The following is a 71663-nucleotide window of genomic DNA, read 5'->3' on the forward strand; positions in this document are numbered from 1 at the left end:
TTTTTCTTTGTTTTTGTTAGTTTTTGTGCTAACTACCTTATTTTTGAAATTGTGGTAAGTACTTTGTGTAAGTAAATTAGTAAATTGTGGTAAGAAAAGGATAAATGGTGAGCACGTTAAAAATAATCTTGCCTATTTGCTATTTCCTTATTACTTATTGCAATTGCACCTTTTAGTTGCACAATTAAATATTTGGTACTTAGATTTATTTCTTCTAGATTAGAAGTTGGTAGAAATTTGTAAAAAATTAAAGTAAATTAGATTAGGAATTTTATCCTTGTAACGTCGAGCTTACTCTCTCTGGTCCATCAAATTAATGCAATGTCTAGGCCAAGGATCGAATAAGAAAAAGGTAACCGAATGGTTGATAATTGAGCATTGCTCCACCAAAATCTTTTCCCTCCTTACTTGGTCGCATTGAAAGGATTTACCGAAAGGTTGCGCGATAGACAACACCCAAAGATCAGATTCCTCTTCTCTTTATTTAGTAAAATAATTAATTAAAATTTAAAAAAAAATAGTCCAATTTTCAATTTTTGTATATACCTTGCATTTAATTTTTTTGTAGTTACTAATTCTTTGGGAACCTATAGGTATATATATATATATATATATATATATATATATAATTTTTTGAAGCTATGGATGGATGGAACCAAGAATGGAATGACACAAGGGAGTTTGAGCAACAAAACTACTATGGTGAACTTTATCAACAATGAAAGCCTTACACTCAAAGTCACATGTCTTTCAACCATATTTGTGCCTTGTGTGGATCTCCACAACACTTACCTCTTGAGTGTGTCTTGAGAGTTAAGTGCCCGAAATTCATGCAAAAGTATGAGTACGAAATGAACATGAATCATGAGACTATGGCATCCCAAGCATATCTTCAAGAAGAAGATAAAGATGAGTCTCTAAGATCTCTACTTCAAGAAGCCATTGCCGAGACAAAAGCTTCCAATGCAAGAATGGAGGAAGAGATTGATCAACTCTATCTTCATTTTGCATTAGAGAAGCCATCCACCACCTTGCAAGAGGCACAAGTTTTCCTTGACCAAGTGGAGTCAACCTCGAATGAAGAATCGTATATTGAGCATCACCAGCAAGAGTTCCTAATTCAAGTTCAAGATCAATGATGATGTGAATATGCAAGAAGAACCACTTGGTTATGGAAGCCGTCAAATGAGCAAAGAAACAGATGGTCTCTATTTGATCCCCCATTTCCTCTTAACCACTATGTGACTTATAATCCATGAGCTAGCTAGATAGCAGATCTTTATTACCTATAATCCAATTAAGAACATATATTTGCTTCCTCACGGGGCATTATTTATCATCGTCGCAAATACATGCATATGTGGCATTACTAAATAGCTCTTATGGAACTTGGTTAACTTTTTAGTATTACTTATCAAATTGACCAAAGAGGTTTGAATCAAATAGATGTCTTACAGCATATGCTAATCAAAGGCAAGAACGAGGGGACAATATATATTTAGCCTCTTAAATGGGGAACACAGTGTAATTGGGACAAGCACGAAAAGAGCCATTCCTATTGATTGACCTGGAACGATGAGTGAGCTTAAAGAAATTTACAATTTATTTATCGAGTTTATTTACAGAAGAGTGTTCGAAGTAAAGGAGTCTTTTGTAATGGTAGCTAGATCTAAGATCTTTCTGTGTTTCATCATTTTACTTATGGGGAGTGTTCCCTCTATTCGTACGCTATTTATTAGAGGAGTAAGGTTTAAGTCCTTTCAAGTTAAGTGTTGTATATTAGTATGAGAGTTCTTATTAGGGTTAGACAACTGCATGTATTGTCGCATGCTTTCATGTGGTGTTGGTGACGAAAATTTTCGTAGAGGATTTTGACTCACCAATGAATGCGGATTGGAGTGGGAGCTAACCAGGAATAATCGAGAGACTTCCTTTGAGCGTTGACTTAGAGTTTGATAGTCGACTCAAAGAGGAGGGGGATACCCGTAGAAAACCCTCTGATGCCTAAGTCAGTACTTTTCTTAGTAGAGTAGAGTAAAACAAGTCGGAATGAGATGTCTTACATAGCTAGCGAGTTCTCTATTTATAGGTAGAGGCTTACTTGGTCAACATTCGTCATATTACCACACTTATGGCCGTCATGATTACTACACTTATGGCAATCATGATTATTGTACTTATGGCTGCCATAATTACCGCACTTATGGATGTCATGATTACGACACTTATACTTGTAATCATTGTGCACTTATTGTTGTAACCATCACTGCATTTAAAGCCACAATAATTGCCGTACTTATAACTGCAATGATTGTCGTATTCATAGCCGCAATTGAGACCGCATATTTCGTCGCATTCATAGCTGGTTATTTATCATAAATGCATGTCGAAAATGGTTGACTACTCCTACAATGCCCCCAAATTTTGTCTTTGGACATTCATCTTAAGAGAAAATTTCCAAAGCCCAGCTCAGAGTTTCCCTCTTTTCTAACGTCTTACAGTTTCCTTCTCCCTCTAACCTTGATGGAGTTTTTTCTTCGAACTTGACAGGGTCGTCATCTGGAGGTGAATTTGTCATCTCGACAAATTTGAGCATCCATCGCGGACACCTCCTTGAGCACGAGTTTTGGTCCCCTTAAGCATGAATGTTGACCTCCCTGAGCATGAATGCTTGCTCCTTTGAGCTTGTGAGCGTTGGATTCCTTGAGCATGAGTGTTGGTCTCCTAAGGCATGGACACTTGCCCCATAGGGATTGGACAACTATCCCCTAGGACATCAGCGTCGATCCTCCAAGACGTGGACGTTGATCCCCTAGAATGCAGAAGACGAGGATGGGGATGACAATCCCCTTGGACGTGTACAGCGATATCCCATGACGTTGGCGTCAATCCTCTTGGACGTAGCCAATGAGGATGTTGGCGTCAATCCCCTTAGACATAGCCGATGAGGACGTCTGCGACAATACCCTTGAACACAGTCAATAAGGACATCGGTGAAGATCCCCTAAGGCGGCAATTCCCTAGGACGTCAGTGTCGATCCCCTTAAATATAGCTGACGAGAACGTCGGTGACTATCCCCTAATGCGGCAATTCCCTAGGAGGTCGGCATCGATCCCCTTGAACATAGCCGACGTGAACGTCAGTGTTGATTGCCTAGGACGTCGTTATCCATCCCCTTGAACGTAGCCGATGAGGACGTAGATGACGATTCCCTAGGACATCGATGCTCGTCCCCTAGGGCATGGACGCTTGCCCCTTCGCCGATCCCAATGATTGTGATGCTGGTCTCGATGACTTTGTCACTTTTCTTGATGACCGTGACACCTATCCTTATGGTCGTGTCAGTTTTCTCGATAATGCTAGTCTTCATGAGAATTATGCTAGTCTCGATGACCGCGATGCATTTCTTAGTGACGACGATGCTTATCTTGGTGACCGTGACGCTAGTCTCCATGCTTGTGACACTTCTCTTAATGACTGCTCGTCTTCTTGAACATGACCGGTCCCCTCAACTTCATAAAATCTGGATAGAGTAGAAAGGCAACTGTCCTACTTGAGGAACTAGTCCTAAAGAAATAAGGTAACTATCCTACTCGAGGAACCAACTCCGAAGCATTAAGGCAACTGTCTTACTAGAGAAACCAGTTCCTATGAATCAACGCAACTATCCTACTCAAGGAACTAGTTCCGAAGCATTAAAGCAATTGTCCTACTCGAGGAACCAGCTGCTACGAATCAAAAGTAACTTCCTACTTGAGGAACCAGTTTCAAAGCATTAAGGCAATTGTCATACTCAAGAAACCTATTCCAAACCATTAAGGCAACTGTCCTACTTGAGGAACCAGCTCCTACGAATCAAAAGTAACTGTCCTACTCGAGGAACCAACTCCTACAAATCAAACATAATTGTCGTACTTGAGGAACCAATTTCGAAGCATTAAGGCAACTGTCCTACTCGAGGAACCAGCTCCTGCGAATCAAATCAATTGTCCTACTCGAGGAACCAATCTCGAGGCATTAAGGCAACTGTCCTACTTGAGAAACTAGCTCTTACAAATCAAAGCAATTGTCCTACTAGAGGAACCAGTCATACAGATTAATGGCGACTGTCCTACTCGAGGAACCAGTCTCGGGGATATTATTCATATGAGAAATAGAAAATACATAATTTCAATAGTCTCTCAAATGAGATATCAACATGTGCAAAAATCACTAAACTCTTTTTTTTCCTTACATGTGTTTTACGAGTCATGCCATCTTTTTATCAAAACGAAGTCACCATATTATCGTACCTTCTCCATTACTTGAGATGAATTTCGGCACGAGGACTTTTCCATAACCCTCTGGTTGCCTCAATTTTTCTCCTTTTTTACTGAAGAAGTTTACCATCCTTCATTGCTGCAAGGGTTGCTTGTTGTACTCCCTCGCACTTATATATTATGTGAGCCCCGGAAATATGTATCGAGCTTAATGGAGAAATTTTCATAAAGTGAAAACCTCAATTTGAAGGTTGGATGATAAAGTACACGACACGACGAGTTCGTGGAAATTTTCGGAAGATTTTCCGGACACCCGAAGTGGTTGTAATGAATTTCTGAAGTTTGGAAATTATGGAAATTCATTTAAAATAAAAAGTAAACAGATGGCGCAATCCTAGCCATCCACCATCTCCACCGCTTGATCCTAGCAGTCCATTATTATTGGACGACTCTATATAGGTCTGTGAACAGGGGGAAAGCCCAGAATGATCGAGAGAGAGAGAGAGAGAAAACCCGAGTTCTCCGACCCGGAACGCGACCGCGACTGGGTCCGACGGAAAACGCTCCTCCGGCCACCTCTCCACGGAGGACAACCGGTAATAGCTTCGTCTCGCCGTCTCCTACGTCCCTATGGTCTCAGATCATCCATGCAACGATCGTGTAGGGGTAATCGACAACGGGAAGCGTCGAGCTTTCTCCGGCGAGTTCTGCAGTTTCCGACGCCTCCGGCCACCGTTTGGGCCGTCTGGGGTACGAAACTTCCTCTTCTCATCATGCTCTTCAAGTCTGTGCAATTAGTTTTTCAATTTGATCGAGTTTTGACAAATTGGTTCTGGGTTGTTTCTGGTTTCATCTCGGTTCTGCCGTGTTTTTCAACTCCGGCGATGTTTCCGGCTCTCCTTGGCTTGGTCTCGGCCTCGACTGCAACTGTAGACAAGGAATTGGGCAGTTGGCTGGGCAGATCACGTTGACATCCTCAATTCATCATCTGCCTAGTTTCCGCAAGGAGTTTGATTTGGTTGCAGTTTGGAATTTGAAGGTATAATTCAAAATGTTGAATTGAAGTTTGGTTATTGTCATGCAAATCCGAAGTTAGTAGCTTGAGTTGGTATGACTTGGTGGAAATCAGTTTCCTTGGCTGTGGAGTTTTGTCAGATTGTTAAGTTTCGGTAGCTTGGAGTTTATGTTTGAATTGGGTAGGAAATTGATGTTGTTATGCTGGAAATTGGTCGTGGAACTGACTATGTAGAGTGGATTGAGATTATCATGCTTGATGTCTTGTTAGTGTTGTTAAGGCAGGTTATTTGGAATGTTTGTGGAATAATTGAAAATGGTCAAGCTTGGGTGTCCATAGTAAATTCTGTCGAATTACTATGCGAAAAAACTATTAAGTAAATGTGGAATCGTTTGTTGGAGAAATCGTTATTGGTTTGCTTGTGTATTTCGCAGTTTGATAGTAAATGAATAAAAGAAATTATATATATATATATATATATATATATATTGGGTGGCCTTAGTAATCGGGTGCACTCAATATATGTTTGGTCGATAACGTAACTTCAAGTCAATGTTCGATAATTTAGGTAATTATCGAATCTACCTCGACTGGTCAAACATGGTCAAATGGTCAAATGTGGTCAAACTAAAAAGTGTCGGTCAACGTGGTCAAGTTGGTCAACTCCTGGTCAAACCAGGAAAAGTTGGTTGGACGATTTATTAATCGTCGAGACTTCATATAATTGTTCAATGTGATATTAACGGTTGAAATGTAGGAATTTAGGACTCCAGTTACCCGAGGAACAGAAGGTTCGCAACTCTCGGAGTACGTGAGAGAACGCATCGGAATCCAGGTAGGGATTCAGGACTCTCCTCGGTTTGTGAGTTTCTTTTATATTTTATTAATGTGATGCATGATAAGTGGTATGGGTTGGTTATGTAAAATGCAATGCATACTAACCAATCCGTGAGGAAATGTGTGATGGCTTGAGAGCGAAGGGTGGCTCTGACTTCCTTGGGTTCGATCCCCTTAACCTCTGGAGGGTTAGTTACGCCGGTCGTCCGGGTATTCCGATCGTAATAACGGGCCCGGTACGTGTGTTTAGCTAGGTAGTGGACGCTCTCGCTACGCTTACCTGGTGATAAAATAATTTGAGGTAAGGTCGTGTAGTGGGTCTATGGGACCGGCCATCAGGTAATGCTTGGATTTGGCGCCGTATTTATTTAAGCGTCATGCATCGGTTTTCAAGTTGAAAATCATTAAAGTTTGTCGTTCTTTTAAATATTTGAATATGTTTTCATACTGGGCAGCCCAAATATTTATTTACTGGTTTTGAGTCTAGTTGAGGTAGAGTTCCTGTTGAGCAGCGAGGACGAAAGCTCACCCCTACAACAGTATGAATGCAGGTACTGTGCACTGGTGACGGGACAATAGCGGACGGAGCTAGGGGTGCAGAACAAGTTTGGTAAACCACCTTCTGGGCTTTATTCTGATTTCCAGTTCTCGAACTCTGTGTTTCGGAACTTGTGGTTATTTAACATCGTGTCAAAGTTAGTTGAATTCTCTTTCATTGAAATTCATACCTCGTGTGATCCTTATCCAAGTACTGGATGAGTGAAATAGATTTCAGCAACTCTAGTTCTTCACCTCAAAAATATCGATAGCTTCCGCTGTGTGTTGCAAAAAGTTTTCTAACGAAATGCCTAGCGGTCCTCTAGAATGTGAATCGAGCTTTCGGTTTATATTTTAGAGCTCCGCGGCACTATAACGTGCCCAAGCTGGTGAGGTGCGGTTTGGGGCGTTACATATTATGTGCCCCCTTGCCTGGAGGAGCGGGCAATATCTACTTCTCTCATCCGCATTACAAGACTCCGGTTGGGGGGCCGACTTCTCAAATATTTCTTCGTGGCTATGTCTTTTGTATATGGTTACTGGGTGGATCATAAATCCTCTGCTAAGACAACTATTACTCTGAATGTCCTTCTTAATATTACTCCAGTTGACCTCTCTTGAGGCCATGACAGTAGAAAGGCTAGCTTGAATTTAGTAGTAATGACATTACTTTGGTTCTCTCTCTCTCTCTCTCTCTCTCTCTCTCTCTCTCTCTCTCTCTCTCTCTCTCTCTCTCTCTCTTAAGTGTACTATTTTAGCTTTATTAGAACTACTTATGTTGTTTACGTGGACTCCACTTGTGCAGATAGCCACAGATCGCGGATAATAAGTTGGATTGATGGCACAGGATAGCTATCAACTGCATTTGACTTCACAACCAAGGGAATTCTTTAGGTATCATCCATTTTGAATCAGACTGAGATGTTCAACTCCCTGCTGACTGCTACACCCACATATGCACACATAAATTTTTTCTCTTGAGTGGACATCTGCATTTGTTCATGTTTTGATTATTGGATATGAGTCCTGGCCATTATAACCATTAGTATCCAGTTAGTCACGTTTGGCCTGCTGTTGGGGCCCAACACAGCTTGAATGTGTGCATTTGCTATGCATGTATGTTTCACATTTGTGATACTTGGTGCCTATCTTTGCAGATGTTGGGCTTTTGGTACCAGAATGAAAGTTGTTTTTTTTTTATGAGAGGTACCAGAATGAAAGTTAATCCACTAACTTCATAATCATTTTATCTGCATGCTCAGTGGCGATTCCCTTCAAATCATATTATGGAGGTAAGAAAATGTTGTTTTGATTGGCTTGTTGTAGTGATATTAGATTGGAACACTCAACCAGTCATAACTATAGATAAAGAGTAAACAAAATTGGGAGACACAATAAATTAGTTGAATCACCTTTCTATATTCCGAGACCTAGAAACCGCAAGACAGTACTAGTCTATTAAATCAAACTAGCATTTCTCCACACATGCTTTGCATGTTGTTAGGGGCCGCACTTGTAATGCCGCAAGCAACCTTGTCCAGGGTCATTAGTCAAGCCTTTGGTTGGTTTGCTTGCGTGCTAGGGATGTTTTGGTAATTTACAAATTATGTAATTTATTTTATTTTAGCAATTAGTCTCCTCGGCCTTTTTCATGTTTCCTCCTGCCAGGTTCATGTAAGGCCGATATGCTCTATGGGGAGGAGTTCCTAGTCGGCATAGTTTGGACTAGTGAACTAGTATAGGTACTCACTTGGCTGACTTGCTTGCTAACAAGTGCCGCATGGTCCGCTTTGCGCATTGCAAAGTTCGGCCCGTGACAGTTGGTATCAGAGCCAACTCGGCTCAAGAAGCTCACTACGATGACTGGCAAGATGACAAACCAACAAAGATTTGATTGGTATGACCAGCAACTCGGAGAACTTGCGGGGGTGCCCGATAGGTTGATTGATATCACTAAGGTGTTGGACCGCGTCGACCTAGATGAGTTGGCGGCACGGATGATAGAGGTGGAGAGCCTAAAGGACCGAGTTGTGGCCCTTGAAAAATGTAAAACTCGAGGAAGCGGAAGGGAGAGAGATGAGGAAGAAACTCCCGTTCCGAACGAGCAAATGGTGGCAATGAGTGATTCCCTTGACACACTCCAGGTGACGGTGGACAATATGGCAGAAGATGTCCGAGCCACCATTGATGCATTCAGGAACGAGCTGGTGGAGATGAGTACCAAGCTCAACCTGACCATCCGTGCGATGGGAAACCAACATGTGATGGACTACAGGAAGGTAAAGATACCAGAACCTCAAGCATTTGGAGGGGCGCGAGATGCCAAGGAGCTTGAGAATTACTTATTTGATATGGAGCAATACTTCCGAGCAGTGAAGCCAGACTCGGAAGAGGTGAAGGTGAACATGGCAACAATGTATTTGTCGGGAGATGCAAAACTATGGTGGAGAACCAAGTATAATGACATCCAAAGGGGAATATGCACCATTGACACTTGGGAAGACCTTAAGAAGGAGCTCATGGCTCAGTTCTTCCCCGAGAATGTTGAATACATTGCCAGACGACAACTAAGGAAGCTCAAGCACACCAACAACATCCGAGACTTTGTGAACAAGTTCTCTGTGCTCATGCTTGACATCCCGGATATGTTAGAGAAGGATCGGCTGTTCTATTTCCTTGAAGGCTTAAAGCCATGGGTGAGGACAGAACTTCAGCGGCAGAGGGTCCAAGATTTGGCCTCCGCACAAGCTGCTGCTGAAAGGTTGACGGACTACACATTCGAAGAGAACTCTTCTAAGAAGACTCAGCCCTTTTCGAATGCGAATGTCAACAGAAATGTAAGGCCCGGACCGAGTAGAAGTAGGGGATCGGAGTCCAAATTTTCCAACTTAGGAGGAGGGGACAGGAGAACAGTGAACGTGAGGGACACGGCAACGTCCAAGCTTGTTGCCTCGACAGGAGTCTTCACCCCTTGACCTTTTAATCCCTCGGGCTATGCTCCAAAGCACTAGCATGCTTCTTATGCTGAGGACCTCATAGAGTGAATGAATGCCCTCATAAGACTGCTCTCTCTGCTCTACAGGCTCATATTCAATCGAAGGAAATAGAGGATCAGCAAGAGCCGGAGGAGGAACCTGGTCACATGGGAGCTTTGAGATTCTTGGGTGCGGTGGAGAAACAACCACGATCACCTAAGAAGTCCCAAGCTAAAGGCTTGATGTTCGTAGATGATAGTATTAATGGGAAAGGAGCCAAGAGCGTGATGGTCGACACAGGGACCACTCACAACTTTGTGTCAGAAGCTGAAGCTCGGAGGTTGGGGTTGAAGTTGGAGAAGGATGTGGGCCGCATGAAAGCTGTGAACTCAAAGGCCTCACCCACAACGGGCCTATCTCGAGGGGTATCACTCAAGTTGGGTCACTGGCAAGGGAAGACCGACCTCGTAGTTGTTCAGATGGACGACTTTGATGTCATTTTAGGAATAGAGTTCTTGTTGGCGAACAAAGCCATTCCCATTCCTAGTGCCCAACACTTGCTCATTATGGGCGAAAGGCCGTGTGTGGTTCCCGCAAGAATCGAACAACCAAGTGAACCCCACCTTTTGTCCGCCCTCCAGTTCAAGAAAGGCGTGAAGCGTGATGAGCCTACCTATGTAGCAGTTCCCATGATAAGGGATGAGATTAAAGGAGAAGTGATTCCGAAGGAGATTGAGGGGGTATTGGAGAGCTATGTAGATGTGATGCCTCCCGAACTTCCCAAGGAATTACCCCCGAGAAGGAGTGTGGACCATGAGATTAAACTGCTTCCGGGGGGCCAAACCGCCTGCAAAGGCGCCTTACAGAATGGCTCCCCCAGAACTGGCGGAACTTCGAAAGCAGCTTAAGGACCTGCTCAAGGCAGGATTCATTAGGCCATCTAAAGCCCCCTTTGGTGCGCCCGTGTTGTTTCAAAAGAAGCACGATGGAAGTTGGAGACTATGTGTGGACTATCGGGCTCTCAACAAAGTCACGGTGCGCAACAAGTACCCTATCCCTCTGATTGCAGATCCGTTTGACCAACTCAGTGGCGCCAAGTATTTCACAAAGCTAGACCTCCGCTCGAGGTACTATCAAGTCCGCATGGAAGAAGGGGATGAACCCAAGACAACGTGCGTCACCCGTTATGGCGCCTTTGAGTTCCTGGTGATGCCATTCGGGTTGACCAATGCGCCAGCCACATTCTGCACTTTGATGAACCAAGTCTTCCACGAGTACTTAGATAAGTTTGTGGTAGTCTATCTGGATGACATAGTGGTGTACAGCTCTACCCTGGAAGAACATGTAGAGCACCTAAAGTTGGTGTTCCAACGGTTGTGGGACAATCAGTTGTATGTCAAGCGCGAGAAGTGTTCCTTCGCGCAAGTGACCATCAAGTTTCTAGGTCACATTATTGAAATGGGTCAAATCAGGATGGATATGGAGAAAGTAGAAGCCATAAAGGAGTGGCGAAACCCCAAGAATGTGAAAAAGCTACGTTCTTTCCTTGGGTTGGCTAATTACTACCGACGCTTCATTGAGAACTACTCAAAGAAGACGACCCCCTTAACTGAACTCTTGAAGAAGGGAGTGACATGGGACTGGAGTAGTAATTGTGAGAAGGCCTTTCAAGATTTGAAGAAGGCAGTGATGGAAGATCCGGTCCTTGCCTTACCCGACCTGAATCAGCCATTTGAAGTCTAAACAGATGCTTCTGACTTCGCCTTAGGGGGAGTCTTGCTGCAACGGGGACATCCTGTTGCGTATGAAAGTCATAAACTGTCGGAAGCTGAGAGGAGGTACGCGGCTCAGGAGAAGGAGTTGCTAGCCGTAGTTCACTGTTTGAGGACGTGGCGACACTATTTGTTAGGGTCAAAGTTCTTGGTGAAGACAGACAATTCTGCCGTCAGCCACTTTCTGACCCAGCCAAAGTTAACTCCAAAGCAAGCTCGATGGCAAGAGTTTCTCGCTGAGTTCGACTTCCATTTCGAACACAAGGCCGGGCACACAAACCAAGTTGCTGATGCTCTGAGTCGCAAGGCCGACCTTGCCACCCTCAAGGTGTTGGCCGCTTTGTCGAGCAGCATCATTGCCACCGACATCAAGCAACGTATCAAGGAGAGTCTGGAGAAGGATTCCGTGGCGCAATCCCTCATGAAAATGGTGAAGGAAGGGAAGAGCCGTCGGTTTTGGATGGAGGATGGCATATTGATGGCCAAAGGAGGATGAGTGTTTGTTCCGCGAGCTGACGGACTGCGAAGAATGCTCATGAGGGAGTGTCACGACACCCTGTGGGCAGGTCACCCTGGATGGCAGAGGACTCATGCACTCCTCAAGCAGGGTTACTATTGGCCCCAGTTGCGAGACGATGTCACGGAATACACCAAGACTTGCTTAACATTCCAGCAAGACAAGATTGAACGCCAAAAGCCTCCAGGGCTGTTGGAAGTCTATACCGAATCGCCCGTGGGAAAGTGTCTCCCTTGACTTTATTACTAACCTCCCCAAGGTGGGAGACTTATCAGGCATCCTAGTGGTGGTTGACAGGTTTTCAAAGTATGCCACCTTTGTGCCAATCCTAAAGTATTGTTCGGCAGAAGACACAGCAAGCCTCTTCTTCAAGCATGTGGTAAAGTATTGGGGTGTGCCTCAGAACATTGTCAGCGATCGCGACACTAGGTTCAAGGGAACATTCTGGACCGAGCTATTCAAGTTGCTCGGGTCTGAGCTCAACATATCTTCAAGTTATCACCCACAAACTGATGGGCAAACAGAAAGGTTCAACGGGATGTTGGAGGAATACTTGCGCCATTTCGTTCATGCCAATCAACAAAATTGGGCACAATTGCTCGATATTGCACAATTTTGTTTCAACTCGAAGAAAAGCTCATCCACCAACAAGAGTGCTTTTGAAATTGTCACTGGCCAACAGCCTCTCTTGCCTCATACTGTGCAAGAAGTCTCCAAAGGGGCGAATCCGCGTGCTTTCAACTTCAAGACCAATACCGAAATCGCTCAAGCCTACCTAGAGAAAGCGGCGGGGCGAATGAAGAAGTGGGCAGATCAAGGACGCAAGCCCAGGGAGTTTCAAGCAGGGGACATGGTCCTTGTCAAGCTGCTCCCGGAACAACTCAGGTTCCTGCACTCCAGAGACAAGAGACTATTCAGGAAGTATGAAGGACCGCTCCCCATCATTTCTAAAGTGGGGAAATGCTCCTACAAAGTCGATATTCCCGCCTGGATTAGAGTTCACCCCGTCTTCCACGTCAGCAACCTCAAGCCATACCAGCCAGACCGTGAAGATCAAGCACGCAACAAGCCTGTTCGAGAGCACGTCGACATCAGACCACCCAAGCCGAAAGAAGTGGAGGACATCCTAGCAGAGAGAGTGGTCCGAGTGTCAAGGCGCCCATGCCAGCAGTTCCTGGTCAAGTGGAAGGGTCTTGGAGATGAAGAAACCAGTTGGGAGAATGCTGAAGTCCTGAAGATGAAGTTCCAGCAGAAGATTGAAGACTTCAAGTCCACGGCTGTCGTCGAGAGCGCCGACAGCTTAAGTGGGGGAGGATGTTAGGGGCCGCACTTGTAATGCCGCAAGCAACCTTGTCCAGGGTCATGATGCGCCCGTAGGCAAGCGCATAATTTAACCCTGAAATGTCATTAGTAGTACGTAATAAATAGGGATCGTTCTATTCCGGGGATTGAGGGTACACCTGTCAATGTAGGACAAACAAACAATTAAAATTAAAACAAAGTATAATATTCACAAAGATATTCACAAGTATAAACATTATTTACGAAAAAGGGGGATTTTGTTTTTGGGTTTTTCGAAAATTAATTAAGTAAACAAAAGAATTAAAATGCAAAAACATAAAAACACAAATGGAATGAGAGAACAAAGATCAAAATCGAAACATATGATTAAAATTGATTCAAACCCTAATATTGTTCATCTAAGTCATGAGAAAGGAGTTGATCATGTGAAATATTCGAAAGCAAATGATTTCCCATATTTTACTTTTCAATGCTAATTAACCTAAGCGAAAGCACCTAGATTAATCCTATCAAACATGCATTCAAGCACTAGAAAGCTAGTTAATCATAACATGTTTAACGCATTACACATAGAGAAAGGCTATCAACTCAAGTGTACAACTTAGTTATGGAAAAGTCCACCTAATTGCAATCCTCTTTAATTAAATTCGATCTTTGTCCAAAACCTTTACTACTTTGATTCAAGTTTACACAAAACGAAAAGTCGATTTCATGTTCTTAAACCTAGCACCAATTATATCGAAACCCTAAGTGTTTGCAACCACATAAGATTAAACTACAAAAGATATCTATAACGCAAATTTAATTAAACAAACTCACATAAGCAACTCTCGAAGAACAATAATATGAATCTGAAAATTCTCAATTAATCATAAAAATTCCAGAAATTAATATTTGTTCAAACACATATGTCAACTAGTTCATAACTAACGAAATTCAAAGCAAAGGTTACAAAGGAGAATCAGATTACACCGTGAGATGGAGATGGTGATGAACGATTGATGTGGTGGTCTCTTGAATCTCGAAAGCAAGCTTCAAGGTTGGAGATGGATGATGGATGCTCACGGCTGTGCTTCTTCTCCCTTGGCCTTGCTTGAACTCGTGGAGATGACTAGAGGATGGAGAAACTCACGGCTATGCTAAGAAGATTTTCTGATTTTTTTCTAAAGTGTAAATTGTATGGAGAGAGGAACCTTGACGTCTAGAGGAAGTGAGTATATATAGGGAACGGCATACTTGGTCATCAAACCGTGTAAACCTCATGGAATTAATCTGAAAATTCCACATAATTTCCTCCAATAATATCTTGCCAAATAAGCCCTATGAGGTGGTCCAACCAATCACAAAATTCCATTTAATTCCCTAATAATCTTGGCCGAAATACCATGGATATATTCTGATTTTATACTTTAAATTCGGCCAAAACTCCTTTAGGGAATATAGGAATGTATCTAGACTTCTTTTGAGCTTTTCTTGGTCTCCACCTTTTTCTCTTTCCTTTTATTTCTCCCTTAAATCTTTCTTGGCGTCAATCACCCTAGGGTTTCTTGATTTTCACGTTGATTACCTCTTTATCTCTCTCCCTTTGCACGGCAAACACATAAAATTTCTCCTCCAAGAATATTTCTTTCCATAAAAATCTCCCAAGAAAATCTCCAAGACATATCCTTCCTTGCATGGCGTCAATCACCTTTATCTTGATTGATTTTGACGCCACTCCTTGTTTCTCTCATTACACATCACGGCAAGACACATAAGGCATCCCAAAAATATCTCATAACGTCACAAAACGCTAGCTCCCTTGGGCTTTTATCCATTTTTGCCAAAAATTCAATGTCTCTTGAGAATTCTTGGGCCTCCATGCGCCACCTTTATGCCATGTCATCATCTAGAGTCTTCAAGAAGCTTCTCTCATGCCATGTCACTTCATTAATTCGATCTCCACTCTTGGTTGGCTCAAGAGTCTTGTTTTGGCAAGCTTTCCTTTCTGGACAGGGTTTCCTGGTTGGACCAGGAAAGCTTCATTTCTTCATTTCTGCTCATTTGTGCTTCCCTTTGTACTTCACCTTGTCTCACTCCAACGTTGGCTAGCTTTTCTTTCCATTTGTGAGCTCATTTCAGCTCATTTGTGACAAGGACCTGAAAATAGAAACTGGTAAGAAAAATAGAAACTTTCCTAAAATGAAAAATGGCAACTTTCTTAAATTGAAATGGGAAACTTTCTAAAAATGAAAAATAGAAACTACAAAATAGAAACTTTCTACAAATAGGAACTTTCCCAATCGAAGAATGGAAACTTTCCTAAACAGAGTTTTATTAAGGAAATAACGCAGAAAATGTAGGGAAATGCAGTTAAAACGTCGCATTAAAATGCTCTTATCAGGTCATTAGTCAAGCCTTTGGTTGGTTTGCTTGCGTGCTAGGGATGTTTTGATAATTTACAAATTATGTAATTTATTTTATTTTAGCAATTAGTCTCCTCGGCCTTTTTCATGTTTCCTCCTGCCAGGTTCATGTAAGGCCGATATGCTCTATGGGGAGGAGTCCCTAGTCGGCATAGTTTGGACTAGTGAACTAGTATAGGTACTCACTTGGCTGACTTGCTTGCTAACAAGTGCCGCACGGTCCGCTTTGCGCATTGCAAAGTTCGGCCCGTGACACATGTGCAAGTTATTATTTTTTTTTGTAGAAAATAGAAAATAAAAGAGTTGGTTATTGCAGAGAAAAAAAAAGGGAGAGAGAAAAGTGGGTTGTGGGTACTTTTTTTAATTTTTTTTTAATAAAAATACATTTTGTAAATGTCTTAATTATTATTGTGATTTAATTAATTCTCAAAATTTATTAATCTTCTAGGATTAATTATGTCAAAATATTAGATTTTGGCTAACAAATCATTTTCTCTTAATAATATTATAGACAGATAAGCAACCAATAAACACGATATAGTAGTTGTTGACGAAGTTCAACCAAAATGTAGAGCAAGGATAACCTACCTCTCCATAAGACAATTTTTAGAGTAGGTCATCATCATCCAATAAAAGATAAGACTCCAACTTGAAAATTGTTATGGTTCTTCTATGTCCTCCGATCCCAATCTATTTTCAATAGAAAATGTTCAAATGTATCAAAGCATGCAACTCTTTCCAAACCTGAATTTGTTTAATTTTTTCTCAAACTTTGTTAGATAAGTTTATGCAACACCTTAGAGACCCTTTGATTTGTTACGCTCATAATCGTAACTTAAGTTCATTCATGTTTTTTTTTTTTTTTGGACAATCGTAACTTCATTTCATTCTCTAAATGCATCTATCTATCTCTCTATCTGCCTCGATTGATTCCTTTGCTCTATCCAACAGCACAAAGCGACAACACACTGTGAGCACGTGTCACTTGGATAGAGCCCCAAGTGGAATCTTCTTCTAACGTGGCCATCCATGCATATGCATGCTGTTCATGGCTTTTTCTGCCCACTGAAACTCCACGTGTGACGTGCATGGAAGCCACACCCTTCTCTCCACCGTTCTTTTTGCCCTTTTAAAAGAAGTTACAAGCCCCAAACCTCATCAAACTTGCTCATTTTCGATTTATCTCCCACATTTTCACACTTTCAAATCCAAAAATGGCTGAAATTCGCGACGAGTTCGGCAACCCCATCCCGCTCACCGACCAGTATGGCAACCCAGTTCAGCTGACAGACGAGCAAGGCCGCCCCATGCACCTCACTGGTATCGCCACCACCGAGGGCGGCCAAAGCCAAGCCATCCGTACTGGAGAGCAGCAGACCGGTATAGGAACCAGAGGCATCGGTACACACGTCCCTGGCACCGGTCTCCACGTTCCGGGCACGGGCACACACGTTCCAGGCACCGGTGCCCACATCCCCGGGACTGGCATACACATCCCCGGCACAGGTTCTCATGTTCCGGGGACAGGTGCACATGTTCCGGGCACCGGTGAGCACATGCCAGGAACCGGAGCCGGTAGCCACCCGTCAGGTACGGGGAAGACCGGTGGTGTTGCTGGAGTGAAGGCTGACGAAGTTATCACCGAGCATGCCGTGCATGGTACTGGAAAACCCAAAACTGTAGGTGAACATCTACAACAGGAGCGCCACACCGGTGAGGCCGGTGAACACCGTCGCAGCTCGAGCTCGAGCTCTAGTTCTGTAAGACATTTTGTCGTAAATTAATATATATCATGCATGAATTTTTAATTAGCTGATAGACTTGACGCTAATTTGAATGTCGTTTGATGTATTGTAGTCGGAGGAGGATGATGGGAAAGGAGGGAGGATCAGGAAGAAGAAGGGACTGAAGGAGAAGATAAAGGAAACCTTTAGCGGTAAACATAAGGATGAGCATCTGGAGGGGGGGCCGGCCTTCAAGACCCCCACGACGACTCCTCAGGAGCATGAGAAGAAAGGCATGATGGAGAAGATCAAGGAGAAGTTACCTGGTCACCATCCCCACTGAGTTAAGCTTAGCATGCAGCTTTATGCAACTGCAAGCTTTGTATCGCATGATGGAGAAGATCAAGGAGAAGTTACCTGGTCACCATCCCCACTGAGTTAAGCTTAGCATGCAGCTTTATGCAACTGCAAGCTTTGTATCATAAACTAGAAAGTCTTCGTGTCTAGCTAGCTGGCTGGGTGTGAATTAGTTAATGCCTTGGAAGGCGTTAATGTAATAAAGAAGTTTGCTTAGTTTCTGTAATGGTGTATTCATTAGTTAAAACTTAAATCAATTATAAGGGTTTGGTTTAGTCTTTTGGCACTTGGACATGTTTATCTGAAACACAAATCATTCCTTAAAAGTAGAAACAAACAAAAAAGAAAACACAATTTTATATATGGAGGCTTAATTAAACAGGCAGGTTCGTTCAGATAGCTAGGTTGCAACATTAATCCAAGCTTCTGGGTAGTTTTGCGTTTTTGACCAGCATTCCATTTCAGAGTTCATGCAACTTTTGAGATTCAGAGCAATTAGTTCGATTACGTGTTGTTTATCAATACAACAGTACGTATACCCTCTGTATTTTCCCTGCACCTTTCTTCTTCTTCGACCTTTTTTTCTTCTTCTGGAAATTATTCTATGCACCGACGGTGTAAGTGACTCAACCCTTATAAAATAATCTCAACCCTTGATATTTATTATCAACTTTCTTTTTAATAAACAAAAAGTGTATTTAATGCAATCTAACCATTCATTTATGTTGGTGCAAGTGCACGGCGGTGCTCTGAATAATCTCTCTCTTTCTTCAACCTTTCAGTAATATCTATCACTCACAGACCACATAATGACAATAATTGATTATGTATTTCTTACAATATGATTATAATTGATTGGTCATATAATGTCGACAATAACTAAAAACATTACGAACACATGAGAAGTGAAGTTGAAAAAGACAAACATGCAATTGGAAATAAGTGTACGAACTCGGTCATAGGAAAATAACAAGCAGATTTATTTATGCTCTTATTAAGTAAAGGTTGTATGATGTTTCAAAATAAATAGGTTCTAAGCTTTAACATTCTTATGTTATCATCCTAATCTCATGTTCCTTAAAATAGAAAAACGTGAATATCTATCAGAAAAAAAAAACAATAATAAATTGAAGAAAGTAAATCAAGCCAGCATTCAGCTACCCCTCTTTCACTTGCCAGAAATGGTGTACCATCATTCCTACATTTCATACGTTATTTGTTTAAATTTGATTGTTTACTGACATTCTCCGTCACATGCTTTCAGATTAGAGAAACTTCTCTGGATCCTAAACCATTATCATCATTCTGAACTGGGAATGGTATTCTACATTGGTAAATACATGCTAACATGCATTCCTATTTTATATTAATGGTCTAATAAATGTTACAAATTTTTTGAGGATTTTGCTTGACGTTCATTGGTCTTAGTTGAATTCAGTGTATTACATCATCTAGATTACTATGACAACATACATTACTTTTGGATTACTCTAGACAACCATATTTTTCTTTTAATATATCCTTCAACATTGTAGTAACACTAAATAACTGACAATATATTCTTTCGATGTGAAACATATCATTTTGTACTATAAATAAATTTGTCCAGTTTTGTTAGAATAACCAAACTAAACCTTTCAATTAGTTTCAAATTGAATACAAGTTAAACCTCTAAACCTTAATCTACAGTGGAATTACTGAATGTCCAGTGGGCGACCATCAAGGACAGATTGGAGGTACATGCCATGGTAAACACTCGAGCCGAAATGCGGTTGCCAAACAGAGGGGACCACGAATGCTTGCTTCTAGGCCTGGGCGTTAGGACCCGAAGGACCGAGAACCCGACCCGGACCGACCCAAAAAGCCCAAATCGGGTCGGTTTCAAGAAGAAATATTTTAGTTCGGTGCAAAGCCTGACCCGATTACAAACTATCAGTCTCAGTCTCGGTCTTAGGATTTCCCAAGTTCGGTCCACCCGAACTGACCCTATCTCAAGCTCTCAGCCCCTCTCTGAGCTCTCTCTCCCTCTCTCTCTCTCTTCCCAAAGTTTCTGAATCCAATTCCGATTCCGATTCAGATTCCAATTTGAGGACAAGACCCAATACGAGGAAGACGAAAAGGATGAAAAAGATGAAGTCTTCTCTTTGAGACTCGACCCTTATGACAGTACAATCACCGAAACTAGTCAAGATCCCTGCAAAAACTGTAAAAACTCCTTAAGCTTAGGATCATCAATCTCATCCTCATCCTCACTCCTCTTCTCTCCCATGTCGCCCCTACTTTTCTTAATGGCCTCCTGAGCTTGAAGCTCGGAGCGGAGTAGATCGAAGTCGCCGAAGAAGAAATGGTAAATAGAGAACTGCATAATGGGGATTGGGGAGGAAGAAAAAAGAAGAAGAAGAAGAAGAAGATATGGAGTAGAATTGAAGAAGAAGAAGAAGATGACGACTGGAAAAGAAAGAGAGAGTACAAAGTAAAAGAGGGTTCTGAGTTCTGTTTTATTTCTACCGCCTGGGATGAAATAAATATAAACTTTGCACAAATGATACCAAGAGCGTCTCGTGCTCTAGTGGTTGGGAGCGAGGCTTTCATGTAAGAGGTCAAGGCTAGGGTTCAAACCTCGCCTCTTACCGAATTTTGTGTATATTTTGCATAAAGCTAGGGAAACTGGATTTGGGCCCGAAAAGCCCGAAGACAGAACCGGCCCGTTTGGGGTCGGTTTCTGTCGGTTTTCATTTATGAAAAAGCCCGAACCGGCCCGGACCGATTGTTTTGGTCTCGGTCTCGGTTTTACCAAATTTCGGGCCCGACCCGAGCCGAGCCCAGACCTACTTGCTTCTCATAGATTTTGATTTTTTATTTTTTTTAGAATTAAATGTGAAGATTTGAGCATTGTAATAGTCATGTCGAAATCATTTTGGATGACTTTCCTACTGAATAGAAGAGAAGCGCTAGATCAACCAAGAGCATAGCAACATGAAGAGAATTCAATCGCATTCTCTTTCATGATCAATCAATGAGCACAATTGTTTATTTAGCAACAAAATTAATTCTTTTGAAATGCTTATGTTTTTGAGGATAAAAAAAAAATCTGTTAATTACTTCATTCCTTAGGAAAAATAAATGCGTTACTACAACTAGATCGATTAATTATAAAAATCCACGGTATCGCGCAGTTTTCTAATTATTATACTATATATTAAAGCTGAGTTCACTGTTACACTATTTATAAGAGGTTGAAAAGTCGATTTTGCCCTTATTGTTTGAGGAGAATAACAAGCTGGCGGAAAAGTCGTTTTTGTTCTTGGTTTTCTCAATCTTCGATAGGGATCATTGTCGGATTTGGAATTCAGCCACACAGCCATTCAACGACTCAGATCAAAGATACAAAAAAAAGAAGAAAGCAAAACGAGAGAAAAGAAGGAAAAGAAGAATAAGAATAGATCAGAATCGAAGAGAGGGGAAGATCTGGCCGAGAATAGACCGGTTAAAAGGTACTTTTGAGAATCTGATTTGTGGTTCTCTTCTCTATTGTTTTGAGCTTTTTTTTTTTTTTTTTTTTGGGTTCTTTCTTCTTTTGCAGTGGATGATGGTAAGATTTCCTTTATGGATTGTAGTTTTCATGTCAGAGTGTTGTGGTTATGTATGAATTTTTGTTATTTCGTGAATTGATTTGCATGGTTTTGGCTTTAGATTGATTGTGAATGATTTGCATGCATATGGTTTAGTGTTTTGATACAATCCATTAGTTTTGCCCTCATTCGTGAGAGAAAGACGATTTTGCCCTCATTTGAAATGTTTTTACGGTTGTGCCACTGAGCTACCTCGTGTTTTGCTCTCTCTGTTTTTCTTCCCTCCTCTCCGCTTCCTCAGACAAGTGACAACTACCTCCTCAACTGCGGCTCTTCAATCTCTCACAGGACAAAGACGGGTTCCCAATCAGGAATAAGGACGAGAAAGCCGTCAACGCTGCTCGCCGTGCCGGTGCCCTCTCTTTCTTTTGTTTCTACGTCTTGATTTATTGTTTTTCACTATTTCTGAAGCTAAAGTATGGATGAAATCCTCGAAATTATTATCTGAAAACACCTCAAATCAAACAAGATGCCATCCAATTTCTCTCTCTCAAATCTTCTGCATATTTTATTGAACCCATTTTTATTTTTATTTCTATTTCTGTTTAGTATTTCTCTGATTTTTGGTGTCCATAATTTGTGTTATCCATATATTTTTATAAGAAGTAGCAATGTGGTCTGTTTTTTCTATCTGGGTCCTTTTGATCTAGGTTTTAAGGGCATCTTTATTGGGTTTTAGGCATTTGGTTATTCACCTCCAAGCTAAAGTTGGAATCTTTATTGGGATTACAGTAGCTTTGTTTAGGATTTTGAATTGAAATGGCTTGGTTAGTTCTGCCATGCAAGAGTTTGGCTTTTGTGAGGACCACTCTTCTGGGTTTGATCTCATCTGCTCCTGTGATTACCCAGGAATAATCTATTAAAGGGTTGCAAGTCTGCTTCTTTTTATTCTGTGTGTGTGTGTGTGTGTGTGTGTGTCTGTGTGTCTGTGTGAAAGGTTTAACTTATAAGCAGTGCCACTATTGTGTTTGAGATGCTCAAGTGAACTCTCAAATAAGACTGGAGCATAGGACCTACCTAGATTCAGAAGAGCCTCTTCACGCAACTAAACCTACCCTTAATAGACTAAGGGCCTCCCTTTACCCAGCAATGATCCTATCTCTAAATCCCCATTATTAATGTTTCATTTTATCTTTTATTTTCCTGTTTGTATTCTTGATTAAAGAAAGTCTTCTGCTTTTTTTAAAAAAAATTAAAAAAAATGAGAACCCAGCTTTTAGATGAAGTTATTTGAAAACAGGGGTCAACTAATCATCAGCTTGATGGAAAAAAGACTTCACCAGTAAGCATGACAATATTGAAATGAAAAGCATACTATCACTGTCATGATTCTCAACACTTGATGCAGTCTTCAATCCTGATATTTATGTAAACACTATGATTATAAAAATAACATTAAACTTGCATTTCAGAGTGGCGGAGCTTTGCTTCATGTTCCAGGGACCATAGGATAAATCAAAATCAGTTTTGCTTTTAGTGTGCTATGCTTTCAGTTTTAAAGGTCTATTAAGAAGAAAAAAAAAACTAAAAGAATTATTATTACTATTACTATTACTATTCGGGTCACTTTAAAACTTTTGTACATTCAATTCAAACTAGGAATCTATTAAAGGGTTGCAAGTTGTGTCACTCTGTTGTGACTATTTCAGTCACCAACAACAAAAGCCCACCTCCAAACTCACCCTCTCCTTACAACACAGAAAGAGTAGTAGAGGAAGTAAACTGCTTGAAGGTGGTTGTAGGTCATGTGCTATCTTTCTAATTATTCTCGCATCTTTTTCCAGTTTTTGTGCCCGTGAGGCATAAACTCCTTCACTGGTTGCTGCTTCGGATTGTGAGAGAGAATAATTACTCTACTTCGGATGGTTTAGGGTTTAGAATTTTTTCTCAAGGAATGAGCTTTTCCTCTGTAAAGGGTCTGATTCTCAATTTCTAATAATGTAAGTAATTTGAATATCTATGTATTTTTGAATGAACCCTGCATTACATGTAAGCAACCTTCATTCCTATTTCAGTAGAATGAAGTCATAATTTAATTGTTATAAGTTGTTCACAACAACAAATTCCGCGGCAAAGTGTGGGCAACCTTTCTAGTCTAATTGATTGTCGTGTTTATGGTTTTTTAGTTCGAAATTTTTAATTGAATTGTTTATAGGTTGAATCTGTTTTTATTTTATTTTATTTTTTTTGTTTTTAATTTGCAGATTGTGCATATTGAAGGGGGAGAGCTTTGAAGTGGGAAAAAAAAAAAAAGAGGTTTGGTTGTTAGTTTTATTTATCTTTGTTTTGTTCTGTATTATCTGATTTTGCTTTTGATTGGGTTGTTTTTTGTTATTGTTAATTTTCAATTGATAATATGGGTTTTTATCTTTTAGAAGTTTTGTTTCTCTTCTACTTCGAAATCTGAGTGATTAATTAGAAACATTTCAAGCTATCAAAAGCAGTTTTTCTCCTACAGTTTCAATCCTTTGTTTGGATTGTTAATCTCTGTAAAAATTTCAATGATGAGACTATTGTTAACATTGATGATGATGAGGAGAGGAGAGGAGGAAGGGAAAGATTTGTAATCGAATATTTGCTGAGAGAATGAATGGAAGAGAGAATGTTTGGATCAAGAGTAAAATCTCATTCATGAATGTTTTTTTTTCTTGGTGAATTAGTAAAATTTGAAAAGTTACTGGGAATGATTTATCTTTCAAGTTAAGAGCTTCAGTTGGGTGAATGTTATGATTGAAAAAAAAAAAAATCTAGAATTTGAATTTTGAAACAGAAAACCATTGGGGGAAAAAGTCAGTGGGGGAAGTGAGAATTCAATGGGAATTATTGATCACCATAAATTGCAGGGGAAGAGTTGCTAGCTCTTCCGGTATTGTCTGTCTACCTCTTCTATTTTCAACAAATACTGAAGTAAATAAATAGCAGAGTCGAATTCACCTTCATTACATTTGGGCATTAATTGTTATCATGGAAGAGTGGAAGGGGAAACAGTTCTGGTTTTTTATATCAACGAAAAGAGGAGGTTAGGGATAGCTGTCAAAGAAAGAGTAGAAGTTTCAGCAAGGAATCTTGACCATTTTGTATTTTTTCTCAAGTAAGATATAGATGACAGAGAAGCCAAGACAGAGAGTTATGTTCATATATACATGGGTCTCATGAGTTTTTGCTATCATAGATTTACTATTGATTTTACAATTTAGGATGTTTCAGCCATTTAGCCATTTAGGTGATTAGTGCATAGATGATACACAATCTTCCTACTTTTTAAATAAACTCCTATCCCAAAGCTTATGTGAGTACTATGCTGGTATAGTTTCCATTTTCACTACCTTTAATTGCTTATGTTGTTACTCATCTTCAAAATTTACAATAAACTATAACAAGCACATGCCCAGATATTAGTTAACCAATGATCGAATTGATGAAAACTTTTTATTACACGTGCATGTGTCGAGGGGTTAGTTAACCAGTGCCAGTAATTAATGAGAAATTGTTATTGCCTTTGCCAAGTGGTTAGTTACCCTGATATCGGTAATTAATGGGAAACTGTTCTTTTTAGCTTTATTTAGGTTTAAGGTTTGTTGTATCAAAATATGTACTTGCCGAGGTGTATGTTCTTGCAGTTTTGTTATAAGCACAGAGCATTACATATTCATGGTCTTGGCGTGGTAGATCTATAATTATAGGTCATCATAGATATATGCTGGTCCAATTTAAACTTGTCCCATGCTGCATATTGCTGCCCATCTAGCTAGCTTGCCTAAGCTCATCTACGGCAAAGTTCAGACTCTGGGGATGAAACAAATTTAATTGAGCTTTGATGAGGAGGGTTAATTTTGTTTAAGCCTGGAAAATTGAACAAAAAAATATATTTAATTGAAACAAATTAAATATGTATTTTTGTTCAATTTGTGATTTTCCTGCCGAGTTGAAATGAATTTCGTTTCTGAAATTCAGTGACTTTCACAAATAGCCTTTTCTTTTCTTTGATTCTGTATCTACTTCCTAAACATAGGAAGTTAGTTCATGAGTTCTCATGTTTATATCATGGCTGCAATTTGTGAGTATTCAAATGTATCATGTAATTCTACGATCACACTTGTTAAGTAACTATTCCTTCCATATGTATTGATCTTTGAATAGTTTTGGTAAAAATATTTGATTAAAGAAAAGATCTAATAAAAAAGTTATCCTGGAAACAAATAAAAAAGATTTCATTTCTAAAGAAATTATTTTTCTTATTTCTTTTTTATTATCTACCTATCTTTTGATTTTACTGAAATTTACAGGAGAGTGGCCATTGGGTGAAAGAAAAAAAGACTACTTAGGATCTGCCTTGATTTCAGCTTCGTTAGTCGCGGACATTTCTCTCTTGGTTGGTCAAATGATTAAATCTATGTTTTGTCGAATTTATGATCTTGCTTCTGAGTTGAAATAAATTTGTTTTCTGAAATTCGGGAATGCCTCCATTTGGGGTATTAACATGGGAGCATTGATTTAGTTGTTTAGTTTTGGAGCCTTGGCTGAAAGATAACCAAATTTGGATAACAATGAAAAATTGTGTAACATTACTCTTCATTAATTTGTTGATAAGGACAAATTCCGCAGCAAAGTGTGGGTAACTTTTCTAGTATAAAACCAAAAACAAAAGCAAAAAGCAGGAAGGCCGCTAAACCCCAGTAAAGTGCAGGGCACCTGTGTTTCTCAACTTGGCAGCTCCAACTCCATCGTAACATCGTTGTCTCGTTGAAGCTCTTTCCTGCCTACTTAAACTCGTCGCCCGCAATGCTCTCCCAGATTCCCAAATCCCTCTCCTTCTTCCACAACCCTTCCATTCCCATTCCCATTCCCAATTCCAACTCTCCAACTCTCCGCTTCTCAACTCCCAATCCCTTACTCTCGCTCGCTCATCTCCCGCCTTTCAGCTGTTGCCGACCCACACTCGTCGCAATGGCCTCCGCCTCCGCCTCCGACCTCCCTAACGCCGTCGTTCCCCTCCCGCCCGGCGTTGACGAGAATGAGCTCGATCGCTTTGCCACCATCGCCAATAAAGTCGCCGATGCCTCCGGCGAAGTTATTCGGAAATATTTCCGGCAGAAATTCGATATTCTCGATAAAGAAGATTCCAGTAAGTTTCTCTAACTAAGGATTGAACATCAACTATTATGAAAATAAAATGTCTTTGATTATGGAAATGGCAGTTTCTGCTTTGAGATTGTTTTGCTATTTTTGTATATAAAAAATGAGGGAAATTGAAATTTAAAGGAATTATTGAGTGGTTGATTTGTTCTGTGCTGCAGGCCCTGTGACCATTGCGGATCAAACAGCAGAGGAACATATGATTTCAGTTATATCAGAGAATTTTCCTTCTCATGCTGTGTAAGTCTGTTATTGTTTGCAAGAAACCTAAATTGATGATCTAGTTGAATTTGTCTTTTTATTCAGTGCAACTATGTTTGCAACTTTTTGGTGATGAATATAATCAGTGCAACTAAGAGATATGCTTGAGTTAGTTAAGGACTTAAGGTGTATTAGGCCTGCTGCTGTGCGTGCATTAGTGTAAGAATTGTTGTTTGCAATTGCACGGTTAACGATTAATTCTCAGCTAAGAACCCCTCGATTCTGTGGGTTGAGTTAATACCGTTAAATATCACTTTCCAGTTTTCCCTTCATCTCTTTGAGTTCATACAATTAAATCTTGTACTGTTCATATTCTCACACACTTAGATCCTACATCTGTCATCTTAGTCAACTGGTTAAACATGATATTATTTGATCATTATGCTATTTTTTTCTATCTTGTTTTTAGAAACAAAATGGCAAGTTATGATCAAGTTAAGCTAAGTAATTTCTTTGGACGGATGAATGTATATTTCTCATTTATCTTTTTTGTAGTTTTTTTTATCTTTGACAACCAAATGGAGTTGAAGACGAAACTCAACTTATGTAAATGCTAACTTATTATTTGTAAAATTTGTTATTTCTAAAGTTATTGTAGACCTATAATTGCAGTTACGGAGAGGAGAATGGGTGGAGGTGCAAAGAGACATATGCAGACTATGTTTGGGTATTAGACCCTATTGATGGGACAAAAAGTTTTATCACTGGTATTTTTTCTTATAACTTACTGTTATAACTAAGCCTTTTCCACAATTTACCTCGCTGAATCTCCTTTTTTTTAAAATTAAATTAAATTTAATATTGTTCCCAGGAAAACCCGTGTTTGGTACTCTTATTTCTCTGCTACTGCGGGGCAAACCAGTAAGAATCACCTACTATAAGCCTTCTCTTTTTCATCAGTGTATCTGCTACATGCCTACAACATGCATGAAAGAAGAACGAGCTTCTTCCTTCTAAAACAAAAATAAATAAAATTGATATGCGATTGTGCTATTTGTGTTTCAAGGAAAATATTTTTCTCCCTTCGAATTCAATAGTCGGGAACAGAAGATGGCTCTTGCTTTCATAAAATGTATCGTTAGAGAAGATAAGAAAATGAATAGATAATTGCTTTTCATGTCCATTGTCAGATCGAAAGTAATTTTTTTGTTTGTTTTATGCATGCAGTATAATATATACTCTATTGGAGTGTCCATGCTCATATGTTCAAGTTCAAAATTGCACACTGAATTTTGGGTTTTTGTACAAAATGTGTTTCAACTTCTAAGAGTATATACTTACTCCTGATTGATGATAATTGTACATTCAATCTCCAGATCCTTGGTATAATCGATCAGCCTATTTTAAGAGAGAGATGGCTCGGGGTAAGTGGAAGGAAAACTACATTGAATGGAAAAGTAGTGTCGACACGCACATGCGCAAACCTGGCACAAGCTTATCTGTAAGATATACATTATCTTTTTATTTTTCTCCTTTCTTCTCTGTGTGACTATTATTCTATTCTATAGTAAATGATGATTGTGTGCAAAGTAATTACCTGATCTCCAACTCACATTCAGTGAAAAGTAAATCTCAGATTTCTGTTGATAAAGGCTTACTCATATTGTGTAGAAACTAGGAAGTGAATGACGTGATCTGTATCTCACATTGTATTGAAAGTAAAATATTGGCATACATATCTTGTGAGGGAATGATTCATAACCTTTTTCCTTTTGGTGCCGTGGCTTCTCTCATAAATGAAATTATCGGCGTTATTAGGTACACTACAAGTCCACATCTATTCAGTGCAGAAGCAGAAGAGGCATTTATTCGCGTCAGAAATAAGGTATGTTTCAATTAGTCCATAGAATTAAGAGGAAACATGATTATAATCATCTAGCGATATGGAGAATAATGCCTGGTATTGGTGAGAAGTATTTTATTAATATGTGAGGAGCTATATGAGAAAGTCAGGGTCAGATCTAACATGAAAGGAAAAAGAAAAAGTTGGGCAATTTACTTGTTTTGGGCTGGGCTTAGCTATATATTAGAAAATCATCCATCATGGGTACACGCAATATAAAAGTAATTGGTGTATATAATTTTGAATTTGTTTTCCCCTGCTTTTACTTTCTGTGGTGTACATTTGTTTTAGGGGATGATCTAAACCCATTTCAAGTTGTAATATGATACTGAGCAATATTTAGAGTAAACAAACTCACTCAAAGTTTCTGAAAAACCTTGCTGAAATTGACTCTTTTGGAAATTTTCGTAGCATAATTAGTGTTAAAGAGAATCAATCTCCTCCTCCCTTCACTCCCATAAGCTCCTCCATTGAATAGTTTGTCTACAGCTAGTTTACCATTTCCTAGGATTATGCATCAGTTTTGATACTGTTGTTAATGTAATATTATTGATTCATGTAACTGTCAATACTCATAGCTATATAATGTATAGAATGTAATAGCTAAGATTAATCAAGGGAAATCAATTTCTACATGGTATCAGCCTAGGTCTAGGATCCTTACCTATCTCTCCCAAGCTTCTATTTTTCCTCCTCCTGTCCAGTCACCCAATTCTCTGGTTTCATGGCTTCCACCTCTTCAACCCCTCCCTCCCAAAACACTGCCCAATTTACCAAATTCACCGAATCCAACTACTTAGTCTGGCTTCGTCAGATCAAACCCTATCTTCATGGCGCCAAGCTTTGGGGTTATGTTGATGGATCAATTCCTCAACCCTCTCCCACCACCACAACTACTGCCACTGAAGGCAGCCCTGCCAAATAGCTAAGATTAATCAAGGGAAATCAATTTCTACAATTAGACATCTGGAAGTTTAAAGTGAAAATTAGAAATTTAGGTATTGCATACGGTTAGTCCAAGCAGGTCTATTCTCTTATATACTCCATGGTCGATCTACAGGTTAAAGTGCCATTGTATGGATGTGACTGCTATGCTTATGCCCTTCTGGCTTCTGGTTATGTGGATCTTGTTGTTGAGTCTGGTCTCAAGGTAAGCTGAATTCTTTCTCATTGAATTGTAAATATGACTTATACTCAAGTGCACTTCTTATTATGAATGTTTGGCCATAGAAATACAGTTATCCACATGGAGGATAAGGGATTCAATCAGGGGATGCCTGGTGCATGACATGAGTGTCAGCTATTCCCATGACCTCTCCGGTTGACTTGGAGGAAAAATATAAACAGGAGTTCTGTTATCTTACAATAATGTGTTAGATACCTCTATAGCATGTGCATTTCGCTTGTCTGCACTTTCATGCTGATCTTACTTTTAATGAACCGGCTATACCAATGTCTTGCTTTTATCTCATAATAATTTAACTGTTTTTCAGCCATACGATTTTCTTTCACTGATACCTGTGATAGAAGGTTCTGGGGGTGTCATAACTGATTGGAAAGGACATCAGCTTTTGTGGGAGGCTTCTGCCAATTCACATGCAACAAGTATGAGTACTTTTAATGTAGTGTTCTTTCTGATATGACTTTAGGATGTGTTCTTCCTGATATGACTTTAGGATATTTTATCTCTCCATGATTGGATCATTTTTTAGTGTTTTGAGTTACAAAGTTGGATGCTGTTATAGCAGTCCAATACATTCATTAATGGTTTTTTGGGTGTCCTCCAGGTTTTAATGTAGTGGCAGCTGGAGATAAACAGATTCACCAACAAGCTTTAGATTCATTACAATGGCAATGAATATATATCAATATATGTTGGTAAAATGCTTCAGTTTTTCTGTTGGGATTTAAAGTTCATATACCAACAGCAAATATGACATCATGAACCTCGGTGGATTGATCAATGGGTAAGAAATTAAATGCAAAAGGTAATTAGGAATAGCTGCATTGATCGAATTCGTATGATATACATTGGCGCGTAATTGCAGCACAATTATTCAGATTTCAATATGAAATTTAAATGGAGATGCTCCCTCATATATCTGGGTTTTGGTGGCGTTTTCGACTGCCTTATCTTCAGCTGTAAAATGAAAGAACCCAAAATCACCTTTAACTTAATGGTTTTGTGGGAGAAAGGAATTGAAAAGGAGTGTCTTTTGTAAGCGTTGCATTGATGCAATAGTTGTCCTTTGAAAACTTGATTTGTTGAGTAAATGCGTTACTCTTTGTTCATTCAAGGTTCAAGCGAAATATGTGGTTCAAGTGATCTGACAATGTTTTTATTATTATTTTTATTTTTTTAACCCCGGTTTGCATGCTCCTTGGTGAATTGGTTCTAAGCATTTTGTTAAGATAGATGGGGCATATTTATTGTTTCTTTGGCATAGTTACGGTGATTTTTGTTTTTCAAGTGAAGCAAAATTACCAAAAAAAATAAAAAAGGAAGAGCATTATAATTTTATTCCTGCAATTTCAACACTAAAAGCTACTCAAGTAATAATGACAACTTGACCACCAAACCACTCGAAATCAAGGCTAGAGGAAGAGGGCACAGAAGTCTGCCACCCCAAAAACAAGGTCGAGGGTTTGCGATCACTTTCGAGAAGATTAAGATGATCTTTGAAACTATTGATGGGAAGATGCAGCAAGTGAGAATTAAAAAGCGTGCTAAATGTCACTGTTGTCCTCAAGTTTTGACTTGTGATGATAATGAAACTAGCTAGCAGTCTTAGTAGACACAGATGTTTGCATATCCTGGTATTGTAGACTTAGAGGAAGGGTCAGCAAGTGTTCATTAGTGATGCGAGCACAAGTGAACCAACTTTAGTAATGAGAAATCGAACATAAGAGAATTGTAGAATAGCTTTAGTTGAAATGATTGTGCCAGATGAACTTCCGACCAACGCAATTGAAACCTGCTTTAAGAGGTTTTGTTCAGTAACTTGCCTAGGTTTGATCTCGCTTCTAGAAGGACTATAGTTGAACTGTTTTTGAGCATGTTTGATGTAAAAAAGAAAGAGCTGGCTTAGGAAGGAGTTGATGAGCCACTGTGTTTGCTTAACCATTAATACATGGTGAACATCGCTGCAGAACATATAAACTGCATGGCCTTGACTGCAGATTTGATTGACCATGGGTGGAGAAAGCACAAAAAAATTATACACTTTTGTCTAATCCCTAATTATACATTTATTTACTATATACTAAGCGTCCTAGCACTGTTACGGACTGTTCCCCACAACAGTGTAATGACTGTTTGCTGTCAGTGTTTTTCTTTAATGACGGCTGTGTTTCCTTCAGTTACGACGATTCTGAAAAGGTGGCAAAGCTTCTCACAAAGATCGCTTTGCTTCCGCCTCCAGGTTCCTCTCTCTCTCTCTCTCTGCAACTATATCTATAGAGCCCCTTAACCAATCACATGCACTAGCAAATTAATTTTGATCTCGAACTGATTGCAGAGCTTTCACTCATACTGAGCTTGAGAATCTCAGGTCCCTGCTTGCGTCCTTGGCTGCTCAGTCACACAGAGACAGCCAAATCATCTCTCCCTCGGTTTTTCAGGTCAATTGCTTCACTCCCTTCCTGTTTCTTCTCTCAGTTCACATAAATTTCCAATGTTTTTTTATTTTCAGCAAAGGCAAACTTCTAGGTAAATTTGGATCCTTTAGAGCTTTATTTACCTTCTTGGCTTTTCTGAAAAATCTGATCACTCTGAACTTTTGTTCTGGGTTTGTTTAATTTGATCGGTTTCTTTGATTTCTGAGCTGAATTGACAGAGAGTGGGAGTTGATTGGAGTAAATCACTTGAGGCCATATTCTGTATTGAAATATGATGGTTAACATTCAGTTACTGTGTTGAATGTTGCAGACTATACATATGTAGGTATCTCTGCAATTGTTTCAAATTCTGAAGTAGAATGGGGTGTTGTACCGTTCATTCAACAGTGACATGCCCATTTTGCCCCCCCATTTTTTTTTTTTTTTATGCTTTAAAAAAAAAAAAAAAAAAAAAACACAAATATTAGCTTAATTAGATTATTGCAAATAGAAATGAAAGATGATTATGATCTTAAAATTTATTTGTTCTTGAATCCATACTTTTAGCTTAGTAAGAATATACAGACTTTTGATCCATCTTTATATATGGTTTAGGTTTGTCAAATATGAAATAACTTAAGCCTTGATTCAAGTTGATTTTTGAAGTAGAAATAAAAAAAAGTCTGTAAACATGGTATTATATAGATGGGTGTCTTGAGTAATTCTTAAAAAGTAATTTAGAACTTTATATGTTTATCACAGATCAGTAAATTGTTACACATATTTTTAAAAGTTTCACGGCTAAGTTTCATATGCTGCTTCTTATATTATGTTTTTTGTTTCAGCGATAGCCCATCATATCCAAAAGTAAATGAAGTGTCTTCAACACCATATGAACCAATAAGTGATACATCAGAGAATGATTAGTTCCAACTTGAAATGTATGATATTTTGGTGAGATTTAACTACTTTCTTAATTTGTATGTAAAGAATATCTTTTGTTAGAATATCTCTTTCCTTTGAAAAACATGCACAAATATAAAAGTTTACTTAAAATATCAGCTTATAATCAACACTTCCATTTTCGAAACATATTAAAGTCAGGTTAAAATACCAGCTTTCATAATATGCAAAGCAATAACATATTCAGTTAACATTTCTTATATTATCATTTCTACCTTATTACGTATAAACTTTATGACAAAATTTACAAATCCCAGCATCGCGCGGGTGAGTTGCCTAGTGATATTAATTTATAGAAGAATTACGAAATGAATATTATCAGTCACTCGGTGCGAGTTCAGCCAGTTTGCTTTATTTGATTTCCTTCCGGACTAAAACAATTAAATTAAAAATCAATCAAAGTTTAAGATTTATAACACATAAAAATTAAATATGAGCTCAGTACCATTTGGTGTAGTGGTATAGTCTCTCCGTTGTAAGTGGGAGGTTGTAAGTTCGATTCACAAAAGACTAGTTGTAGCATTTGAGTTGTTGATATGATAAAAAAAAAAAAAAAGTTAAAATATGAAACCACTCTACTCTATGTAGTATGAAGTGTCTCTTAAAATCATAGATGACATATTCCCATTCAGCTTGGATAGCAAACATAATTAATCGATGCAAATAAAAGCATATTAGAAGATGCGGGACAATTTCACCGTTAAATCTAAGATTCAATACTCTACCTTTACATTCTAAAAAAATTTACTCAACCTTTAACTCTAATATTCTCTAACATCTCAGCAAAATGTAAACCAAGATATAAATTGCAAATCTAAGTTTTGATAATTTTCAACACTACCTTCAACTCTAATTTTCTCCAACATCTCATCAAAATGTAAACCAAGATATGAATTGCATATTTACATTTTGATATTACTCAAATTTTGATACTAAAAAAGTGAAAATTGCAATACACAAACAGAACAGAAGAACGAGTCTCTCTAATATTTATGGTTCATGTAGTTAATACATATTGTTCAATACCAACAATGTGAATTACAAGTCATCAACATTACCATGCTATGGAATACACAAGTTTTTAGTGACACGGGAGGGAATCTCTCTGGTCATGTTATCAGAAGGGCTAGAGACACAGAATTTGAACGAAGGTATAAACCTCATGCTTTCCATTAACCTTGAATGAACAAGTTGTTGTGCGGAAGCGTAACAAACACAATATTGATATGGAACTAGATGAGCAACCGAACAATGAAAAAGAAAGCAAACACAAGAACACAAGAATTTATAGTGGTTCACTCAATCAATGTGATTGAGCTACGTCCACTTCGGAGCCGGCGAGAAATTCCACTCTAATCAATTGGAGAGAATACAATTAGAGTTTGAGAATAAACTCTACCCAAAACCCCAAATACAATTAGGTTAATTGTCTAATCTCTCACACCACTAAAAAAATCCCAGCGGCAGCAAGGCATCTATATATATATATATATATATATATATATATATATTCCCTAATTAACATAGGGATACATACATAGCTTAATTAACCTAGGGGCCTTGCCCACGTGATCACCCTGGGCCATTCAATTGGATTTTGCCCACCAATTAAATAAAGCAATATTCAATAATCTCCACCTTGGCTTTATTTTGATGTAAATTCTCCAAAATAGAACTTCAAAACCAATCACCGCTCCGACATCCCCGTAGGAAATTTCAAATTCTACAAATGCCAATCAAGTTCAAGCAATGCTTGAACTTGCTCAATGGAACCGACTTTGTCAACATATCAGCAGGATTATCTGCAGTTCCAATTTTGAGGAGTTGAACATCACCATCCTCCACCATCTGACGAATCTTGTGAAATTTGACATTGATATGTTTAGTATGAGAATGAGTAACTTGGTTCTCTGCTAAATGAATAGCACTTTGACTGTCACAAAAAATATCCACATATTCTTGAATAATTCCCAAGTCCTCAAGCAAACCACGAATCCAAACTGCTTCTTTTGCACCCTCTGTTACTGCCATATATTCAGCTTCTGTAGTCGACAAAGCAATTGTAGATTGCAAATTCGACTTCCAACTCACCGGTCCACTAGCAAGAGTAAACACATAAGCTGTAGTAGATCGGCACTTATCCAAATCACCTGCGAAATCAGAGTCCACATATCCAACAACACATTGACTCGTCTTATCTTGCTGAAAAACTAATCCAACATCCACAGTACCAAGAATATACCGTAGAATCCACTTCACTGCTTGCCAATGACCTTTACCTGGGTTATGCATATATCTGCTCACCACACTTAAGGCCTGTGAAATATCTGGTCTAGTACACACCATACAATACATCAAGCTACCAACAGCACTTGCATAAGGAACTTTAGCCATATATTTCATATCATCATCTGTACTAGGAGATATAGTAGATTTAAGCTTAAAGTGAGAGGCAAGTGGTGTACTTACAGGTTTAGATTTATCATTCATGCCAAACCGATGCAGTACCTTCTTCAAATATTGCTTATGTGACAAACAAACTTTGCCTCTTGATTTATCTCTTTCAATTTCCATGCCCAAAATCTTTTTAGCTTCTCCCAAGTCCTTCATCTCAAATTCACCACTCAATTGTGATTTTTATTTATTTATCTCCACCTTGCTCTTAGATGCAATTAACATATCATCAACATATAAGAGCAAATAAATGAAGGTCCCATCCTGTAGCTTGCGAAAATAAACACATGGATCATAAAGACTCCGAGTGTACTTCTGACCGAACATAAATTTATCAAACCGCTTGTACCACTGCCTTGGAGATTGTTTCAAACCATACAATGATTTATGCAGTTTGCAGACCCAATTTTCTTTACCAGCAATTTTAAACCCTTCTGGCTGAGTCATATATATCTCTTCTTTTAATTCACCATGTAAGAAAGCAGTTTTTACATCAAGCTGTGCTAACTCAAGATCAAACTGTGCAACCAAGGCCAATAAAATACGAATAGAAGAATGCTTAACAACAGGAGAAAATACCTCATTGTAGTCAATTCCTTCTTTTTGTGCGTAGCCTTTAGCTACCAATCTAGCCTTATACCGTGATCCTTCCTTTTTAGCAAACACCCACTTGCAACCAATTGCTCTCTTCCCATGCGGTAACTGAACCAACTCCCATGTTTTATTCTTGTGAAGAGACTTCATCTCCTCACCCATAGCTTTTTCCCATTCTACACAATCTGCATGTATGACAGCTTCTTCATAAGTAGTAGGAATTTCTTCTTCAGTAACTGGAAGTGCATAAGTCACCATATCATTAAGCCAAGCTGGCTTTTGAGCATTCCTTTTTCCCTTTGTAGTTGCAATTGGTCCATCTTGCTGTGTAGGCTCTTGGGTTGGAGCCTCTACTTCAATACTCATGTCCTCAATATTTAAATCATCTGAATCAACATTAGGACTCATTGGATCAAGTGGAGTTTCAACAATTTTTTTCTTTAACTCCACCTGCTGCAAACTCTCTACGGTCATTCTCTGCTCATCAGAATTTTTCTGCTTGTTTTGATAAACCATAATATCCTCATCAAAAGTCACATCTCTGCTTACAACAACTTTCTTCACATCTGAACACCAAAGCTTAAATCCCTTAACACCCTCATTAAATCCCAAGAATATAGCTTTCTTGGCCCTTGGATCTAGCTTGCTTTCCCTGACATGAAAATAAGCAAGACAACCAAAAATATGTAAATAATGATAATCAGTACCAGGTTTACCAGACCATACCTCCATGGGAGTTTTTCCCTCAAGTGCAGCAGTAGGTAACCTATTAATGAGATGGCTTGCATACACAACTACCTCAGCCCAAAATTCTTTGCCTAATCCAGAATTAGACAACATACACCGAATTTTCTCCAATAAAGCCCGATTCATGCGCTCTGCCACCCCATTCTGTTGTGGTATCTCTCTAACTGTGAAGTGTCTCACAATGCCCTCATCTTGACATAGTTTCAAGAACGGATCAGATTTGTATTCACCACCATTATCTGACTTGAGCCTCTTAATTTTTCGACCGGTCTGAGTCTCAATCATCTTCTTCCACTTCACAAATATATCTAAGACTTCATCTTTATGCTTCATGGTGTACACCCATACTCTTCTAGAGAAGTCATCAACAAAAGAGACATAATAATGCTTACCTCCCAAAGATGCAGTTTTGGTAGGTCCCCATACATCAGTGTGAACATAATCTAGAGTACCTTTAGTCTGATGAACTGCAGTGCCAAATTTAACTCTAGTCTGTTTTCCCAAGACACAATGTTCACAAAATTCTAATTTTCCTGTCTTTGCACCTTTCAATAGACCTTGCTTCACTAATCCCTGCATTGCTTTCTCACCAGCATGTCCAAGACGCATATGCCATAATTTTGTATTGTCTGCATCATCATCATATGTAGTCTCAGATATTGCTGTTTCACCTGTCACTGTGCTCCCTTGTAGAAAATACAAATTTCTAAACCTTTCACCTCTCATCATCACAAGTGAACCAGAGACAACTTTAGCAACTCCACTTTTCAATGTAATTGTGTGCCCTTTTGATTCTAAAGTTCCCAAAGAGATAAGATTTTTCTTCAAATTTGGAACATACCGGACATTAGTTAATTCTCTGACTACTCCATCATGCATCTTGAGACGAATTGTACCAATCCCTCTTGTTCTGCAAGGACTGTTGTCTCCCATCAAAACTACTCCACCATTCAACTCCTTGAAAGTAGAGAACCATTCCCTATTAGGGCACATATGATGTGAACAACCTGAATCCATAATCCACTTGTCAGAATAACCAACTGCAGATGAACTAGCCAAAGCAAACTCAATCTCTTCTTCTTCAAAATCTTCAAAAGCTGATGAACAACTCAAAGCAAAATCAAAGTCGTCATCTTCATCATCTCTTACAACATTCACTTCAGAATCCTTCTTGTCTCTATTCTTCAACTTAGGACAATCTTTCTTCCAATGACCTTTGTTGCGACAAAAAGCACACTCATCTTTTGCAGGAAATTTACTTCTTGACTTGGAACGAGATTTACCTCTTTTTCCAGTAGGTTTTCTCTCATCAGATCTGCCCCTTACTACAAGTGCTTCACTTGAAACATTCTGAAGTTGCTTCTCTTTCTTTCTGCACTCATTATTTATCAATGAATTACACACATCATCAAATTTCACATCATTCTTTCCATGCAACAAAGTTGTAATCAAATGCTCATACTCGTCAGGAAGAGAATTTAGCAAACACAACGCTTTATCCTCATCACTAATTTTCACATCCAAATTAGCCAAATCTGCAAGTATCTTATTGAAATCACTGATGTGTTCAGACACAGAAACACCCTGTCGATAATTAAATCGGAAAAGCCGCCTCTTCAGGTGAAATCGATTTTCAGCACTCTTGATCATATATTGGTCTTCTAATTTCTTCCACAACGCTTTTGCAGAAGTTTCTTTCATGACAAAGAATTTCTGATCTTTAGCAAGACACATTCTGATAGAACCACAAGCCCACTTGTTAATTCTCGCCCACTCTACATCATCTATGTCTGCAGGTTTATCTTCCAGAGCTATATCCAGTTCTTGTTGACACAAGACATCCATCATCTCACACTGCCACATGCCAAAATTGTTGGTGCCATTAAACTTTTCAACTTCAAATTTGGCATTACCAATTGATGGCCTGGAAGTCGACCAACGCGAAGAACCTGAAGACTCAGTCCCTTTCTTTTTCTCGTCAACCATGATTTCCAATCAATGAATCAACTCCCAATTCAGAACTAGAGCTCTGATGCCAGTTTGTTGTGCGGAAGCGTAACAAACACAATATTGATATGGAACCAGATGAGCAACCGAACAATGAAAAAGAAAGCAAACACAAGAACACAAGAATTTATAGTGGTTCACTCAATCAATATGATTGAGCTATGTCCACTTCGGAGCCGGCGAGAAATTCCACTATAATTAATTGGAGAGAATACAATTAGAGTTTGAGAATAAACTCTACCCAAAACCCCAAATACAATTAGGTTAGGGTTATTATCACAAATGATACCTGAACTATACCTCAATCTTATCGATGGTACCTGAACTTCAATTTTGATCACAACCAGTACCCGAACTTTTCGATTTCATTTTAAATGGTACCTAGAGCCATATTCGGTCACTATTCCGACTAAAAATGGCATGGGAGGCGATCATAGTGATGATTTTTGATGATTTCAAGGGTTGCGATCATATATAATGATGATTTTTTGGTAATAGACTTGCCTTGAACTTGTTTTTTTGTTTTTTATTTTTTTAGATTTGGGTTTTTTGGCCGGAATAGTGACCGAAGGTGGCCTTAGGCACCATTTAAAATGAAATTGAAAAGTTCGGGTAGTAGTTGTGATCAAAATTGAAGTTCATGTACCATCGATAAAATAGAGGATAAGTTCAGGTACCATTTGTGATAATAACCCATTAGACAATTAGTCTAATCTCTCACACCACTAAAAAAATCTCAGCGGCAGCAAGGCATCTATATATATATATATATATTCCCTAATTAACATAGGGATACATACATACCTTAATTAACCTAGGGGCCTTGCCCACGTGATCACCATGGGCCTTTCAATTGGATTTTGCCCACCAATTAAATAAAGCCAATATTCAATACAAGTAGCACATGCATTTACTCAAGGTTTAGTATTCTTGCAGTTATTTGAAGTTTAGACCTGTAAATGTATGATATCTTAAAGAAAGCCTTCTTTGCCAAGGCAAATTTGACTGCCAAGCGAAATAGCGAACGGTGGTAAGAATTGAGAAATCATGGGTCAATTAATTAAGGTCTTCAATCATGAGTGCCTTAGTGAACTTCAGACTTTTAGAGTCTTCTAAACACGGGTCGATCGAAAAATGGGATGGACGAAGGTATTTACTTAGGAGTATGCCCGACCAATGCCAGAATATGAAAAGGTTGCGAAAATTTCCAACCAACTCATTATAGTAATATTTAAGCAGCAAAAGTTAATGTTACAATCATAATTAGTAATATAACTGATCTCAGATTAGTAGGACTACATTGTGTGCCTCCACTACTGATCGGAAAAATACTATCGTATGTGCATGGCTCATCATTGAACGGCATCACTGTTCTTTCCCAAAATTGTAGTGAGCCCTGGACTCCAGCTTCTTGGCATCGTTCAATTTTCTGACAGCCTGAAACATTAGAACAAAAATCAATCAAGAGAGTTTAAACACTAACGTTTATGAATTAGAGATGAAACCATTTTGGTCCAGGTGGTTCGAACTATCATTTACCTTCATGAAATCTTCTTGAACAACATAATCCCGTTCAGCACGTATGGCAAACATTCCAGCTTCAGTACATATGTTCCGTAGATCAGCCCCATTAAAGCCCTGAATCAAAGACAATGCATCTAATTGATAAATGATGCAAATACAATAAACCATAACTATTAGTAGTGATTTAAACGAGTATTGGTGCAAACCTCAGCAAGCCTGACAATTGCCTCATAATCAATTTCCCCGTGCTTGGCTATCCCAGCAGCATGGATTTTAAGAATTTCCATTCTCGACTGTTCATTAGGCAATGGAATCTCTATCTTTCGGTCTAGACGCCCAGGGCGCAGGAGTGCAGAATCTAAAGTATCAGGTCTATTGGTTGCCATTATGATTTTAACCTAAGAAATCGAAAGCATAACCAAAATTTCATCATCAAAACATGCCAACATATATATATGGTAGCATGACACACAAACTAGCTTGGTTTGAACTAAATCAAAAATACGTACCTTGTCAAGCTGATCAAAACCGTCTAACTGGTTAAGCAACTCCATGAGTGTTCGCTGCACTTCTCTGTCTGAACTGGTCCCCTCACTCAAACGTGCTCCACCAATAGCATCGATCTCGTCCATAAAAATGATACACGGCTAGACACCAAGTGAAAAAGAATAAGCATATTTCCTTTTATAAGAGTAATATACCTATCTGAAAATTGCTCAACATATATAAGCTCCAATTACCTGGTGATCACGAGCGTAATTAAACATTTCCCTTATCATTCTCGCACTCTCGCCAATGTATTTATCAACAATTGCGCTTGATACAACCTATACTCATGTATAATAGTAGTCACAAAAGATTTAGTCCCATTGAAATAAAATAAAAACAAAAGTCCATAGTCGTAAAATCGAAAAACAAGAATAATGTACTACTAACCTTCAAAAAATTAGCATCTATATTGCTGGCAATTGCTCTAGCCAGTAATGTCTTTCCTGTTCCCGGAGGTCCGTAGAGAAGAACACCCTTGGGAGGTTTGATCCCCACTCTAAGGAAGAGCTCAGGATTCATCAAAGGCAGTTCTATAGATTCCCTAAGATCTCGTATCTGATCGGATAGGCCTCCCACAGCAGAGTAGCTAACATTACCTGGATCTTCTTGAAGCATATTATACACAACTGGATCAACCTGCAAATCAAGAACATATAAGTAAAAATGTTGAAAAAGCTAGAGACAGAACTAAATGTAGAATTCTATCTCAAATAATGGGAATTGGATGATAATTACTTCTCTTGGAAGAGGCCTCATGATGGTCAAAGTAGTGATATCCAAAACTACGCGAGTGCCCGATGTAAGTTTTTCTCTGGGGATTTTACTGCGACAGCCTACCACATACCGAGGGCCACTACTTGCCTTCACTAACACTGAAGCAATGGAAAGAAAAGATCGTTAATTACTTCCACTCAAAGAAAAAGAAACCTAACAAAATATAGCATTCTTACAAGTAGAGTTTACAACAATGAGCCCTAAGATATAGCTCATGGGTAATTTCTAGCTTCACACCTATGCTACTTTGCTCCTTCACTCTACTAGTGACTAACGAATTCTCATCTTTAGACTTTCATAATTCTAACAAGGGTGAGAATTCGTTAATCACATGTGGGATGAACAAGCAGGCATTATGCAATTGCCAAGAGGAAAGAGAATTTCTTACCCCGTCCATCATCGAGCTGCGACAGAACTTCGCCTACAATCTGTCCTGAACTTTGGAAGGACTTCAAATCATCTTCGGTTTTCTCATATTCCTTCTTTCTGGACCGCAATTCGTCTCGTGCTGCATCAAAACAAAACCAAACATGAATCCAACTTTCAAACTTCTTCAATGCATTACAACAAATTGTACCATATATCAATACAAAGCAAGATAATCAATACATGCAAACCCTGCAACATGCTATTACAATATACCAATTTAGAAAATTCTCTTGCTATTAGAGAAAAGAAGAAGAAAACGATCTTGTTATGAGGGATAAGGGTTTTGGTACGTCGTGAATCTAACCTTGCTTTACTTTAGCTTCCAGTTCCTTAAGTGCTAGTAACTTTCTGCGGTAATCCACATTCGTCGTCATTGAAGCAGAAACTGAATAAAAGAATAAGAAGAAGGGTTTAGGGTTTAAGGTTAATCACAATTAAGTTGGATAAACAACGCACGAGGAATATCCATGATTTTAAACTTAATTGCATAAACAATAACAGATGGAGGACCTGGAGGAATACCTATATATCTTAGAGAAACCTTAACAATGGACACCTTGAGATAGATCGAAAATTGATGGAAACGGAAAGTAGCCCAGAGAGACTTTTAGATTTTAGTTTATTTTGTTAATTAGGAGCCCATTGTAGGATGGCCTTTATAAGGCAAAATTGTGCTAGTCCTTCTATTCAAGGGAGGAGATTTCTTACCGCAAAAGAAAAGGATTGTACCTTAAAAAAAAAAACAAAAACAGAGAGAGTTAGAATTATATATGTATAATACCATAATAACCCTTAGATAATTGGATTGCATAAGAGCATCTTTAGCAGACTCTCTATTTTGGCTCCTTAGCTATTTTGGAGAGCATGTTTAGCTTTTGATATATTTTAGCAGCTGCACCAGACTCCTAAATGGCTCTCCATTATAACTTTTAGCTATCTCGCTCCTAAATATAGAGAGCGAGATGAGGCTCTCTATAATTTAATACATTCCTTTCGAGTTATTTTATGTAATTGATAAATACATTTAAACTATTTAATCTTTACTTAAAAAATAATATAAATTTAAAACTAGCTAAAATAGAGAGAACTGATACAGACGTATTTCTAAAGTGGCTAGCCAAAATAACTTTTTAGCTACTTTGGCTAAAATTTGACTCAAAAATGGCTAGCATTGCTAAAGATGCTCTAAAAAAGGGTTGAACTATTTGAACCCAGCAAATTTCTAAGTGTACCCAGCCCTAATATTTTTAATTTACTATTTCTAATTTTACCCCCATTTTAAAAATATTTGTATTTCATTGTCAACACTCATCTTCTCTCTCACACACCCAATTTGAAAGCTACCCAGATTCATTAACACAGGAGTCAATATGTTTGCAAGACCTCTTGTACACATAGTATATAAATCTATTTGCAATATATTAAAAGCATAAAAGGAAGAGGATTAGCTTCATTAATTGGTGTAGATTTGATAAACGGAGTTCTTAGTCTCCATACTAATTGAACAAATTCAGGCAAGCAGAACTCTCTGTGGTAACTGGCATTTATATCTATCAATTGGTATCAAAATGATAATTAATATTCGTGTATCCAAATCTGAAGATATATGAGGATTTCAATAAGCAAGAGGGTAGGGTGTAAATTCCAATAAGCAACAGCACAATCATATATGCAAGATTGCAGGGGGAGTAAAATCATATATGCACGAGGTGCCGCTGGTATTAATCCATAATAAATTGGGAGAAGTTGGATGTACCCAGCGAATTTTTTTTTTAATTAACTAAGGGTAAAATAGGAAATTAAATTTTTGCTGGGTTTACTTAGACATTTGCTGGGTACATTTAGTAAGACCCCATAAAAAAACACTGGAAAATGTCTATAGACCGGATGAGTGCAAGAGTTTTTTTTTTAATCAATCCATCAGTGATTGTCAAAAATTCTGAAACTATAATGACCATTACATATCCCTCCGCTGCAATTGACTAGATAGGCAAGAGGTTGTGGGGCACCACAATAATACATATGGATAGACCACTCATTAAATATCTAGCACTCACTTAATAAAGTAAGCCCATAAGTTATGAAAAAACATAACATATAGATAACCAACCACACTCATTAGCGCACATTAAGGAACTAACAAGAATAAGTCCATAAAAATAGATTTAAACACCCGGCCCAAATGACAAAGTAAAGGCCCAAAGCAATAACCTGCAGCCCCAAAGCCCAACGGGAAAAAATCCAGCCCAAGAACCAACAGACAAGCCCAGACACCCACTTCGCGACTAGTCAGTCACCGCCACCGCCATGATTGCCACCACCAAAACCAAAAACATCTCTAGCACCTTCCTTTGACTCTAGCACCTTCCCTCGACGCCACCACCCACGAGGTCAAACAAAATAGGGCATAACTAAAGCAGATCTGAACCTTAAAGGACTAGGACATCTCAGTCCCCAAGCCGCCACAACTCCCGTCGATGTCGCCACAGGAGTTTGGATAGGCATTGAAAACCACTCCTTGAATCAATGCCTGCAACCTCCATAGCCATGAAGCCTCAAATCTAGAAATTCACGCCGACTTCTCTATTGCAATCTCCAAGCCCGATACTCCCAGAAAGCCTTAGACCTACAATAGAGAGCAAATACTTGTCCGGCAGCATGAACCTCAGACTATCAGCATTGGCAAAGCCACCTCTGACGAGGGTGCCGCTATCGGACGAGAATAGTCTTCGCAAGGCTCTAAAACCAAGTAGAGGTGGCGCTTTGTTCCTAATCCTGAGAATAATCTAAGGGGGATGTATTCATTTAAGAGTCTACAAGATTTTTTGTATTTTGAAAGTCTATGGGTATTCAATTAAGATTTTAAATAATCATTTAAAATCTTGATGTATTCAATTAAGATTTAAAATTATCCATTCAAATCTGCAGATATTCAAAAGTATACCGATTTTTAAGGATTTCATTAAATGCTGGATTTTGGAGGATTTTATAGTGCTTTTTATACATATCAAAACTCAAAAACAATCCAACCACTTCCCAAAAGATTTTGATGGATTCTTTCTCACTCAAAAAATGAAGAAGCTCTTCACCAAAAAAAAAAAAAAAAGCAGTTCTCAATAGGTGACACTCATCCATTTTGTCTTAGACCTATATTTCCACTATCCTCATCTGCCTCTGCTCTCATCTAATAATTTTTTATTTATTTTTATCACTATAGCTCTGTAAACCTTAATCCTTCTAGCTAATTAAGCTCACTTTCAATGGTATTGTTAAGATGATACATACACACATGTTTCTTTCTTTTTTTTAATCAAACCCGAGGCCGGGTGCCGATATATATACATATATTCATCTAAAGCCAGAATAGGTCGTTACATACACACATGTTTCTTTTGTAGATTAGATATGAAATAAATTATGTCATTAGTTTACTACTTTATTTTTAATTTGTGTAACATTTTGGTTGATTAGTTTTCTCTTATTATTCATATAATACACAACTTAAAGAATGGTAGATTGGATTATAGTTGGATCCATACATCCATTGCTTTTAAAGAAGAAGAAAACAAACGAAAAAAAAGTAACCTACCAAAAACATCATAAAGACTTGTAAAATCTAAACAAATACTAGTAAATCAATCCATTATAATCAATTAGAATCCATATAGAATTTAAATAATCTGTGGATTAAGTAAATCCATGGATTATAAAAACTCAAATGAAATCTTTTAAAATTTGAATTGAATACACCCCGTTGTAATATTAGTGCAAGAGTTATGCTTGTGGGAGTGGGTGATGCATGTAAAACAGCTTTTACTTTTATTTATTATTCTGTTTATTATTTTATTTTAATTTTGACATATTTATCCTTAATGATTAAAATGTATTCTATAATTTTTTAAACTTTTGAGGGTTATAAAGGTAAAAAAGAATGTTAGGGCGAACAACATCACTTCTCTTGAATATAGTATAGATTGTAATAATATATACACACACACACACACGCACAATATAGACTATGCAAGAATATGCTGTCCAGCTAGTTTTGCATGTGTACTATAATTTTTTTAGAAAAAAAAAAAATAATAATAGGAAAAAGAGTGGGAAGTTGTCTGCAGGGTGGTAAAAAGAGTGACAAGTTATATGTTAGACTTTTTTTAAAAACACCTTTTTTATTTTGTTATTTACAATAATACTATACAGTTAATAAAATATACCTAGTTAAAACTTAAAAGTGCATTATGGGAAGTATTCACCAAAGTTGAGAAACAAAGAGTGCAAGAATAGTATGCGTAAAAGGTCCAGCCATTTGAACCCAGCCAAAATATAAGTATACCCAGCATAAAATATTCTTCCAATAATATCCTTTAAAAAAGTATCCAGCCAGATTCTTCCGTGCACTTCGTTCTATTTCCTTATCATTATGATCTTCACATTCCAGCAGATGATAAAAATTAATCTTAAATATTTTGGATTTCTATTGCTACCATGATTGATCGATTACCATTTCTATGACATAGAACTAGGGGAATGGGACAATTGAGTTGTGGTTTGCAAGCATCTACCACACAATGCATGAGTGATCATCAAACAATAATGAGACTTTCCAAAGTTCAGTGAATATACTTAGACTGTACAATCTTATTATTAGGAGGCCATGAAACTTTCCAATCTTCAATATTTAAGGATGTTTTGCCAACTTCGACACCTAAAACTTTCCTTAGAATTTGTGGTTGTTGCTCTTAACATACTCTAAAGAACTAACGCTTCAATTGAAAGTATTTAGAGGCTGGGAAATTTGAATTTCATGTTTGTAGAGATTCGTGATCAAACTGCGAGTTAACATGTCCTTCCAAAAACAAAAAAAAAATTCAATATATGAAGACGGTCAACTTAAAGGAATTGTTACTTTGCTCTTGGCAATTCAACTTAATGAAATTGTTAGTTTGTTCTGGGTACTTGAGAGAGAACAAGAGAGAGAGAACACGACTGTAAAAAAGAACAGCGGTTTTCTTTGCTGGGTACAAATTGTGGTAATTGCAGTTCTTTCCATTAATTTATTAAATTGAGAGTAGAATTGCAAATAAGGTTGCTGATATCAGACCAAAAAAAGGTTACTGATATAATGGCAGCATATGCTAGTGGTGGAACTCGAGTTTTTCTTTTTTTTTCTTCTCCTTCGTTCTTGCTTGCTGCATTAGCAGCTGAAGCAACTGTTTTGTAAACCTTGCTATAGTTTCAATAAATTTCTGACCTCTTTTCCTTCAAAAAAAAAAAAAAATCGGAAATTTATGGCAAAAATAGGATGATAGGTTCACTATTTTTGCCAAGTGCAAATAGCAAGGCCCTTATTTTTCGTGGCAAATTACCACCAAATGCAATTTCAGCCCAACTTTGCCCATACGCAGGCCTTCTTTTTAGTTTTTCCTTACAGTACTGAAACTAACCTATACGCCTAAACCCATGCGGCCTAACTACCTAACTTCAATTAATTTTCGTTAACGAGTATTTTACAAAAATACCCTTTCTAGAATTTGAATAAAACTGAAAGGAAATGAAACGTCAAAGCGACTGAAACAAAGGAAACAAACCCTAGCTTTGCCGCCTAGCTTCACCGCAACCCTACAAGGCTCATCGGAGTCTAATTTCAATAGAGCTTTGATTTATTGTATTTTGAATCAAAATACTTCTATTTTTATAAAGAATCAACCCTGTAATTCGTACTCAAACAACAACTCAAGTGATTCGAAACCCTAGCTTCGTTTTGATTTTATGATTTTTCTAGTTTAGGATTTTTTTTTTTTCTTTTGATTATTTGTATATGGTTCAATTAGATGGGTTTCATTCAATTTATTGAGTTTCAATTTAGGGTGAAAACATGTGCAACTCTTTTTTCTTTTTGGAGAAAAGCACGAACACCACAGGACTCTAATGAGAATCACTTTCAAGAGGACTTTCTAATTAACGGTTGTGAGACCCACTTTTCGATCACACTTTGACAAATCAACCGTTAAATGTTATGAGTAGATAATTTCTTAAATCATTTATGCAAATTTTAAATCAAATTAAAAAGAGAGTTTCTATTGGAACCTCTAAATTTGCTCACTTAACCTCACTCTATTATGAATTATTAAATGACATATATAACCTACTATAAAATGACTACTAAGGACAATAATTATACCAAAAAAATATTATATTGTTTAAGGATATCTCTATTTGTGTTTAATCCAAACTCTAGGTTACTTGACCTAGTGGTAATAGGGTTCAATTAGAAGAATCTAAAGATTCTCTTTCCTTGTATGATTCTAACTCTATGTATTATAATCCTCTATATAAAGAGGCCCCTATTATCAATGAGAACAGCACAGCAAATTTCTCTCAATTTCTGATTCCCTAAAACATGTTATCAGCACGAAGTTCTAACCCTGAAACCCTAAATTCGTAGCCTTCAAATCCAAGAAACCTCCGCCGCCCACCTTGAAGCTCTCACCTCCAGGAGTCCAGAACCGGCGGCGCTGCCCCCAGAACCGGCAGGAATCTACCTGAACCGGCCACCGGAAGTGACCAAACCGGCCCCCAAGAAGAATCCGTCTATCTTCTGCCTGATTTCGCATCCTTCCCGACCACCGATCACCGCCATCTTTTGTCAGACCTAGAGGCCCAGAAGACGGAAGCAAGCCCAGCAGCCCAGAGGTTTGCCACGTCAGCATCCATGTGATGCCCCGGAAATTCGTAATTATTTTCCGAGGATTTTCCGGAATTAATTTTATAACTATTGGACGGTTTCGTGGCTCGTGGATGGAGCGGAAGTGTTTCGGGCGAATAATTAATTGAAGAATATGGTTTTAGGGGGTTGCCAAAGGTTGACTTTTTATTCGTAGGGATTCTCCGAAAACTTCCTTCACGAAAGTTGTAGAGCGCGTCGATACGAGTTCGTGGACATGTGGAACGCGAGATCGGAGTTCGTATGAGGAAGTTATGGCCATTGGAAGGAATTTCCATTTTGGTATAAATAGAAGTTTCCCAAGTTGGAAACTTACTATTTTCATTATTTCCGTTTCCGGAAACATTCCTTTCTCTCTCTTCTCTCTCGTTCGCACCTTTAGAATCGAAATTATCCGGCTGACCAGACCCGAACCCGGACAATCCGACCCGACTTTTCCGGCGGATTGCGGCGGTCTCCGGCGACGAAACTTTCCAGATAGCATCGTCTCCTCCATCTGGTCGTCCCTTTGGTGTCCTCTAGTGCCGATTATCCTCCACGGCGGCGCTACAAGGTGGTGCAGGTTGGTGTTTTCGGACCCGACCGGAAATCTTTATTCCGACGTCTGCAGGGCTTCGAGTCTCCTTGGTTGAACTGAGAACGGCCTCGTCGATCGATCCTTGGTGGTTGTTTGGATCGATTCACGTGAAACTTCGATCAACTCGGGTTGGATTACTGTTCACGGCTTGTGAGGTAGTTTTCGACCCCTTATGCTTGTTTTCTGACTTCGATCCAGTTATGAAAGTTCACAAGCATGCTTAGATGAAGCTTTTTGATGTTGGGAGTTTTGTGAAATAATGTGTTTTTGGCCGGCGGAGGTGCACCACCGTCTGTGGTGGCGTTCCGGCGGTGTTCCGGCCACTTAAGGAACTGTTTCTGTTATTATATATGTTCTACTCGTTGATACGAGCGTTTCGATATATAATATGCAAGTTTTGGAGTTCGTTTGGAATTGTTATGATTTTTGCAGTTTCATACCGACCAATTTATGCTATCCGTGAGGATTTGAGCGTCCGATCGACTTGTGGTTTGGTCACATCGATCGTGGACGTATTCCAGAGACTTTGGGAGGTCTCGGATGTGGTTTCGCCTCGATTGGCGCCACTTTGGGGATTTTAGTTCAAAACAGGGGTTTCGGACTTAAATCGTTTGTGAATTATTACTAAGTGGAAATCGATTGTGATTAGGTACTTGACGAAGTATTTGGACGAGTTGTTGGTGATAGTTTTGGTTTGGTTCTGTATTGAAGACGCAGCAGGAGTTCGAGGTGAGTAATCTCACGAAGTTCATTCACGAACGGGTTGACCTTATTGTTTTGAGAGTTATTTAGTTAACTGCAAACTATAATTGGTATTAGTGGCCTTCCTGAGTGAATGACCACTTATATATATATTTACGTGGAATATGTATATTCTTGTGGGTTGATGAGTGAATTGAAGCAATAGGTATTGATGGGTTTCATTCTATTGTTTGGGGGCTTGACTTTTCGGGAAACATTTTGTGGGAATTGGGAATTTCTATTGTTTTGAAAAGTGTCAAGGTTTGGTGTGAGTTGCTTTGATGTGATTTGAATGTTTTGATCTAACGACCGGGGGTCGGAAGATCTGAGAGTCACAGGTTGTGATTCCTCCTTTTGGTTTGATTTAATGTTTTGATCTGATGACCGGGGAGGTCTGATGATTGGAGGTCACGGGGTGACATCTCCTTTTGTGTGAGTTGAGTAACTTTTGGGTCCTGAGTGACCATTTTGAAAGGTTTTGATCTGACGACCTGGGAGGTCTGAGGATTTGGGGTTGTTGGGAGTAACCTCAAGCATATAAATCGGGACTTCACGCCTTTGGCCGGGTTTGTGGATACGATCAGTTAGAGCTCTAGTCTGTTTGCCATAGTACATCATGGGGGGTAGCGGGGAGCTATCTGATGCTCATGAGTACGTGTTTTTAAAAGGGAGTTTCAGGGATTCTTTCTTTTAAATGTCCTGGGAGGACTTGTGAATCATATTTAATTGTCAGAGTTTCAATTATTATGATTTTGTCACGGGGTGACTTGTGTCGATTTGAGAATGTGTTTTAAAAGGGAGTTTCGGGGATTCTTTCTTTTAAATGTCCTGGGAGGATTTGTGTATCATATTTAATTGTCAGAGTTTCAATTATTATGATTTTGTCACGGGGTGACTTGTGTCGATTTGAGAATGTGTTTTAAAAGGGAGTTTCGGGGATTCTTTCTTTTAAATGTCCTGGGAGGACTTGTGTATCATATTTAATTGTCAGAGTTTCAATTATTATGATTTTGTCACGGGGTGACTTGTGTCGATTTGGGAATGTGTTTTAAAAGGGAGTTTCGGGGATTCTTTCTTTTAAATGTCCTGGGAGGACTTGTTTATCATATTTAATTGTCAGAGTTTCAATTTATATGATTTGGTCACGGAGTGGCCTTTATTGTTTCTTTTGGGAAAAGAATGTGCTGTTTTGGGAAAACAGGGTGTGTGTGTGTCCCTTTTTGCGAGTTGATGGGTTCCTCGTTGGGTGAGTTGTGCATGTGTGGTTTTGAGTTACTCATACGGGCTTGCAAAAGCTTACCGGGTTTGTTGTGTGACAACCCGGTGCACCATTCCAACGGTGTAGGGGTTAATCCTGCAGGTTAGGATAATCGAGGTTGAGGCAGCGAGCTTGCAGCTTTACGGTAGGAAGCCACATTTGTGACTTTACTTTTGATAAGGACTTCCGTTGTATAGTTACTCTGAGCAGCCTTTACGTTTTATTTTGTTGTTGACAATTTAATTCGTAAGCTTGTGTAATATATAACTCTTTGGATGCTAGTGTATATTTACTTTGAGGGTTCAGGACATCAATATGTGTGTAAGTTTAAGCGAAAAAGATTTCAGGTATTTTGTATTGATGACTGGACGTTCACGCATATATAATTATGGGGTTATATATATTGATTTTCATGGGTGTAAAATCAGGGGCGTGACAATCCAGTCAGCTGCCACGTCATCATCCGGACTGCCACGTCAGCACCCCGGTCAACGGTCAGTCAATGCCGGTCAACACTTGCTGGCGACTTTTCCGACGACTTTTCCGGCGACATTTTTCCGGCCAACTTTTCAGTCAAGTTTTCCGGCCACTTTTTAAGGTATTTTTTATTAAACGTTCCCCTTTTTTTAGAGTTTTTAAATTCATTTTCTCTTCTTTTTCGGGGACTTCCAACATCCCTTTTTCTACCCCCCCTTTCTCTACATAGGGGAGATCAAAAGCTGAACTGTGAGGTTTCGTGCTCACTCCAAGCTTGGAGATTGTAGAGTCCTCCAAACTTAGAATTTGTTGAGAAGAACACGATCGACCACATACATCGTTGTTTCGATCTAATCCAAAACCCCTCTTGGAATCGGATTTTCTTGGAAGTGACTACGCTCAGAAAATTCATAATTTCTTGGAAGCGACTACGCTCAGAAATTTAATAGTTTTTCGTGGTAGCCTTTTTCGCTCCGAAACTAACCTTAATCTTGTGTTGTTTTTCAGGATGAGTTACCTGAACAAGTTGAACTTTGTTCCACTAGAGACAACCGGCGCAGGATACCATAGGTGGGTCCGAGATGTGCGCCAACATCTTAAGGCTGATGGACTTCTGGAAGCCATCCAAGAGCCTAGTCAGAACGTGCTCTCCATTGAGCAAGCTACTGCTTTTAAAGCAAAACAAGCTAAAGCCATAATTCTCATGACAAGGCACATGAATGACGCGCTCCAAAATGAATACCTCAATGAGGAAGACCCAAGAAAGCTATAGGTAGAACTTGAGCAGTGATTTGGCAACGTTCGTGACTCCCTGCTTCCTGATTTAGAAGTGCGATGGCATAGCCTCCGCTTTTGTGATTTCAAGTCTGTGCTTGATTATAACTCAGAAGCTCTTCGTATCAAGTCTCTGATGGAGTTTTGTAGCCAAGCCATAACTGATACGATGTTGATCGAGAAGACTCTCTCTACCTTCCCCATCTCTGCACTGATGATTTCAAAGAATTATCGGATTGATGTAAATGCAGGACGTATCACAAGGTTTCATGAGCTCATTGGCGCCATGAACGTAGCTGAAAAGCACGACAATATTCTTGTGAAGAACTATAATGCTAGACCCGTGGGAACTAAGCCTATTCCGTAGTCTAACTATAGTCGCGCCCCCAATGGAGGACGCAAGGAGCGAAACCCTAAGAGTAGGGACAATTCTGGACATTCTAGTCCATATGTTCGCCCTAAAGTGGAAGGAAATCGCCAAGAAAGGCGTGCACGGAACCGTGGAGGTCAACGTGTGAAGAGAGAGAGAGGCGGAGCCTCCGACCATGGTGGTAACGCCACCAAGAGCATAGGTCGTCCAAATCGCGCCCCAATGGCGCCTCGATCAAGGGAGCCTGACCATAATGATGTTTGTTTTCGATGTGGATCAACTGAACATTGGGCCAAAACATGTACAGCACCCCAGAATGTTGCAAACGCATACAAGACGTATCGTGAAGCAAGGGAAGCAAATTACATGGAACAAGAAGATCAAGATCAAGATGGCGATCTAGATCTAAGGGTGGAAGACTACAAGGATCAAGACCCAGAAACTGGCGATTTTGATTAAGTCTTTTTATTTTCCAAGAGATGTAGGCGATTGCCATATTACTTTTTATTGGATTAGATTTTCTTTGATCAAAGAAACAATGATGTACTCCGTTGGCTTATGAATAAAATTTCGAGTTCTTTTTATTATGACTCAATTTTGATTCTGAGCATATTACTTTGTGACTACGATGGTTGGGCCATCAATATTAATTCAAGGATATGGAATAGCCCAAGTTCCACTTGCTAAATGGCACCTTGATTACAGTTGTCACAGAAAATCTCTACGCTCTTAGGGAAAATCGTACCCTATGAATAGCCAACGAATTCCATGCGAAAATGCATGTAGAGAACGGAAATGAGTTCCTTTGCATCACCTCTAATGATTGCGAACAAAGACGCATCTTAGAGAAGTTTATGTGTCTCTCTAGTGGATTCTATGTCACTATTCGAGCTATTAATCCAATAAAGTTATGAGAGAAGATCTCTTGGATTTAGACACATATTGGCTTTGTCATGACAGGATAGATCATCCTAGTCATGATATGATGATCCGTCTACAAAAGACTTCACATGGACATCATTTCTTTCGAGCGAAACGAAGCATGAATCAAAAGTTGATTTCTAAACTAAGTGTGACCGACACAGCTGCCTAGGGCACTGCCTCCGTCCACCACTAGCCTAGGGCTGGCGCAGTCCCTATCCATGACTCTATGGATGGCGTCCATCATGGTGATGGCGCCCCAGGTGATGCTGCAATCACCAACTTGCTTCAAATAGCGTTTTAGACGCTCAGGCCTAACCACAATACTCAATGGTTGCTTCTAAGGCCTCTCGCTAGTTTTACAAAGCCCGTTCCTTAGGGAAACTAGGACTGAGACCGTCCTATGCAAAGGATATAACAATACTCATTCTGTTCTTACAAAGAATCCGTAGGGATTTTGTGGATTGATTCAACAAACTTGCGGACGCTTAAATATTTCATGATGTTGGTTGACACGCAAACACGCTGGTCACTTGTTGTGCCATTGTCCACCTATAAATGCTACTTACGCTACACTCCTAGCACATATCATATGACAACGGGCTCACTCCCCAGATCATCCTATTCAGTCACTTGGATTTGACTATGCTAGAGAGTTTACATCGAAAGACTTTCGATGGATATTGCAATGGGCTTGATGTTGGACATCACATTCCCATGTACACACCCAATTGGTCTCGCGGACACGACTACGATGGTAGTCCGAACATTGGTAATGCGCACCAATCTTCTTACATCCGCTTGGGGTGATGCGATATCGCATGCAGCTATGCTAATTCGTCTACGACCTACCGCCACTCAATGTACCTCTACGTTACAGCTAGTGACTGGGTACACGTCTTTTGTACTTACGCACATTTGAGTGAGCCATTTATGTGCCAATTGCGCCGCCACAAGGCTCTATGATGGGTCCTTATAGACGAATGGGCAACTATGTTGGATTTGAGACTCTAACAATCGTCCGCCACTTAATGCCCTTGCAAGGCGATCTCTTTACCGCTAGATTTGCGGGTTATCACTTTGATGAGACAGTCTTCCCATCGTTCGGGGGAGATAAGAACACAGATGTTCAATATGAACGACATGAATTGCCGTGGTCTGTCCCCACTATGTCTCATCTTGATCCCTATTAAAGTGACGAGATCACACAAATATGCTGCAAACATGTCTGCAAGGAAGGACGTCCCTACGAGAGGATGTAACGCCACCCTACACGGAGGTAGGCATGGCGCCAATGCCAAAGAGAGTGGCAATCTGGCGTTATAGGCCATGGCCCCAGCTAGGATGCGTGGGAGGTCCGTGGGTTCGAAGGATACTTTGGCACATTCCAATCCTTGAATCATCGACACTCAAAATCCGCCTCATGAGAATCTTCCAGGTTATGGTTATCGTTGGGGGACGCCTCAACGTCAGAACCTATTCCTGAGAATATAGAGCTCTATGAAACTTACACTAGTGTACATGAGACGTGGGATAGAAACTCCATCATAATTGATGATGTAGTTGCGCATTTCATTGCGCATGAGTTTGTTGAGTCAAATGATATCGAACCACGCTCTATTGATGAATGAATGCCAACGTAGAGAGTTTTGGCCTAAATGGAAAGATGTGATCCAGGTTAAGATGGATTCTCTAACGAAGAGGAAGGTTTTCGAGCTAGAGATGCCAACACCTCCTAACATAGAACATGTTGACTAATGGGTCTTCGTTAGAAAGCGTGATGAGAAAAAGAGATGGCAATCTAGCCTTATGGCGCAAGGCTTCTCACAAAACGCCCTGGAATCGACTACGATGAGACATATTCTCTCGTAATGGATGTCATTGCACTCCACTACCTTGTCAGTTTGGTAGTTTCCAAATAACTGAACATGCAGCTTACAAATGTGGTCACTACGTATCTCTATAGGGATCTAGATACGGAATATACATGAAGGTTCATAGCGAACTTCATTTACCCAAGTTAAGAGGTTCTAGACCACGGAGCGCGTTTACAATAAGGTTGAAACACTCACTAAAGTGACTACTTGATTGGGAAGGGATATGCCCACGCGTTTCTATAACAAGTTTCGGATTCTATTGCGGTTCATGTTGGACATGATCTTCATTAGAAGCCCTTAAAGAGTTAAGGGAAACCACTGAACACTTGAAATCCGAGTTTGAGATGAAGGATTTTGGGAGAACACGATTATGTCTCGGTTTGGAACTTGAGCATCGTGTCGATAGATGCTTAGGCATTTTGACAAGGTCAAGCCTTCAAGCACCCCCATGATCGTCCGTAGTCTTGATTCTGAAAAGGATCCTATTCGTCGAAAGGATGATGACGAAGATGTGCTAGAGGCAGAAGTGCCTTACTTAGTACAATAGGCGCATTATTGTACTTATCCCAATGCACAAGACCGGACATCTCATATGTCGTGAACTTGTTAGCTAGATATAGCTCTGCGCCAATGCGACGCCATTGGATTGGTGTAAAAGATATCTTTCGATACTTGAGATGTATGAGTGATATGGGCTTGTTCTATCCCTACAAAGAGATGATGGATTCGGACCCATCACACACCAGGAACGCCGCCAACACTTGCCTGCGTCCATTATCCCCATCCCAAAGCGACATGTGTTTTGGAAGGTTTTGCTGATATTGGGTATCCCTCTGACCCACACAAAGGTCATTCCCAATCCGGTTAAGTGTTCACTATGGGAAAAGACCGTGACATCTTGGAGGTCTACAGAATAGACCCTAGTCGTTATATCTTCAAACAATGCAGAGATCATTGCTCTTCACGAAGTGGTTGGTGAATGTATATGGATTGGATCCATAATTACGCATGTTCGAAGCAATTGTGGTTTGAAGTCTACCACAGATGTGCCTACGAGCGTTTAGGATAATGCTGCTTGTTTTGAACAAATGAGGCAAGGCTACATCAAAAGCGACAAAACCAAGTATAATCAGCAACAACAGACTCTCCTCGAGATCAAAGTGAACTAGATTCAATCTGAGGACAGTAAGGCAGACTTGTTTACTAAGTCATTGCCTAAATCCACGTTCGAGAAACATGTGGCAAGAATTGGTTTGCGAAAATTATCTGAACTCCCATGATCGTAGTCATCAGGGGGAGGCACAGACATCAGGGGGAGATGTCTACATGTTCACCTCGAAATGTGAAGGGTGTGTTGTGCTCTTTTTCCCCTTCGACCGAGGTTATTTTTGTCCCACTGGGTTTTTGTTACTCGGCAAGGTTTTTAACGAGGCAACGAGAGAAGCACCGTGTTTGGACAACACTAGGGGGAGTGTTTAAGGATATCTCTATTTGTGTTTAATCCAAACTCTAGGTTACTTGACCTAGTGGTAATAAAGTTCAATTAGAAGAATCTAGAGATTCTCTTTCCTTGTATGATTCTAACTCTATGTATTGTAATCCTCTATATAAAGAGGCCCCTATTATCAATGAGAACAGCACAGCGAATTTCTCTCAATTTCTGATTCCCTAAAACATATATTTATTTTATGTAGACTTTCTAGTTCAAAAATATTAGATTGTATTCCTTATCTTTTTTCATTTTCCAATTTCACTACATACTCATTAAGTCATATATATTTAACAAGAATTAAAAATATGATTAAGATCATGTGACATACAAATGTATAATATATATGTTGAACGCATTTGGTGAGGGAAAACAAAATAAATCCTCTTATGATTTATTACCTAAATCTAAGTCAATCCATTATATTTGCAAAAAAAAAAAACTAAAAATAATTAAATAATTAATTATGTGGTACAAAAAATAAAAAAATAAAAAAAATAAACATTAAAAAAAAGAATGATTTTTTTTTTGAGAACAAAAACAAATGATTTCTTCACTTTTTTGTTTTTGCAGAACTAAAATAGAAAAAAAAAAACCTAAAAGTTCATGGCATTTTCTTATTGATTAAACATTAATTTTTGAAACTCAAGTTTAATTAAGAAATGTATATTTAGTTAAGATTTATAGAGTGATTAAATCATTGAAATGACTAAATTTTTTATTTTAAATATACTAATTTGTTTGCAAATTATATGAGTGAGGTTATTTGAGGAAGTTTAGTGAGGTTTAATAAGTAAATTTAGTATTTGAAAATTTGATAAGAGGTGTAAAAAGCATAGAGGTCAAGTGAGTAAATTTGGAGGTTCCAATAGAAAAACTCAATTAAAAATCGTTAAAGCATTCATAATCGTGATTTATCATCTATGAACTTGAAAGGTTTAAGTTTGACAGCTTTAGTTCGTCCATTGATTTGACGTAGTTCGGTACATTAACAATTAGTAATTTAAAAAAAAATTTCATACCTAAACATTTAACCGCTAATTTGCTGAAATGTAATCAAAAAGTGAATCTCACAATTATTGATTAAAAAGTCCTCATTTTAAAGAGCCTCTCCCTAAACACCAAATATATTCAGTATCAAAGAACATGTTATCCCTATTAAACTTCCCCACAACCCAACAGTACCCAGAATAATACATCCATGATCAACTGCACAGACTCCAACATAACATACAGATAAAATCGCATATAGTTCTTTAAAAATTTAGTGGTTTTCGTGCAAGTAGAACCATAACCCAAATTGTTGACTGAAACTAGAATTAGAAAAACAGAGGAAGCAGTGTATAAGCAAGGAAAAAGAAAGAAAGAAAGAAAGAAGCGGAAGCAGTGTCGACTGAAATACATTTTAAAATTTAAACTGCTGTTTGCACAAGTTGTCATGGATTCATGGCTTGTTAAATCCACAAGAAAGCCTATTCCATAGGACACCTTGCCTCTCACTCACTTGGAAGATAAAACACAATAAACATTCATACAAAACTAAACAAGATTGCAATTATTATCAGAAAATTTGCTAGGGACAAGCCTATAAAATCATCAAAGGTATTATCAATGAGTAATAAAAGAAAATCAGAGAGAGGGTCATTTAGCATAAAGAGATGGATCAATGAACAAGTTATGACTTGTGTGAAAATCAGAGAAACAATTTAATTGCGAGCCAACACTGATATTAACTACACAAGATGTCTTAAAAGTACAGTAAAGTAGGCAACAAACGACTGTTCAACAATAATACGAAAATCTAATGAACTCATGAGTAAATGTTGTCTAAATGGAACGGGGGCGGTAATAGATATCTCTGAAACCTAAATTGCAGTACCACCTTCCACATTTTCATAAATAAAACAGTCCAACAGACAGCACATGCTTGGAGTCTCTCTTAGTAACTCTTTGGCCTAATTGAAAGTCAGCCTCATTCCTTTCCAAAATCAGCATTATAGTGTGCGCTTGATTCCAGCTTCTTGGCTTCGTTCAATTTTCTTACAGCCTGAAACATTATGAAATAAACAATTATCACAATATTTGTCACCAATCTATGCTACAGAAAATAATGAAATGTCACAATATATATTTGACCCCAGAGGAAATAAATAACAGGTCAAGATAAATATGTGATTTCCCTACCACTAGGCATGTTATTAAGACATTGCACAATGATCCAAACACTTTGTCGCATCTCTTCAATACCAATACAGTAACGATCATAGCAATTTAAGGGAAAGGTATTGGTTCCAGAACTCAGGTAGGGTAGGTCGTCAAACACCTTAGGCACTGATGGGCAAACAAAGCTATTCCACAACCAAGACATTTGTGGACATTCGGTAAATGGGCCTCATTTTACACCAATGAATTTCCTTTTACTTCTTTTACATATTTTTATTAATCTATAAAAGTTAAGGCACATGATGGCTATCCAGATTTTTTCATCACATTCAGGGTTAAAACAGCTACAGCATAGGGTATGGCCCAATACGACATGAACCAGACAACTCTCATTCCATTGTTTTTAGCAGGCTAGCTTATGATCCAATATAATTTAATTTCCAAGGAATGCCTATAACAGATTGCAGACATCAATTCAGGCACATGATTGACTGGTGACAGGTTGCTGGCATCAAATTAGGCTTAGTTCATCTCATAGTTCATTGTTCATTAATATTCACGAGTATAGTATACCGTTCGACACATTACCTTCATGAAGTCTTCATGAATGACATAATCACGTTCAGCACGGATCGCAGACATCCCAGCTTCAGTGCAGACATTCCGCAGATCTGCTCCGTTAAAGCCCTGAAACAAAGACAATTCGTCAAATTGTTGGGGGTGAACCGGTGAAGGATGAAAATTTTTTTTCCAATAGAGAAGCATTTGATGCTCACCTCAGCAAGCTTCACAACTGCCTCATAATCAATTTCCCCATGTTTAGCTATTCCGGCAGCATGAATTTTAAGAATTTCCATTCTTGACTGTTCATTAGGCAATGGAATCTCTATTTTCCGGTCTAGTCTCCCAGGTCGGAGAAGTGCAGGATCTAAAACATCAGGCCTATTTGTTGCCATTATCATTTTCACCTACAAGAACCATCAAAACATGCTAAGATATGATTGCTCATATGCCATTACAAGCTTTTACAAGGACGACCAGATAATTAACTTTGCATCCATTTAATCTGAATAACCAACAAGATCAATGAGAACTCAAGTACCTTCCCAAGTTGATCAAATCCATCTAACTGGTTAAGCAACTCCATGAGTGTTCGTTGGATTTCACGGTCTGCACTGGTCCCCTCGCTAAAACGCCGTCCACCGATGGCATCGATCTCATCCATAAAAATGATACAGGGCTAGACATGAAGTCAACAAATAAGGTATGCTTTTTAACAGTAATATAAACAGAAAATGCTGAACAAATTTCAAGCACAAACCTGGTGATCACGAGCATAACCAAACATTTCCCTTATCAATCTTGCACTTTCACCAATGTACTTATCAATAATGGCGCTTGATACAACCTAGATCCACAGGAAATAGTATATATGAGCAAACAAAAACAATAAGCACGCTGTTGCATAAAAAGTGAAAGCTCAGTATAAAAGCCACAGACACAAATAACTAACCTTTAGAAAGTTAGCATCTATGTTGCTCGCAATTGCTCTGGCTAGCAATGTCTTCCCTGTACCCGGAGGTCCATAGAGAAGAACACCCTGGAACAATTCAATAAAATAAGAAAGAATATTTCTTGATGAAAATCCTACTATTCTAAGTTGCTAGTGTAAGCGTGATAACATTACTGAACATGTCACTAATAGTATGAAGTCAGCAATACTATATAAAACACACCTTGGGTGGTTTGATGCCAACTCTAAGGAAGAGCTCAGGGTTCATTAGAGGCAGCTCTATAGATTCCCTAAGCTCCCGGATCTGGTCTCCTAGCCCTCCCACAGCGGAGTAGCTAACATTACCGGGATCTTCATGAAGCATATTATACACTACTGGATCAACCTGCAAGTCAAAATTAAGCAAGAGTGTTCGAGGGTAGACAGATACAATGTCAATTCATATCATCAATAATAGAATCATAATTACCTCTCTTGGAAGAGCCCTCATGATAGTCAGAGTAGTCATATCCAAAACAACCCGAGTGCCCGCTGTCAGTTTTTCTTTGTCCACTTTACTGCGACAGCCAACCACATACCTAGGGCCACTACTCGCCTTCACTATCACTGAAGCAATAAAATCAATCATAATCACATGGACATTAGTCAAACACAAAGCAACTCTAACAAAATCACATTCACCACCAAAAGTTTCCGTTTTCTACTTAGAGGCAGATCAATCCTAACAAAATCATAATCACCAAGAGTTTCCAGGAACTATGTTAATGTTCTAAACAAAAAAAAGGTCCAGACTTTACTCACAGCGTTCATTATCGAGAGGTCTCAGAACTTCCCCTATAATCTGACCAACGCTTTGAAGCGACTTCAAATCATCTTCAGTTTTCCCAAACTCCTTCTTAGCTCCTCTCAAGTTTTCCCGCACTGCAAAACCCGAAAAAAGAGAAATTCAGACCCAAACAAATTTCTAAATTTCCCAATTCACACAGAAACCCACCGCCCAGAACCAAAATTAACAGCTAGGGCACAAAATCGGGTGAATCGAAACCCTAGACTAAAAATTGAACAAATTGGGAACATTTGTAGTTGGATAGAAGAGGGTGCGAATCTGACCTGCGCGGACTCGGGAGTCGAGCTCCTTGTGCTGGAGCAGCCTCTTCCGGTAATCGGTGATGGCGGTGCGACGTCGTACGGCGTCGTCTGTCTCTGTCGACGTCATCGCGCAGCGGTGCTGGGGAGGAGTAATGGGTTCTCGAGGTTTTTGGGGAGAAGAAGAAGAAATCTGAGAGCTGCTGCGGGCGTCTAATAAAGCTTCGGTTTTTACCTTTTATGTAGGGAAGCTGTATTATCAAGCAAGCAAGCTATACTCATTTACTGATTTACTCTTTTACTCTCACTCGGAAATTGAAACAACAAAAGCGAAAGTGGAGAGGAAATGGCGATTTCACCCCCGAAGTTTGATTGTTATCACTTTTTTTTATTTTTTGGAAATATGTTATCACTCTTTTATTCCGATAACTTTATTGAAGGAGATCAAAAAAGCCCTCTTCCAGATGCACCCTTGGAAAAGCCCTGGACTAGATGGTATGTCTCCGTTTTTCTATCAAAAATATTGGGGTGTTGTCAACCATAATGTTTGTTTGGCTGTGAGAAACTTGCTTACTCAGGGTGAAATGTTGCCGGAATCAAACTATATGTACTTATCTTTGCTTGATACCAAAGATCAAAGACCCCAAGGAAGCAATGCACCTTCGACCTATAGCTCTCTGCAATGTTATTTGCAGAATCGGTTCAAAAGTTGTGGCAAAAAAACCTGGCTTCCTGAAATTGTGTCTCCACTGCAGAGTGCCTATGTCCCGGGCAGATTAATTTCTGATAATACTTTAGTGGCAAATGAGGCTGCACGCTTCATGCACAAGTTAAAGAATCAAGAGACAAGTTTCTTGTCCTTAAAGCTTGACATTTCTAAGGCTGATGACAGACTTGATTGGTCTTTTATTCATGCTATTCTAACAAAGTTGGGCTTTTCATCTTAATGGATTCAAATCATCATGAATTGCATAACATCTATGGCTTATTCTATATATTCTCCTTCATGGAGAGCCTTCTTCTCTAATTACTCCTACACGAGGCATCATACAAGGTGATCCTTTATCACCTTATTTGTTCATCTTATGCAGTGTAGGGTTGTCAACGTTGATATCACAAGCTGTGCAACAACATACCATTCAGGGACTTACTATGTGCCCTCAAGCCCCTACTTTGCATCATCTCTTCTTTGCAGATGACAGCATACTCATACTCTTTGGCTCTGCTACAAATGAAGAATATCTACAATACAAATTGATTCTTAATACTTATGAAAAGGCCTCAGGACAAAAGGTGAATTTTCAGAAAAGCAGTGTTGTTTTTAGTAATAAAGTCAAGGAAGATAGACAACAACAAATGGCGGCCATTCTGGGGGTTAAATGCGTCAAAGAGCATGACAAGTATTTGGGATTACCTATGAGAGTTGGAAGATCCAAGTCTGCCATTTTTGCTTACATCAAAGAAAAGTTGACAAAGAAGTTAGTAAGTTGGAAGGCAAAAATCCTGAGTGCAGCAAGAAGAGAAATTCTCATCAAAGCAATGGCTCAAACTATGCCATTGTATAATGAATTGCTACTTATTGCCAAAAACTCTTTGTGATGACATTCATCAGCTATGTGCATCATTCTTTTGGGAAGACACTAATGACAAGAAAAGAATACATTGGAAGAGTTGGGAGAAATTGTGCCTAACAAAACTTGAAGGTGGAATGGGAAAACATCTATGCATACAACCTAGCCATGCTTGGTAAAAACAAGGGTGGAGATTATTTTCCAATCCTTACTCCTTCATTGCAAGGTTGTACAAGGCCAAATACTATCCAAATTGCTCTTTTTGGGAGGCTGAATTGGGTGACTCCATCATTTTCTTGGAGCAACATTCTAAGTGGAAGACCGGTACTCAAAGTTGGGGTACAATGGTGCATTGGAACTAGAACTCAAGTTAATATTTGGAACGATAAAGGGATTCCAAACTGCCAACAATTTTTGATCTAGAAACCTCCAGATTGTGTCTTCGAGCTTTTCACGGACTTGATTGGTTCCAACAAAAGGCAATGGATCCCAGCTGCAGGTCACACAATTTTCCCACCTGAAATTGCTCAAAAGGTACTTTGTATCCCTCTTAGTCGTAGGAATCTTTGTGATAAACCTTGTTGGAGCCCGGAAAAAAGGGCTTTTATTCTGTTAAAACTACTTACTGGATTGCTAGGACCAAAGTATTAGAGCATGTGCTTGCCTCTACATCCCATTGTGATCCGTATCAAGAATTATGGAAGAGACTTTGGAAGGCCAAAGTGCCTGGGCAAGTTCAAATTTGAGCTTGGCGGGCTTGCTCAAATCTGCTTCATATAAGAGCTAAACTTAGTACTAAAGGGTATGAGGGTGATCTCATTGCCTATTGTGCTCCCATTCTTATGAAGACACTTCCCATGTCTTATGTCAATGTCCTACTGCTGCTGCTATCCTAACTGCACCTCCATTTAATTTGGGATGGAGCCCTACTGCCTCATATTGAGTTTAAAGATTGGATGCTTGAACAGTCTTTGCATCTAAAGAAGGAGGTATTTGCTAAACTCTTGATGATTCTATGGGCCATGTGGAAGAACAGAAATAACATGCTGTGGAAAAATACAAAGCAATCTGCTGATGCTTTAGTCCTCAATTCGTTAGCTTGGTTTGATGACTTTAGTCAAGCACAACAAGTTGACAAACCTTCCCACCCAAAACAAAAGAAAACTTGGAGATCGGCAGTTCCAGGAAAATGGAAGCTCAATGTTGATGGTAGCTTCCTTCCAAACATTATTCGTGGGGGTGTTGGAGGTGTTTTCAAGGATGATACAGGAAACTTTAGAGCTGCTTTTGCAACCCCTATACCAGCTGTAGCCTCTGCAAAGAGAAGTGGAACTTTGTGTTATAAAAGAAGGCTTGAAATTGTTGGCAACAATGCAAGTTAGCAATATTGTCATCAAAACAGATTGCTTGGAGGCTGTCTCGAGTATTGCAGACACACAATTTACTCATGTACATGATGAGGGCATAATTGATGATATTCGCCAAGAACTTCATCAAAGAACTGATATTGTGGTGCAGCATACTCCAAGGTTGTAATCGAGTAGCTCATTCTTTAGCTAATTGGACCTATGAAGCTAGTAATGCATTTGTTTGGCTAGTACAACCTCCAGACTTCATTCTGGGGTTACTTAAAGATGATTGTAAACAATGAGGTAATTCACCTCTATGAATGAAGTATTCCTTGATTAAAAATAAATAAATAATAACTTTATCGAAGGGACTTTGTCCCTCAACTTAAATTTTATCCTCAAATTAAAAAATGTATCCTTTCAAGAAAATAATAATAATAAAAATAGATTACACTTATCTAAGTGGAAAAACAAAACAAACCAATAGAAATTAGTTTAGATTAATCTTCTAATCACAAGTTACCAAGAGAAGTGATGTAATCTGCTATAAAATAGAACATATAGAGAGCTCCATACATGAATAAAAACTTGAGATTTATGTGATGAAATATTCAATATTTAAGTTTGACATAAAAGATTGCTAGAGTCATGTATAAGCACCGAGAAATGAGAACCATTAAAGATATTGAAAGCTTTGGAGGCTCGGTTAATGTTCATCTCTTATTGAGTGACTAGGGTAAGAAACTGTCAAGATGAAAAAACATGTGATTTCAAATGGAGTTGAAAAACCATTGTCATAATAATTCATAGCAAAGAAAATCATGAGCTTCCATGGCTCAATTTGTTTTTGGATTGGATGGGCAATTGATGTACGTAGACTTAGACATTAAAAACGACAAAGTTTGAACATTTCAAGTTTGGTTTGAAAACGCGTCGATGAACAACTCAGCATCTTCAGAGTTAAGATCAGCAAAATTTGGATTGGTAACTGAGATTGCAGATTTCTAAGGTGGAGTAATTACTTTTGGGTATCGGATTATTGGGTTATAAATATGCTATTTTTTTTCACAAATCAATTCTCAATTCAACTCAAGCCGAAAGGCACGAACGCATACCTTCCCTTGCCAACTCTATGGGCAAGTCTAAGACGTGACATGCTAGCATCACTCATTAGACAACTAGTGCTCACTTGTTTAAAAGTGAGCGTATACACTATGAAAAAACATAGTAAATAGGCTAAGTCTAAAAAGTAAAACTTAAATTTGGGCAAAAAAACATAGGTGCACAGGAGTGCTTAGAAGCCCAAGACCTAGACTGCCAAGCCCTAGGCTTAACAACAAAAGCCCAGCTTCATCTGATCTTCATAGCTTGCACACCACTCATCCGCCGACAACTGTCCACCCTGCCGTAGACCACCACCACGAGCTGTCTTCCTGCCTCAAGAAAGACTACTGTCATGCGCCGCCATCAAGAGGTCCCCTGCATCATAGCTAGATCCAAGGACGAATCCCCTTACATCCAAGCCGCAAGAAGCCTCATCAATGGTGCCCGCATACCCGCCACCGCCATTTGGGACCGAATCCATTCCAACGCCGCCCTCGTCTTTCCTGAATCAGACCCCACTGCTTCGATCCAAACAAATCCGAAAACCCTCACTGTCAAACCGCAAGCAAAGCAAAATCAGAGGTCAATAGACCATATTCCTTCCATCACCCGTTCGGCAGCATCACCATGTTGGCGATGCCACTGGACGAGAAGGAAATTGCTGAAAGTCGGCCTCGGACTAGCTGCCTCTCTTCGTTTGTTCTCCACAGAAAGCAATCCTTTTTCGGAGAAAAACTAGTTTAGATTCAAAAAATTATGGTTATAATTATGCTATAGTTCAATAATACATGTACCATTAGTTTCAATGATAATACTGAAAACAAAAAAGCAAAAGAAATACTCAAGATCTTGGGTGATTTTTATTTTATTTTTTGAGCTACTCAGGACCTCATATGGAAGCATAAACAGTAAATGAACTGCACACTAGATCTGCATACAAATCCCCACTTAAGGTTTCTACTTTTTTTTCTTTCAGCTTAGGTATTACAAGGTAGCAATGATTATGATTCTTTGACAAACCTGCATATAGGATGATTCCAACCTCGCAGAACATATATATAATGGTTTTTACTTGTTAATTTGCTGTTATAATTCATAAATATATCACTCTTTAATTTTGAATTGAGAAAACTTAAAATTAGAATCAGTGTTCTGTTTCAAACTTTCGATGACCGTATTCTTAGTGTTTGTAATTGCAGTAATTAACTTGCAAAGTTACAAGTGAAACTTATAATTCTTGTACAATTAAAACCAAGAAAGATCATGCTTGTTCTTTGAAATTTCAACTTTGAACCTTGGATCATGCTTCTAGTCTTCTACTGTCGGCAGGTTTTTATATCTAGAGTGAATGGCAGAGACGTAACTTAAGAAAAGAAAGAGGGCAAAAGCGTCACTTCATTTCGGGCCCTTAGGAACAGTAACTCACCTTTAGTATGTAGTAAATTTGAGCGATTTTATTGAATCATGCGGTTCTAGCTAACTTTTATGAATGATTGACAATTAACAATGTTTCTTTGCTATACTTTTAGTGCTTTATATATAAACCTCTTAACCTTATAATTACATACATACATGTCTTTTATACAGTAAGACATATGCCTTTTGTCTCAAGGCTTACGCAATAATGAGACTTTCCTGAAAATGCCTCTATCTAGTTACGTCTTGGCATTTTAAAACATTGATATACATATACAATTAAACTCAAACTGGGACTGAATACTTCTATCCCAAATTCCCCTATCCCCCCCTGTCTCTTCCTTGTGATTGGTTGACAAGGATTAAAAAATGAATACAAGGATTAAAAAATGAATCAAAGTTTAAGATAAGTATTTTTTTTAATCCATATCAACCAATCACAAGGAAGAGACAGGGGGGGATAGGGGAATTGGGGACAGAAGATTTCCTCCCAACTGATCAAAATCCACCTGTAGTAATAGCAACTTTACCTTTAGATTAAAAATTTTGGTAAATAATAATACCGCGACTTTTGCTCCCCCCCTTTCTCTCTCTGCTAGGGTTAGGGTTTTTTTGAGTATTTTCGAGTTGTGCGGCGACCCAACTTCATGGCTGCTGCTATCGCATCCATGACGGCCAAGCTAGCGACCAAACTGTCGCTTAGAGCAGGCGAAGAACCAATGGACTTGGGGAATCTCAAGGTTCCGGGGAAGGAATTTTTGGCTCGCAACTTTTACTTGGTGGGCAGATTGAACACTTGTAGGGCAGTGGTGATAGAGTCCTTCAGGAGTGCTGTGCGGTCGATGTGGAGGCTGTCGGGGACAGTGGAGGTCCAACCACGGGGTGAACGGTTTCTGTTTACGTTCACTCATGAAAGGGATGTTGCTCGTGTGAAGAAGGGTGGTCCGTGGGGCTTCCAACACACTATGATCCTTCTGAACGACTATGATGGCTTCTCAGAGATCTCTGCCGTGCAGCTGGATTTTGTTTGGATCTGGGTTACACTGCAGGGCATCCCTCCAGGTATTTTGACTGAACCTACCGTCCGTTTGGTTGGAGGGACGATTGGAGAGGTTTTGGAGGTGGACCGGTTGGCGCTGCGCAGGAGTGAAGCTCGTGTCCGGCTTGTTCTCTCCATCAACGATCCGGTAAGGCTGGATCGCAGGGTTAGGGTTTCTCCTATTGACGTCCTAACCCTTCGTTTTAAGTATGAAAGGCTCCTAGGTCGGTGTCGCTCTTGTTCTCTGCTCAATCATGGCGGGCAGCGATGCCCTAGGGAGGGGGACTAGGAGACTGATACTGTGGTGGAGACAGGGTCACAGCCGGCGACGGGGTCGATCATTCCAGCCATTGTCTTTAGGGAAAACACCCAACCCACTATTTCTCCTTCACTTCTCTCTGCTTTCAGGGTTCCTAGCTTGATGAAGAAGAAATCCGTGCATATTCGGTCGCTCCCGGAACTTGTTACGGGCTCTGGGATTGAGGGCATTTCTGCTTCTACATCGGTGGTAGGGTACGTCGTCCCAGGGAGGAAGAGGCTTCAGAGGAAGGCAAGCGCGCTAAACATAGCTTGGATCTTGTTTCGGCTAACCTGCAGCCAGAAAATCTGGGCTTCGAACTTTCTCCAGAAGGTCTGGTTGAAGTGACGGTGACTCAAGCTCCCAAGGTCTACAAGAAGAAGGGTAGGCCCCGGGGACAGCTCAACAAGGTAAAAACTTCGAAGGCAGCGTCCATTTGTGGTGGTTCTGTGGTCATGATGTCGGGGTCTGTTGCTGAAGGGGCTGATGGTATACATGGGGTGCAGGATGGGCAGGACTCAGTGCCCATTTCCCAGTCTGGGTAGGAGGTGATTCCTGGGGTCATCTAGGGTGTGATGTGTCTTGCTTGGTGATGGCGATGTACACCAGAAGGGTCTTAGGCGTCAAAGTGATCGAGGAAGTGTCTCACGCTAGATGGCGTAGGTCTTCGTAGTTTTCGTAGTTTTTATTGCTTTGGCTAGTAGTTTTCTTTTTGGAATTTTAGTTTTTTTGGATTTCCTTTTGGTTTTAGTACTCTTATGAGCATGTATTGTAATATGAGGGGTGTTTGTACCCTTCATGCTTGACCGAGCGAGGTCGTCATGATTTCTATCAATGGATTAGTCTTCCGTTGCCCTCAAAAAAAAAAAAAAAACTTTACCTTTATATTAGACCGAAGATTTAAAAAGATATGTTTTACACAAAGAGATATTAGAAGTGGTGTGGGAAAAATAAATATGGTTTTAATTTCCCAAACCTGATTGGACTTCTTGAATGATGAACTGAAGAAAGATACGCATATGATATTTACATACACAAAATTGAAGCGAAAATGCTTAAATCCCCAGAAGCCAATAGGAGCTTACTTCTCTTATATCTTTTCTTTCTTTTGCTACTTTGACACTTCACACTCCTCTACTCTTTTTGGAGTTGGAAGATGAAGACCAAAAGATATGGATTTCAAAATATTATTTAGACTTCAACGATGAAAATCTCTTATGCATGTTCGTACATCAAAAGATATAATCTCTATCTGCTACTTCGCCACTTCGCCACTTCACACTCTTATACTCTGCTTGAGTATTAGTCAGAGGGAGAGAACCTTAGCTGTACCATAGCCTTATTTAGCAGTAGATTATAGAAGAAAGAGGAGGGCAGAGAAACAGTTATTGACCATTTCAAGGTTAGTCTCTTTTTTTTTTGTGTGGAAACGATTCAGAGTTAGTCTATGGTTCACCGTTGAACTTCCCCTCGATTACTAAAAATAGAGTACGTATCAAAGAAAACAGACTTCCAAAGCAAGGGCAAAGCTATATCTCTCCACAAACATTGCCACATTCCTGGGATTTCACAGCCCTTGTCGGCTGTCACCCTCTCCTCTCCACTTATAATCAACAAAACAATAACAGAACCATTTGAAAATAAAAAAGAAAAAAATAAAATTCAGAAAAATATAAAATACAAACCCAACAAAGAAAAATAGCAATTATAGATACAAAGACCTCTCTTTTTCAACAATACATTCCCCGAGTTCTCTTCTGCTCAAACCTCCTCACCCAGGAGGGATGGAGATAGAAAAGACACCAAAAGAACCCAAAAAGAAGTATCTTTTTCTATCCTCCTTGCCATCATTGTCATCATCATTAACGTCGAGATACATGATGGCTATCCTCCTGGTCTTTGTCTATGCACTTCTCTACAACCCCACCATTGTCCTCTCTGACCCTTCCCCCACCACCTTCACCCCCCAAGACAACTTCCTCATCAACTGCGGTGCTGCAAACGCTCCCACACTACCCGATGGAAGGACCTTCAAGACTGATTCACAATCATCGCAACATTTGAAAGCAAATGATGATAACAAGGTGTCTGATGACAAGGCAGATGTGCCTTCTCCTCTTTACAAAACCGCAAGGATTTTCACAAGTGAAGCCACTTATACGTTCCACATGGGAAGTCCTGGGTGGCATTGGGTTCGCCTCTATTTCTATCCCATTCAAAACTCTGTGTCTGATCTTCAGAAGGCAACTTTCAATGTCATGACAGAAAAGTACACTTTGCTCCATAGCTTCAATTTCAACGAGGCCGCTAACAACAACACCATCAAAGTTGTTCGCAAGGAGTACCTTCTCAACGTGACCGAGCAGCAATTCTCGATCAAGTTCTCTCCCCAGAAGAACTCCGCGGCGTTCATCAATGCAATTGAGGTGGTTTCAGCTCCTGATTATCTCATCTCAGACACGGCTAACAACCTTCAGCCAGTGAGCCAGTTCCAGGGGTTGTCCAAATTTGGATACGAATATATGTACAGGATTAACGTGGGAGGACCTCTAGTGACCCCGGTCAATGACACATTAGGACGGTTCTGGTTGCCGGACGAGCCATACATTAAGTCCAAGAACATGGCCCAAAGTGCCAAGGTTGAAACCAAAACTATCAAGTATCCTCAAGGGCTCACACCCCAAATAGCTCCACCAATAGTT

At 39.2% G+C, this 71663-nt stretch overlaps 5 protein-coding genes across 8 annotated transcripts in view; 3 read left to right on the top strand and 2 right to left on the bottom strand.

The window, feature by feature from the left end:
• Positions 1-16799: 16799 nt before the first annotated feature.
• LOC112171048 (embryogenic cell protein 40) lies at positions 16800-17687 on the top strand. Its single transcript, XM_040507754.1, has 2 exons — positions 16800-17380; positions 17484-17687. The coding sequence occupies exons 1-2, from the start codon at positions 16835-16837 to the stop codon at positions 17685-17687; spliced, it is 750 nt and encodes a 249-aa protein (XP_040363688.1). The 5' UTR covers positions 16800-16834.
• A 3881-nt stretch (positions 17688-21568) lies between these two features.
• On the top strand, positions 21569-30865 carry LOC112173712 (bifunctional phosphatase IMPL2, chloroplastic). Of its 4 annotated transcripts, none has more exons than XM_040508887.1 (12): positions 21569-21685; positions 23538-23589; positions 25620-25705; positions 25925-26458; positions 26631-26709; positions 27343-27437; positions 27542-27591; positions 28047-28171; positions 28489-28555; positions 29634-29723; positions 30067-30178; positions 30361-30865. In XM_040508887.1, the coding sequence occupies exons 4-12, from the start codon at positions 26116-26118 to the stop codon at positions 30429-30431; spliced, it is 1032 nt and encodes a 343-aa protein (XP_040364821.1). In that variant the 5' UTR covers positions 21569-21685; positions 23538-23589; positions 25620-25705; positions 25925-26115; the 3' UTR covers positions 30432-30865. The 4 variants fall into 4 exon arrangements, with proteins under 4 accessions (XP_040364821.1, XP_040364820.1, XP_040364822.1 ...); XM_040508886.1 differs by having other exon boundaries at positions 25939-26458; XM_040508888.1 differs by having other exon boundaries at positions 26021-26458.
• Positions 30866-40300: 9435 nt separating this feature from the next.
• LOC112171050 (26S proteasome regulatory subunit S10B homolog B) lies at positions 40301-42680 on the bottom strand. Its single transcript, XM_024308292.2, has 10 exons — positions 42668-42680; positions 42516-42596; positions 42171-42290; positions 41744-41880; positions 41396-41644; positions 41200-41286; positions 40969-41106; positions 40666-40857; positions 40475-40573; positions 40301-40372 (listed from the first exon to the last, which is right to left on the bottom strand). Exons 1-10 carry the CDS (start codon positions 42678-42680, stop codon positions 40301-40303), a joined length of 1188 nt encoding a protein of 395 aa, XP_024164060.1.
• Positions 42681-59104: 16424 nt separating this feature from the next.
• Positions 59105-62406, bottom strand: LOC112174569 (26S proteasome regulatory subunit 10B homolog A). The gene is made up of 10 exons (XM_024312359.2): positions 62209-62406; positions 61900-62019; positions 61568-61704; positions 61322-61483; positions 61099-61185; positions 60907-60993; positions 60688-60825; positions 60362-60553; positions 60174-60272; positions 59105-59469 (listed from the first exon to the last, which is right to left on the bottom strand). Exons 1-10 carry the CDS (start codon positions 62312-62314, stop codon positions 59395-59397), a joined length of 1203 nt encoding a protein of 400 aa, XP_024168127.1. The 5' UTR covers positions 62315-62406; the 3' UTR covers positions 59105-59394.
• Positions 62407-70563: 8157 nt separating this feature from the next.
• The window catches only part of LOC112174705 (probable receptor-like protein kinase At2g21480), a 3080-nt gene continuing 1980 nt past the window's right edge, over positions 70564-71663 (top strand). The window contains exon 1 of the mRNA XM_024312501.2: positions 70564-71663. This exon is cut by the window's right edge and continues 1980 nt beyond it. Within this exon, the coding sequence (XP_024168269.2) occupies positions 70746-71663 (918 nt within the window). The 5' untranslated portion in view covers positions 70564-70745.

The sequence above is a fragment of the Rosa chinensis genome, chromosome 6 (genome assembly GCF_002994745.2).
Source record: "Rosa chinensis cultivar Old Blush chromosome 6, RchiOBHm-V2, whole genome shotgun sequence".
In the NCBI taxonomy this organism is placed as follows: domain Eukaryota; kingdom Viridiplantae; phylum Streptophyta; class Magnoliopsida; order Rosales; family Rosaceae; genus Rosa; species Rosa chinensis.

Excerpts from the sequence above, each read along its gene's own strand:
- LOC112173712 (XM_040508887.1), top strand. The coding sequence starts at position 26,116 with ATGCTCTCCCAGATTCCCAAATCCCTCTCCTTCTTCCACAACCCTTCC. Across the intron at positions 26,710-27,342 it reads AATTTTCCTTCTCATGCTGT|TTACGGAGAGGAGAATGGGT; the intron begins GTAAGTCTGTTA and ends CTATAATTGCAG. Across the intron at positions 30,179-30,360 it reads TGCCAATTCACATGCAACAA|GTTTTAATGTAGTGGCAGCT; the intron begins GTATGAGTACTT and ends GGTGTCCTCCAG.
- LOC112174569 (XM_024312359.2), bottom strand. The coding sequence starts at position 62,314 with ATGACGTCGACAGAGACAGACGACGCCGTACGACGTCGCACCGCCATC. Across the intron at positions 61,705-61,899 it reads ACCTCTCGATAATGAACGCT|TGATAGTGAAGGCGAGTAGT; the intron begins GTGAGTAAAGTC and ends TTATTGCTTCAG. Across the intron at positions 61,186-61,321 it reads TTGGCATCAAACCACCCAAG|GGTGTTCTTCTCTATGGACC; the intron begins GTGTGTTTTATA and ends GAATTGTTCCAG.
- LOC112171048 (XM_040507754.1), top strand. The coding sequence starts at position 16,835 with ATGGCTGAAATTCGCGACGAGTTCGGCAACCCCATCCCGCTCACCGAC. Across the intron at positions 17,381-17,483 it reads CGAGCTCGAGCTCTAGTTCT|GAGGATGATGGGAAAGGAGG; the intron begins GTAAGACATTTT and ends TTGTAGTCGGAG.
- LOC112171050 (XM_024308292.2), bottom strand. Across the intron at positions 41,287-41,395 it reads TAGATGCTAATTTTTTGAAG|GTTGTATCAAGCGCAATTGT; the intron begins GTTAGTAGTACA and ends ACATGAGTATAG. Across the intron at positions 40,858-40,968 it reads GTTTTGATCAGCTTGACAAG|GTTAAAATCATAATGGCAAC; the intron begins GTACGTATTTTT and ends TCGATTTCTTAG.